Here is a 72,089-nt window from a genome sequence, read left to right as displayed (position 1 = left end):
TATTATAAAGCGTTACCAAAAATTGTTCAATATCTGTAATGTCATCCATTTAACGTTGTGTTTTCTTAAAGCAGCCATATTCAGTATCTGTATTTGTAGTATGACAATATGAAAAGGTTCACTCGTACTGATAACCATGCAAAGTATGATCACCCAAATCTCCAATCTCCAACTCTGAGTTTCAGCTCAGTGGTGAGCTGTTTGACTGCTTTGGTTCACCTCTAATAGTGTTTTCAGCAGCAGGAGGCAGCTGTCTTTAAGATTTAAAACGCCAACTTTTTCTACCTGCTCAGCACCAACAGGAGATGGACACAGTTAGCAACTACCTGGGGGACATAATGGAGCATTAAGCAGGACATACATTTGCCAGAAAATGAAAGCTAATGTTTCTCAGTCACTGCTAGCTGTGGGAGTTAGCAACATAATACAAAAAAGTTGGTAATATTTGAGAAAAAAAATCCCACTCCAGCTTTAAAAAGTGATGATATGTCAATGTTTTCACTGCCCCGAGTTATTGCAGCTCTAAAGAATTTAACACCAGGTTGAAAACCAAAAACTTTTTACTTGCACTATTTTTTTTACTGATTTTCTGGTAAAGTCTTTAGGTCTTTTTCTCCTCTGACCACAGGTAGCATCATGGATCTGTAACCACAGCCCCAGGATCTTGTAAGACGGACATCTCAGGGGCCTGTACAGCTTTTCTTTGGAACTTTTGGACAGTTTTAGCGCATCGAGCCTCACCAGAGATGGACCGTCTCCAAACTAGGGCCAAAGCACGCCTCTGGCCCGCCTCCAAATGGGTTGTAGGGACATCTCGCCCACCGCAGACAACCCAAGACGACCCGACTCAAACAAGCGAGTGTTCAAAGACTCAACTCATGTCTGTGCAAGAGACCAAAGAGTCTCCTCATGTTCAGATCTCAGAGCAGCTCAGTCGCAGCCTCTTGCTGAATCTCTGTGGTTTGAAGTTTAGTTTCTCTCCCGTGTCCCTGTTTGTACTTTCACATCTCTGCTTTATTCGAGTGTTTGATGTTCACTTTCAGCAAGTTGCTGTTGACGAAAAGCATTTCCTCAATTGCTTTGTAATGAAAGTTTGAAGTATAAATAGATAAATAAAATATAATGTAATAACCTGGTTAATATTAGTTATATTTTATTTATTTTCCAATCTTTTAATATGCCAGACAATCCAGATAATCCACATCCAACCCAATTGTTATTAGTTTGACCTATGTTTAATCAACAAGTTCTCCAACCTAAACGACAGAAGAGGTTGTGTGTCAGTACCACAAATTATGACACGTGTATTAAAGGCTGCCGTTTCTGTGGATTTATGTTATAAAACCACTGACCTAGGTTTAGGGCAAAAAACTTCCTAGTAAGACGTTATAAAAGACAGATTTAACAGTAAATAAATAGACTTTAATACTTGAAGTGAAGTAGTTACAAGGGTCACAAGACGACCGCAAGTTACGCAAACAAGTTAAAAAATCATTTACTGAACGCAGGAAACCACCTTTTTAACTTTGCTTGCCTGTCAATCACTACTAAATCAGCAAGATGGCGGCGGAAGCATTACAGCGGATGGTGAAATACGTAAATATAGCTTGTTTTTTCGCTGCCTGAACACACGACCCAACTGGTTGTCGTAGGCTATGATCTGCGCATTTTCTGTTACGCATGAGCTGTCCGTGGTACTGAAACAACACTTGCCGTTAATGTGAGAATTCTGTCTGATGCAGGTCTATGTTATGCTGTACGTTAACACTTTATCTACTGTTTGGGTTTACCTGTAACTAATAAGCCATATGAACCGACTGTGCTTAATTGTTTTGAGTAGCAAATTTTTTCGCACAGAAGCCAAAGTTCAACCAGACTTCATTGTATATGGTCGATTTTTTATAAATGAAAGCGTGTGTTGTTCTGTCATAATTCATACATCTGCTGGTTGTTTTCATTCTTCGATTTGTTTTTCCGGCAAATTTGTAAAAATCTGCGCATTTTCTGTTACGCATGAGCTGTCCGTAATACTGAAACAACAATCGCCGTTAATGTGAGAATTCTGTCTGATGCAGGTCTACGTTATGCTGTGCGTTAACACCTTACCTACTGTTTGGGTTCATCTGTAGTCGGTGCTTTGTGCAATAAAATGATAATATTGCAATAGAGCCGATACGCATGTTTTGTCTTTACTGTTGTATTGTGTACAGCCTTTATAGAGCTCTGTTGGGAGAGCTTGTGTTATAGGCAGTGTTTTGCTGTCATTTCCTTTGTAATGTATAATGTTGCAAAGTAAAATCGTCATTGTTTTTCCAGTTTGTCTTTATTTGTCATTTTTATAGTTCTACATTTTTACGAGTCCTTTTTCTGGAAAAAGATGGCCCATCCACTTTTGTACTGGCCCACCCAAAATATTATTTCTGCCTTCGCCACTGACACGACCTATACTGATGTTTTGGATGAGAGGACAGTAGAGGTTTGAATCAGCAAAGGTTCAGTTCAGACCAACTTTAAAGACAAAAGGGGGGATAACAGTTTATTTTCTTCTGGAGTGAGCTATTGCATTGATATGAAACTGTCTGGTAATTGTATAACCCAGACTTTCGACTGACTTGTACATTTCCAAATGTCCAATTTATCTGTTGGCTGGAGGAAGATGTGAGACTGCTGTGAACCAATTTATTTGTGTTGGTAATCAGTTACAGGCTGATGCGTTTAATTAATATCACAGTCCCTTCTCGGAAATTAATTTTACATCATTACCAACCTCTTCTTCTTCGTCCTTCTCTTCATCAGCTGTCCTTTTAAAAAATTCAGTTTTTCTGCTTCTTTTAACTAAACATCTGCATGCCACAAATATTTAAATCCACTCACAAATCTCATGCAGGTTTATTTTAAATTTGACTGTACCTGTCAATGTGCATTATAAGTAAACAATGCAGGTCTATACTTTCACAGGATATAGTGGTACACATGCTATACTAAAGAAAAGTATGTTTATCCTGAAAATGTTACAATTACGGATTTGAGTTAAATATGATTTTAACACCAGCAGCAAGCTCAATACGATGCTCTTAACCTAAGAATGAGCATTTATGGAGGAATGACAACAAATATCCTGCAATTTTATTCATATCCAGGATTTGTTATTTTTTTCTACATGCCCATTGATTTCTGGAATTGACAAAGTTTTATTATTTCTGCTCTTCTCTTAGGTAAAAAAAAAAAAAAAAAAAAAAAAAAGATATTAAAAGTGGTCGGGAGCATTCTTACAAAGAAAAAAAACTTGTATTCATAGTCCATATTGTTTGTCTTCTAAATTTGAACATAAAAATAATAGTAATAATAATAAATCACATTTTTATTTAATAGATTATAAAATGTTTTGGCTTGTTACCAGTATGTTGATATCGCTCATTCTGAAGTTCTTCTTTTTATAGACTTTTTTTTGGAGGCATGTCTCAGATTTTTCTCATAAACGTGGTGATGTGCCAATGAAGCCTCATGAAACATGTTCTTTACTATCTCAGCCCACTAGATGGCGCATTTTGTTCAACAAAGGACTAAAAGCTTGAGCCTTTTTTCTTTAAACAAGAGCGCCATCTAGTGGGCTCAGAGAGGAGCTGCCGGCTTGTCCACCTCTCAGCTGCCATCACACACTACAGCCCCACTGACGTACTGTCACCATAGCAACTAACAACAGTCTGTGCTTATATGTACAAAGTATATATGTATGCGTTAAATGACCCCAGTGACCAGTGCAGTGTTTGTTCTCATCTTGTTGTATTTTAAGGCTCGGCTTCCATGTAATTACACTTGAACTGAACCTGTTTGCATTTACATTTTCTTGTGTTTTTCAGTTCCGAAACATAAAACCCGAGTGCTGATTTTGAAAATCCTGCCCGAATTAACTAATCAACTTTCATAAACTGAAAACTGCAATGGGGCCAAAGTTTTTAGCCGACCACACAGTTGCCATGATATCAAGATATAGCCACGCCCCATAGCATACCCTGCTTTATTATCTATTCTTCTGTAAATGGGGCCATGAATTGTAAAATATACACCATGCTATACTGAACAAGACTTGAAGGTAGCAATTAAGAAATCATTTGGAAAATTTTGACTGAGTTAGTAAATCAAGTGAGATGTACAGCCAGTTTCTCATTGACTTTTGTATAATCTGACTTCTTTTTGCAGCCAGTGTTGTTGCCTCCTGCTGGCCATTAGAAAGAATGCAATGTTGATGCAAGTTTAAGGCACTTAAGCATTACCTTCACTTTTCAGGAAGAGAGCAGACATTGCTGGCTGATTGGGACAGGGAGGCTGAGTGAGCTGGTTTTATTATGCTTCGAGAGTGATTAAGTAAAGTTGAACGTACAGTAAATTTGCAAATCAGTTTAATGTTTTGGTTTTATGGCATGCACATGATAATTTGATAAGAGATGTCCTTGAAGGATTGGGATTGGGATTGGGCAGATCCAGGCATCAGTCAAATATGTTTCAGCTAAAATGTTTTATTTTGTACACCTCACCTTGAATTCAGGCTAAGCACTCTCCTCAAGATTTCCACCAGCTGCAGACAGCTGTTTTCCTTAACCCTTTTAGAGCTACCAAAGAACAAGTCCGCCAGAGCAGATATTTACATTTTTTAAATGCTGTAGTGCCATTTTTTTGGAGCATTTTAATGTGCTATACATCAATACAACTCTTACATCCCAGATCTTAATAATATACATGGACTTGTGTCCATACTAATTAAATAAATTGGTCAAAAGTGAAAAAAAAAACACACACAAATTGGAAAAATAAATGTTTAATTCATATTTTTCCAAATACAGAAATGTCATAGATGTATCCCTCAAAAGTGGAAATGGAAAAAAGTTGCACAAAATCATTTCAAACAAAAGGAAATTTCTCTTAATTCTGTTCATAACTCATAACCAAAACGAAAATAAAATGCACATTGTGCACAAGTTGCAAAAACACAGCATATACATCAAAATAAACTATTTACAATAATTCAAACAAATCTTTAAGTGTGTAGGGAGTGTGTGGGCTGTGTGTGTTTTATTTTTATCCTATAATAAACTCTCTGTACTCTGCTTGTGTAGCACCCAACAAAGGGCAGACAAAGTCAGCAGCTAGTTTGTGAAGATAACATACTGGATACATTTGGCAGTTAAAGATTTCCTTTTTTCTCAGGAGTTGGTGGGGACCAAAACAGAGTTTAAGACAATATTGAACCTTTGACAATCATCAAATAGAGAGAAACCCAATTTACCTGATCTAAGCTAAGGCTAATGTTGCTCTGTCTGTTGAATCGAGGTGGTGCCAAGTTATTGGTATCTAGGTGTATACCTGGATAATAAGTTGGACTGGTCCCTAAACACTGACGCTCTCTACAAAAAGGAGCAGAGCCGCTTTTTCTCTGGACATCTGTAGTAAGATGCTGCAGATGTTTTATCAGTCTGTGGTGGTACTGTGTTGTTTTATGCTGCAAAAGAGCTGGTTCTGTGGTTGGAGCCAGGTTGGACACACTGGAGGAGGGGGTGGAGACAGGCACTGTCAAGATGTTCAAGGCCATCCTGAAATACCCAGATCATCCGCTACACAAAACCTTTATGGACCAAAAAAACAGCAGTGAACGGCTTCTCTCTCTCCGTTGCAGGACGGAGAGATTCAAAAGATCCTTCGCTCCTACAGCCATCAGACTGTCTCATTCTTCAAGAGATTCTACCAGACTAACTGAATTTACCCTCGGGGATAAATAAAGTAATTTTGATTTGATTTTGATTGATTTGAATTTGTAAACAGGTAACATTTATCTTTAGCAAATCAACTTTAAAAAGTTATAATATGTCAAAATTGTTTTTAACCTGTTGTTTTTCACACTGCCCACAAACGTTAAAACTCATTTCAAAATTCATTTATTTCATTTATTGCAGCTTTAAAGTCTGCACCTTCAACAATCACTGTTTCTCAACTTATGTCGTGATGGTCCTCCATCTAGCAGAGACACACTCAGGCCCACACAGGATGCAGCATCCAGAAGGCAGCCTATCACTTAGTTCCCTCCGGCAGGATTTTCAAAATCAGCACTGTCTAAGCTGGGGTTTAAGCTATGTTTGGGAACTGAAAAACACAAGAAAATGTAAATGCAAACAGGTTCAGTTCAAGTGTAATTACATGGAAGCTGAGGTGAGTGCAGCTTCGTGTCAGTGCTGCCGCAGTGGTTTACCAGCTGCCTGAGTTTTTCTCCAGATTTCTCTCATTTAGACAGAGAAAGCACCCACACAGTGATACAAAATTCCTTTTGTGGCTGTGCAGATTAAGTCATTTGTTACTTTTAGAAAGCACTGTGTAAGTTATGATGTTTGCTTTAGGCTGCATGCACACGAGATCTGGAGCTGCACAGATTAGGGTTGGGATTGTCCCTTACATGACCCATGTGTGTGATGTTGTGTTGCCTCCAATGTAACACACTTTATGTTTCACAGTTATTGCTTTCATGATCTCAGCATTTCAACAGCACGCAAGGCAGCTTTATTCACAGGAGCTAGACATGAAAAGACGGAGGGACTGTGTCTTGTGCTGGAGCTTGTTGCAGGAAACATTTTTTCAGTCTTTAGCTGTTAATCAAACTCCTGAGCAGTTTGGGGAAAGTGCTTGCGTTGTTTTTGTTTTTTTATAACTTTCTTGTAGCGTAGTTGATTTGCGGCCACTGTCCCACATGGCGGACTTTCACACATGTATCCTGTGTGAAAACAAAAGTAAACGATTTTTAACGTAAGTTGCGTGAATCACATTTTTGAACGTAACTTACGTTTTGTACGTAACTTGCAGTAGTCACATGACCCTTCACTACTTCACTTCCGGCATTTACGTACATTTATTTACTGTTTAAGCTGTCCTTTTTAACGCCTCACCAGGAAGTTTTTTGCCCTAAACCTAGGCCTGTTTTTTTTTAGCATGACATCACAGAAACTGCAGCCGTTTTTACAACCACGACATGTGTGCGCTTTTTAGAATGTGCCAGTGTACCGTGAGCTGCGATTAGTATCCACTTATCGTAATTGGTAGTACTGACTAGAGATAGACCAATATATCGGCCGGCTGATGTATATCGGCCGATATTTGCATTTTTTACTTGTATCGGCATCGGCTGATAGGTGCGTGCGTTCGCCGATCAATTAGCCCGTTTCACTGAGCCAACACCAGGCAAGGCTCGGTGCAACATCTGCCATTCTCTGGTGAGCTGCTGCTGATACCGGAAAAAAGACAAACACATCAAACTTGTGGATCATCTGAGGCTCCACCACCTCGAGGCCTTGAACAACATACACATTGTTTGCTATCCAACTGTTAATAAAAAAATCGGCAGCACATATCGGGGATCGGTTAAGACTGATGTCAAAATAATCGGTATCGTCATTAAAAACCCGTATCGGTCGACCACTAGTACTGACGCACAACCTCTTCTGTTGTTTAGGTTGGAGAACTTGTTGGTTATGTAAGGTAGCATTTCACCATAAGCTGAATCCATTTAAACTATTTCTGGCATTCCCTGCAGTGCAAATACACCTCTACTTATGTGGCAACGTAAGTAGTGGAGATGACTGACACCAGCCAAGGAATTTCTCATCAGTAAAAGTTCATAGTTGTATTGAGACAAGGCACAGAAGTTTATTATCAAAGGAAGAACAAATATATATACTGTAAAAACAGACTTTAAAAAGAAAAAAAGAGGATAGCTGCTGAGAAAAACATAACAACAATTTAATTTTCAGTTAAACAGTTAAATCGCAATATATCCCATTACTCACCATGTCGCAAAATGCTTTAAATCGCAATGATATCGTATCGTGACTCAAGTATCTGCATAAAATCGTCTCTACAAAACAGGGAGATTGTCAAAATAAAAGCATATATCAAAGATGGTGATATGCATCAAGGTTTGGGAATTGCAACGATGCAGTTGGCTCATTCACAGATTAATTAATATTTCAATCTATATCGACTACACCCTTATTTCCAAAGGGTGCCACCATTTACTCTCCTCAGATGCATTAACCCTAGCTGGATTAATCTGCCTGTAAACTCTGGGTAAAAATTAACTTCAGGCACTGGTGACAACACCCAAACTCAGAGAATTCCTGTGCTGTGTAAGTTAGGAACACATAAACAGAAATATAAACTGAATCTAAAATTAAAACCCTTAAAAAAGTGATGCAGTGTTGCAAGGTCAATACTGACGGCATCTGTAAAATGTTCACAGACAATGTTTTTAATTTTGTTCCTGTAATATTTTTTTTTGGCAGCAAAAGAGCTTGATTAATGTTGGAATGGTTTTGTCTCTGTAACTACTGGTTAAGGTGAGACAGAAATTTTGGTAGCACTGTGGACTGGAAAATAGTTTGGCAGTAAAAATAATCCAGGCAGCAATTATGTTTCTTCCAAATGTATTATGCAAAGCCATTTGGTAGTACATGAATGTAATTTCTACTGGAAACAGTTGTTGATAGACGTGAACTTGGTTCACTGTGGCTTTAGGGGCTTACGTTTCTGGAACTTAGATGATATATACAAGATTCTAAAAAATAGCATTTTACTGTCAATAAAAGGATATTTGAATGTTCAATGACAAGGTTTTCTGACTTATTTTCAACTCCATTTCAACTGGAGTTCCAAAAATCCAGTTAAGGCATGATCAAGGATTTTAGGATACATTTATTTTACATTTTAAACATGCCAAATAAAATAGCTCCTATATTTACAATGCACCATTGGCAGTACAGAGAAGTATTAGAGGATTAATTTAATGCTTAGTAAATCTGTCGTAAATCTCTTTTTACTTTGTTTACTATGTGGACTTGTGGTCATTTCTTTATTGATATTTTTGGAGTGTAGTTCATACTGAATCTAAATTAAGTATATCATGTTTATGTGGTGAGATTTGTCTGAGTTATGAGTCAGAGAAGGAGGAGTGCAAAAGGATTTTAAAGTACCTTAACTGTCTTTATGAGCACTGTGTCTCAGCCACTGCTGATCCGCTGTCTGTGAGTGGGCCAAAATCAGCAGGCCAACCTCAAATAACTAACTTCCTGTTGCTTTTGGAACACCACCACCTGTCCATTTAACAGCTTGCATGAAGATTTTACACAGCTTCCCTCTCCCACTTGTTTGATATCCTCAGCACAGCAGGTTTGCAGAGCTTTAATTTATGAATCGAGCAAACAGCAACCTGAAAGGGAAAGTCTGCAACAGAACCTGCATTCTTTTTGATGGCCAGCAGGGGTCATCACCACTGGTTGCAAAAATAAGTTAGAATGAACAAATTCTAATTAGAGTAAAATGGAAGATAAAGCAGGGTGCTTCAAGGCTAATACATACTCCGCAAGAACAGACAAGAGATAACACTTTACAATAACCAACTAAATGATGTTTATAGATGGTTTATTAACCAATTATTAACCGTTTACAAAGTCCTATACATATTTAATCGTTAAATGTTTTAAACCAATTTCTTAAAGGTATATGTATCATTTCAAAATCATTAACATACTTAATATGGTGTTAAAAATGTTATAAAGAGTGCAACTAAAACTATTAATAAACTATTAATTACAATTAAATTGTTTGTTAATGATAGAGTAACTTACTAAATTAACTTACATTAATATACCATCTATTTGTCATTTATAAATTATGTAATTAGTTAAACATTAATAAATTATGTATTTACCATTCTAAATGGACTATATACGGTTTATAAATGATGATTAAACATTAATAAACTCTGTTTGCCATTTATAAATGATGGTTATTGTAAAGTGTTACCCAGATAAAATGTTCTCTCTTCCAGGGCTGCAAGAACTGAATTATGTCATTTTGTTCTTGCAGCCCTGTGGTGTCCAATAACTATTGTTTGATTGGTCAGAAATTTAAATTTCTATGAAGACTTCCCAGGAGTTCTGCAGTTCTGCTGTGTCCTGGCCAGAAATAACTTTTTTCTTGTTCTTACCATCCCGATAACAAGAACAAATCTCTCTGTTTCTCTGTGGAGTACGTAAAGGGTTTTAGGGTGTGGCTACCTTGTGATTGACAGGTCCCTACTACACTGCATTGTGCGTTTTTGTCGTCGAACTTTGACCCTTCCATCATATGTTTTCAGTTAATAAGAGGTAATTGTACAAAATTTTCATTGCCTAAAATGTCTTGTTCCTGTTAACAGGGGACATTCACACCTGAGCTGTTAGTTTGCTTTAAGTTAGTGTATCATAATGAATATGATAATGTATCATAATTAATGTATCATAATTGTATCTGTGTATCTGTGGTTTTAATGTCCTATAACAGGGATTGGCAACTGGAGGCCCAGGGGCCGCATACGGCCCGCACCCTCACTTGAAGTGGCCCTCAATACAACTACATGCATTTAAGCATGGAATCTTAAAAGTGCAGTGTGAAAATGCACAAAATTACTTCTTGCAATTAAAGTTGGTCTGCTGTTCTTGCACTGAAAAATAAATAAATAAATCACAGTTTTTCATTTGCTTCAAACCTTTTGTATTCCTAATTAGACTGTTGAGCATAAAATATGTTAAGTTACTGCACTGTAAACATATTAAAATATCTGGTTAAGTGCATGGTCCTATATGTGGCCCTGAGGTAGTGTCCATGAAAACTGTGGCCCCCTCCAGCATTTAAGTTGCCCATCCCTGGCCTATAAGAAGGTTTTAACCTGTGGAGCTCACATTGAATGGGGCTTCAGTTTTTCAGGAGCTCCACTGCTAAAAGATTTGTCTGTTCATGTACTGAACACATCCAGTGACTAACAAACCTTTTTAAAGCAAACATTCGTTCAAATTGCATTGGGCCTATTTGTGCAACTATATTTACTTTTAGCTGAATCCTGAGCCAAACTTATAATTGACAGCACCAACTTGGCAGCAGCACATTTAGGTTTGTACTAAACACGAATCAGAAGCAAAGTTCAAGAGGCAACATGCCAGCGGATTTCTAGAAATGGGTTACACCATGGTTGTTTTTCTCTTTTACCCTCCCTGCTCTCTCGCGCTCTCTCTCTCTTTCTCTCTCTCTCCTTCTATCTTTGTCTCCTCCTAATGAACGACATAGGAATTGCACATGGATCTGTGCTTGTCATTACTGCGGATGGAAAGACAGGCGGGGAAAAAATAGAGTGAAAATAAAAGGAGCTTGAGCCTTGAGCTTGCTAAAGTGCTACATATTTATGTAATATCAAGTATACTACTTAACTGTAACAACAGCACACTCTTGGCAATGAGATCTCTCTCACACTGCTTATTTTTCTCTTACTCTCTCCCTTTCCAGAGTGAATCCTGCTTGTTAAAACACTTGTAATTAATTCTCACAAAGAGTTGAGAGGAGCCAAGAATAGAAAGTGTTATTTTCACAGCTGTAATTGGAAATTATTACATTTACTCCTAATGCATAACCATAAGGGATGTACAGTCACCTGAACTCATCTGCTCAAGATTGCATTAATCCAAATTAACAACAGCAGTGGTGGAAAAGGTCAGATCCTTTACTTCAGTAAAAGTACTAACACCACACTGTGAAATTACTCCACTACAGTAAAAGTCCTGCATTCGAAACTTATTGAAGTAAAAGTACAAAAGTATCAGCATCAAAATGTACTTAAAGTATCAAAAGTAAAAGTACTCGTTACGCAGAATGGACCCACTCAGATTGTTTTATATATTCTAAATATATTGTTACATGATTTTTAATGATGTATTTATGGAAGCAGCATTTTAATTTTGTAAAGACATGGCTCATTTAACTACATAATATACTGTTATAAGGTTTCATTTAAGCAAACGTCTGATCACTTTAAATTTATCGGGTTTTCATGTTAAATCTTGACCCAAAAAGTAACTAAAGCTGGCAGCGAAATGTAGTGGAGTAGAAGTATAAAGTTACATAAAATGGAAATACTCAAGTAAAGTACAAGTACCTCAAAATTGTACTTAAGTACAATACTTCAGTAAATGTACTTAGCTACATTTCACCACTGATATACAGGATAATAGCATTTAACTATACGATAGGATAAGTATTTCAAGCACGACATCATTAAATTGCTACTTTATTAGTTTTTTGTTCTTTTTGTCATTGTTGTTGTTGTTGTTGTTGTTGTTGTTGTTGTTGTTTTGTTTCCCAGGAAAATATTTTCCTTCAACCTGAACCTGCCCAGTTGGCCAAGTCTGGCTAAATGTGGCTTAGTTCCAGCACACTCAGCTGTGCTCTGGCATGAGAGGACAAACTGTGAGCCAGCCTTGGCTCTAAATATGTCTGGTAGATTTAGATTTGGGGATGTTTTTAATTGATTTTGATTGAAAATGAGTGTGTGTTAGTGCTACCTGGGCCATCTTTGCCAAGTTTCAACCTCCAGAATCTGACAGGTGGACTTAATGAGTGGACTGATTCTTGTATGTCATTTAAGGGAAACTCCACCGAGTTTACACAGCAACATCAGTTAAAATATTTTAAAGTATGAAAGCCAGAAGAAAAAAAAAGGTTACACTTTAGTTTAGGGAATACATATTCAACATTAATTAGTTGCTTATTATCATGAAAATAATGGTTCTTAATTAGTCATTATGAATGACTTATTAATGCCTTATTCTGCATGGCCTTATTATACAACCAATAAGCCATTAAGTAAGAGTTTTCGCTCAAAAACCACAGAATTATTGCTAATTTGTAGTAAGTAAGGGAGTTGTTGTATATAAGTTACGATCTTAGAGTAATGATTGACATTACAATCCACCAATCCTCATCCAATCATCCAAAAGGAGCCACCAGTCACGTCAAAGGTCTGGAGAAGGTGGCTATTTGCCGTTTCCATGGTTTCGTTCACCGCTATGTAGAGACTTATTAAGTCCATACAAAGTAAAGCATATTAAGATTGTAACTCATATACAACAACTCCCTTACTTACTCCTAATAAGCAATAATTCTGAGGTTATTGAGGGAAACCTCTTAGTTAATGGCTTACTGGTTGTATAATAAGGTCATGCAGAATAAGGCATTAATAAATACTTGACGAATGACGAATAAAGAGCCAATATGTTACTTATTTGCATGCTAATAAGTAACTTATTAATATTGAATATGTGTTCCCAAATCTAAAGTGTTACGAAAAAAATACTTAAACGTATTTATCTTCAACAAAATGTAGTGTAGTGTAGCAGTGTAGGCCTAAGTATCTAGGATGTAACAAACATATTATAAGGATTTGTTTTAACAACAGGTCCCTTACAGTGGACAGCAGGTTATTCTTTTCCACAATAAACAATAAACCTTTTGTGCATGCTTTAAACTGGTTTTCTGTAGTCTGCATGCATATGCATGTGTGTTTGCTCATTTGTGCACAAGATTAATAACCTCTTGTACAATAATTTTCTGCATTATCTTTTCTGCCCAGTGCTGTGTTTAACACACATTTCAAAAAACATAATTTAATACAGTTGAACTAAGAACATTGGCTGCAAGTTCTGTCAATTTAGGCTACAAAACCACTGACAGGTTTAGGGCAAAAAAATTCCTGGTAGGGCGTCATAAAAGACAGCATAAACAGTCTGGAACAGGGATGGGCAATTGGAGGCCCGCGGGCCGCATACGGCCCGCACCCTCACTTGAAGTGGCCCTCAGTACAACTACATGCATTTGAGTATGAAATCTTAAAAGTGCAGTGTAAAAATGCTAAAAATTACTTCTTGCAATTAATGTTGGTCTGCTGTTCTTGCACTGAAAAAAAATAAATCACAGTAAGTGGTTATTTTTTATTTGCATCAAACCTTTTGTATTCCTATTTATACTGTTATACAAGCATTTGAGCATGAAATATGTTAAGTTACTGCACTGTAAACATATTTAAAATTGTAGTTTAATCGTATCTGGTTGAGTGCATTGTCCTACATGTGGCCCTGTGGTAGTGTCCATGAAAAATTGTGTCCCCCTCCAGCATTTAAGTTGCCCATCCCTGGTGTGGAAGTTATATAAACCGAAGATGGAAATATATATAAATCAATAAATAAATAAATTCACATTGTGTTATGTAATCAATGTAAAAAGCTCACACTGACATTGTTTCCGTGCCGAATTCGGTGTAAAGAAGTTGTAATTTCACATAATTGTTTGGGAAGTTCACATAATGACTGGACCCAAACGCAGACTGAGGGTAGAAAAAACAAAAATACAATATTTTCCTTAAAATGTAATGAAGTAGAAGTATAAAGTAACATTAATACTCAAGTATAGTACCTCAAAATTTTACTAAAGTACAGTACAGTACTTGAGTAAATGTACTTAGTTACATTTCACCACTGCTAGCCAAGATATATTTGTAAAATATGTCACCAAGGTGTGAAAATATAATTGGTTCTAAACAGAGTTGGTAAACAAAAACACACACTCATTCACTCTCCTCAGGTCTGTGTGCCCACCTGCCTTCTGGCTAACAACAACAGGCACCAGAATCTATGAAACACATATGAAGAGCTATAAATATATGCAACAGAGAAAACAACAGCAAAGCTCTGACAAAGAGCTGCATGAGTGTTTCCACCTACTACCCTCATCCACCGCCCTGCCACTACCACTCTCTCTCTCTCTCTCTCTCTCTCTCTCTCTCTCTATTCCTGTCTTCTTCTCCATTGTGCTTGTGTGACATCAACTTCTTTGACTCCTCGCTGTCTGCTTTCTCCCTCCCACCTCCACACTTTCTCACTCGCCTTCATCTCTTCATTCTTGCTTGGTATGATGGCAGCCAGGCTTCCTATGGTTTGTGCTGCTAAATACAGCTTTCATTCAGTCACACACACACACACACACACACACACACACACAAACACACACACACACACATTCATCCGTGCACACTTTCCCACTCCAAGTCTCTCTGTTACAAGTTGCTTCCATCCAGATATAGTTTGTGAATTATGACGTGATTAGAAAGTTTGAGTTCAACTTCTTTACCACTCTAAAGTTTGTGAAATACACAGCAATGGAAAAAATTGTATTCAACAAAACAGATTACAAAATATTGCTAATATAAAAGAATTACTCAAGGTGGCAAGAACAAGAACAAAGAACCTGGCCAGGACATTTCAGACTTCACAAGAAACTCATGTCCAGAAGTCCTCATAGGGCCCTCCGACAAGTTCTCCAACATAAACGGCAGAAGAGGTCGCGTTTCAGTACAACAAGTTACGGCACAGAGGTGCACATCGTGGCTCGCGTTTCATGGCACATATCAATGTATTGGGGCTCGTGGTACAACGGCGCAGACACGCACGGTCCGGGGTTGTGAAAAAAGGCTGCAGTTTCTGTGTTTATGTTGTAAAACCACTGACCTAGGTTTAAGGCAAAAAACTTCTGGTAAGATGTTATAGAAGACAGTTTATAAATGTGCGTAAATGCCGTAAATAAAGTAGTTACAAGGGTCACGTGACTACCGCGACTTTCAAAAATGTGACTCACGTAAAAGAAAGTAACTTAAGTTAAAAATGGTTTACTTTTGTTTTTACATGGGACACTAACACCACTCTCCTGGGTGAAAGTCCTCAGCTTGTTCGACCCATCCACCACCACAACGTCCAACTGAATGCGGCAATCCGCCCTTTTAAACTTTGCTTGGCTGTCAATCCCTACTATGTCAGCAAGATGGTGGTGAACGCATTACAGCGGACGGTGAAAATCGCAAATATAGCTTGTTTTTCGCTGCCTGGGCCCTCCCACTACAGCACACATCAAATTCAAATTTCACACAAATAGTTGTCGGACACCACACAAGTAAAAAGTTCCGCCCAGATGATGTGAGGACAGACTGTTCTTGCAGTCCTGGGAGAGAGAACAAATGTATCTGTTCTTGCGCATTAGCTTTAATGTTTGAAAAAGTAAAATTGTTTTGTTAGTTTGGACCTGACTAGGGTCGAGACTGGTCTACCCTCAAACATCATTAGTACAGGCAGCAAACTACGACTCTCATTTACATTCCTCCAGAGGGTTAATTTTCTGAGCACACTAGATGGCGCTCTATGTTCAACAAAGGACTAAAAGCACAATGAATTAATGTTGCTTGAGCCTTTTTCTTTAAACTAAGAGAACCATCTACTGGGCTCAGAAAATAAAGAAAATGCTTCATGAGGCTTCATTGGCACATCACTACTAAATTAACCGAAACTACAGACTTTTTTTTAACAACCGCTCCGCAAACGATCATACCCGATAAATATTTCTCTTTAGAATAATAATGAAAAGACCAGTACCAGCTGTAATCAACCAGCCATCATGCAGTTAATTTGTTGTTAGCTTCTGAATATGTGAATAACATCACTAGTTTAAACTGCAAACATAAATGAGGATCATATGAACAGCTGATCTCCTAATCGTCTCCTCGACATCGTCCCTTTTCTTTCTCACTTGCCATTTGTGTTTTCATCTATTCCCCATAACAGTTGGATCACTCAGTCATTATCATTTTTCCCTAGGTGTGAGGTCTCACAAGAGCACAGATAAAAACGACGTTGTCCTCCGCTGGCAGATGTAGTGAAAATTGGAGGACAATGGCTGATGTTGAGCCTAAAAGCCTGCTGTTGAGTATGAATCATTTTCTAGGGCTTTCGGTAGTGATATATGCTTCCCTGAATGGCACTTACTTGGAAGACCAATATTTGTCTTTGACGGGATGCATGTGTGTGTTTGTGTGTTCTGAGAATGAGATTGTCTCTTAGTGTGGGTGTACAGTTGTCTGGAAAGACACACACAGAGAAACAGACACAAAAAGAGGGAAGGACAGGCAAAGACATTGTCACAAAGTGCAAGGTGATGGGGAAAATATTTGAAAAGCACTGATACCAAAACCACATCGATGTCGTGCACTGGTTTTGAAGTTTTTGCACTGAATTGACCTGTCCAATTTACGCAATGACGCACACTCACAGCCATTCCATTTATGTGTTATACGAATGATTGGAAGGAGTCCTGCCTTGTCTCCATAGGACCAGACCCACAAAGTCCTGTCCTATCAAAGAAGCATTTGGGTAACAGAATTAGGGATGGGCGTTTGGAAGAATCCTGCCAACTCGATTATCTATAACGTTAACAATCAATTAATCGACTAATTGCTGCATGCATTCTGTACATACTACATGCATACTACAGATGATACTGTAAGTATAAAATCAAGGAGTGTTTTATACTTTAGCCCCCTAAGAGGCATGAGGATAGTTTCCACAGTAATCTTGCATATTTGTGTGTTTTGTGTTTAAATAAGTTTTGGATCAAATTAAACTCAGTAATTCATGCTAGAAAGGTTTGATACAGTAAGCTAGTTTTGCTCAAATTAACACTCTTGTATTTCTGTGTATTTTATAATTGTTATTGTACCTTTCAGTTTACAAACTGTAGCTTTATCCAACTTAATTCTAGGCTCATTGGCTTATTGACGTACGGCCGCAGAATTGTACGTTCGGCGTGTTTCAGTTCAGTGAGTACTAATAAGCAGTCATAGTTCAAATTAAGATTATTAGAAAATAAAAAAAATACACAGATTGATTAAAAAAAAATGTGGTTGACCAAATTCTTAACCACCATTAATCGATCATTGATTAATTATTCTCATCTCGAAACAGAAGGGATATAAATCAGCCTTCAACCTCACCACAAACGGCTGGTCTTTATCCAACTTAAGGGCCAGATAATTCTGTGACTTGTGCTGTGTGGTTGACTTGGCCTTGTTCTCTGTGACTTTTACGTGAGTATTCCAGTTCTCAGTGTATTCAGTGTTTTTGTAGTAAGTATTTAACAGTTCTTTTCATTCTTTTGCCAGCCCAGCTTCTTGTTTTATCAGCTGCCCTCGCTACCTGATGTATATCTTTCGGGACTGTGTTCACCGTAAACCTTTTGTACATATTCCTCAACATTTTGAAGGCTATGGTGGTATATTAGATGTGTGATGTTACCTCCAGAATGTGTTACCATGCAATAAGCCTTGGGTGTTCAGAGTGGTTGAAAAAGTAGTAATTGTTACATTTTTGCGGTAAGACCATCATTTGCGGCAGTGTGAATGTTCATAATTGTCATGGGTTGCAACCTATGTCTGGTCTGTTTAACATAGCAACCCAAACCATTGTGTTGGACATGTGTTCTCAAAGCTAAAACACTTTAAAGGTTTTTGGGGCCTGTGTGCAGTAGAAATACCTCCACATGACACTTCTCAGGGCTTAAAATACAATACTGACAATCATGGTTTTCTGTATTTTTATTCACAGTTAGTAAGGTCCTAAAAAGGTGCTTTAGTTGAACCTCAGTCAAAAATAAGTTCTTTATACTAAATATTATCTTCCAAAAAGTAAAGGAAATAATGTAACTGTTTTCATTTTGGTGTGAAAATGTGTTTTTCAGGTGAACAACTAATATTAACCAGCATTTAGAAAAGAACTTGACAAATTTCTATCCACCCTGTCTCCATGCTCGCCTCCCTTTAAACAGCAACCACCAATCAAAGGAAGATGCTCGATCTTTTTTACCTTGTCTTACCTCAGTCTTAATCATAGATACATCCTTTCATCCCCTCACTCCTGCGGGCTGAGGCTACCCTCGGAGAGCTTGCTCAACATCTGTCGCCGAGCTGTTGTCGTGGTGTACAGTTCTCTGGTTGCCTGCGTGGGCCTCATTATGCTGTGTCCTGTATAAACAGGCAGCTGCTGCTGTCCCACCTGGCCATCACCACTCTGTTGCTATTACAGAGACTGTTAGGTCATTAAAGATTAGTGGAGCACACTGGAGTTCACACACTAAATAACAGAGTGGCAGAGACATGCAAATATGAAGTTGGATTTCTGCCATTAACCTAAAGAACTCCTGCCTGTTAAATAGAGTATATACCATAGAATGTATATAAATAATGGATGTTGTGACTGTGACTGGTTGTGGACTGCTCGTTTGATGAATCGAGTTCAGCGTTACACTCGTCTTTCTTTACGTATGTCGACAAATTGTTTTCGGAAACTGAGAGCAGACCATATTTGGACTGCGGAGGAGCCAGAAGCATCTGACGACACTGCACTACACACCGCTTAACACCAGCAACCGGAGTCGCTGCTAATTCATATTAGAATTAACTGGAGCATTAGCTGGGATGGTAATTTTGCCTAGCAAAAAACAAAAAAAAATGTACGTTACTTACCTAAAAAAATTAACAGCGTCTCCTTGGAGAGTCTATTAGTCCAACCAAACGCTGAACAAGACATTTTTAATGACCAAATAAAATACCAAATAAACTCATTAAGTAATTAAGTGAAAACTCAGTGTGAAAGGGTCAAAGTTATGAGACCAAACCAGAAAATTTCCATTTAAAAAAAACAAAATTTATTGACACAGTACTTTTCCTTTCACCTGATGATGGCTCATCTTGTTAGCCATCTCTCAATCAAAGGTAGTCACACCCCTAATCATAGACATAGACAATACTTTATACAAAAAATGTATGCTCATAATACATTTTTTTTTACTTTTTGTGATTTACATTGACAATGACATATGACTACAAGTCAGTCATTAGAACACTTGGCAAGCCTGGTGGCATTAAACACCAGCTACTTTCCTGACTTCAAGATGTTCTCTGCCAACCAACCTGCAATTTTATTCAGATATCATGAACTTTAATTCATTTTGTTTCAAATAAAGTCTACATCACTGAAGACTTTTTGCCCTGTTGGGAGATGTTGTAAGTGCAGAAGGAGTGAGACCAGCAAGTTCCACTGACCAATGATGATGAGCGACTTATGAGCCAAGTCTGACCTCCAGGAGGTTTTTTCTAGGATCTGTGTGCTGTATTGGGCCCAGCTTTTACAATGAAGCTGCTGGTCTTTCTTCAAGTTCTGTCAATACTGGGATTACTAGCAACCAGCACTTTTCAGAGGAAATTGGCTGACAGGTCAGGGACCTCCCAGCCAAACTGTGGTTTGCCAGATGTGCTAGGAGGTACAGTTGGTTTGTCACATGTATACTAGGGAAGAAACCTGCCAACTCGAGCATCTATAACGTTAATGATCAATTAATTGATTAATTGTTTTCATACATACTCCAAAAAGTAGATAACTTTCTTCAAGTTATGCTAGCTGATTTTGAGCCAATGTTAAGTCATTGCAGACTTGTTCTGTAAAAAAAACATGAAACACAATCTTGCTCAACCAAATGCTGGTAGTTCCTGAACACAACCATAAACATGTAAGTAAATAAGGAAAGATATAATAAGCAAACATTGTGTACATTGCTTCCTGCCTTCAGCAGTTCCTCGCCCTCTTTTTTCTCCTCCTCTCTCAATGCCTCCCTCCTCTTCCATATTGCTTCTTCTTCTCCCACTCTCTCAGGGAGTCAGGCCCATAAATCAAGAGATCAAAGGCATGGACCTAATCTGAGCTTTCTGCCTCCAATTGACAAAGGGCTGTTTGTATTGCTGCAAGAAGCCCAATTGTACTGCAGTGCAAGACATCCATATCGGCTGTTAGCTCCCTCTACACTGCCCTGCAGGTATGGCCTTAAAAGCATGAATACACACCTCTGTAAAACTACTACTATGTTTGATTTATTGTTTTTTCTGTCAAGTTTTTATCATGCACCTCAAGCAATGGGAAACAAAAGAAACATCACAATTTAATGGTCACTGCCCTCTGCTCAATGCTCCCTTTCCCCCTTTAACCCAGCACTGAGAATCTTATCTGCTGTTTTATGGTCCATACTTGGGAACTGAAACAGATGAGAACATATGGCTGCAAAATATGGAATGCGCCCAAGAGGATGTGGCTTACGGCCTGAACTAGAGCAGGTGTAACATGCCAGGAGTGGCCAAACACAATGAATATATAACATGCAGTGGCTGAATGTTAAGTACATTTACTCAAGTACTGTACTTAAGTACAATTTTGAGGTACTTGTATTTTACTTGAGTATTTCTATTTTATGTAACTTTATAATTCTACTTCACTACATTTAGCTGACAGCTTTAGTTACTTTTCAGGTCGAGATTTAACATAAAAAACATCATAATTTTAAAGTGATCAGACATTTTCTTAAAATTTAACTTCATAACAGTATATTAAGTAGTTAAAATGAGCCAAACCTTGAGAAAATTGAAATGCATCAATAACACCCAATAATTTATTTGGAATATGTAGAATATAACACTGTACGTTGTCCCATTCTGCATAACGAGTACTTTTACTTTTGATACTTTCAGTACATGTTGATGTTGATACTTTTGTACTTTTACTTCAGTAAGTCATGAATGCAGGACTTTTACTTGTAGTGGAGTAATTTCACCATGTGGTATTAGTACTTGTACTTTAGTAAGAGATCTGAATACTTTTTCCAACACTGATAACATGTATATATCTATAAATACACAACTGTTTTCCTCCTAACCAGATTGGCAGTTTTAGTGTTGTGATGTGTAATGTCCAATCATTTCTTCTACAAGGGCCATTTCATTAGCACATCTCCAGCCAAACATTAAATGAGTATATTATAATCACAGTATAACATTAGAGGTTGCAGGTAGTGTCAAAGGGATTGCCCATCAAGACAAACCCAAAGAGAATCATAGCATGACGCTGCCATTCTCCTGCAGTTGGGCATGTTTTGGCTCATTGAATTGGTTCAGTCTCACTGCTCCCATCAACCCGGTTTCCAGCTTAATATGTCATAATATGTCACATATAATATTAACCTTGTTGTGGAAGTCTATCCCAAGCAAGCAGCAACCTCCAGACCTGAAAAGTGAAGCCAAGGTGCCTTAAACCTGCATTCTGTCTAATGGCCAGCAGGGGGCGACTCCACTGGTTGCATGAGATCAATAGGAAAATGAGCTTAGTTCTCACTTGATTTATTACCTCAGTCAACAATTTCCCAATGAGTTTATGGTATCGATCGTTAGTTTATAGTCTTCTTCTATATAGAATATTATTTTTGTAAGTATGGTCCTATTTAGGCTAAAACAGACAATAAAGCAGGGTATAACTCAGGGCAGGGCTTCCTTATGTTTGACAGGTTGCAGTGCACTACAATTGCCCCTTGCCCCATTCTTCTTTACTTGTGCCATTGGATCATATTAAAAGTAGCAGGAATGTTGTCAAGTGCACATAAATGTATAGTGTACTGTAGGTTTTAGTTTAAATGCTGCAGCTTCTGTTCCTCTAATCTCCCACCTCCTAATCACCAAACATCAGAGTGAATTAGGATTCTAGCATTTATTATGAATATGGAGATATGACTAACCTACACTTTTCTTTTGTGGTCCATGTAAACATAATTTCCCCCAAAACTGTGTGTGCAGCATCTTGACTGGCATCTAAGTGACTAATTTGGTTCTACAAAATAGGTATCAGCTCCTTGAAATTGGACTGATGGCTAGGTGATTAGCTTGGAGTTAGAAATATGGGTGCTGCTTTTATATTGTATTATTACTGTAGAATTTATCATGCATACAAAGAAGTTGTACAGCTTGCCTCTACTGTGTTGCAGTAGTAGTATTATATCAGTTGCTAGAAATGCGACTGATACAGCTATTTTTACCTCTGTTCAGCTGATCATTTTGAATTGGAGATTGAGAGATTATGCATGTTTTTGATAAAGAAGTTTTGTCCAGTTTGCCTTTTAATTCAAATGGGATCAGCTCCTTGAAATTTCGACACAATTTCACCTCTCTTCAGGTAAAGATGTGAAGAATTTAAGTCTCTCACAGTCTGTTATTTACCAGCTACTGGAGAGGAAGAAGGTGTAGCTAGAACTGAGGGAGAAAATCACAGGGCCTCATTCTAGACTCCTTCCATCCCTTGGTCAGTCTTTTCTCCATGGTCAGGGGTGTTTCTTATGCCACTCCACACCTTCCTGATGTTGTAATAATAATATTAATACATTCAATTTGTATAGCACTTTTCTAGATACTCAAAGATGCTTTACATCAACAACAATAAAAAAAGAGCAGTATACACATGAACTAGTCCAAAAGAAGGGAGAAGAAGAACAGCATTTTTCATTGGTTTTAGGCGAATTTGAAGAGGTGAGTTTTGAGAGAGAGGATGATGGATGGAAGATGGAGAGTGAGGGGGAGTCTCGGATGGTTTTTGGGAGTGAGTTCCAGAGGGTGGGAACAGTAATGGAGAAGGCCCTGTCACCCCATGTGCGGTGTTTAGTCCTGGTGGGGAGGAGAAGGTTGGTGTCAGCGAACCAGAGAGCATGGAATAGAGTGTAGCGGTGGAGGAGCTCCAACAGGTAGAAGGAAGCCAGGTTATGGAGGGCTTTTTAAGTAATGGTGAGGACTTTGAAGGGGATTCACTGGGGGATAGGGCACTAGTGGAGGTTATGGAGGACAGGATTGATGTGGTGACAGGTGCGGGAGTGGTTGAGAAGACCGGCAGCAAAGTATTGGATATATTGTAGTTTCTTGAGTGTTTTGGATGGTAAACTGTAGAGTAGCCTGTTTCAGTATTGGATGTCTGGCTGTGATGTGGGTGAGGGTCTCAGCAGCTGAAAGAGAGTCGGATGGACAGAGGCGGGCAACATTTCTGAGGTGGAAAAAAGGCTGTTTCAGTGATGTTTTGATGTGTCGGTCACAAAGGAGAGGATTTGGTCAAAGGTAACACCGAGGTTACGGACTTGAGGAGAAGGGAGCAAAGTGGAGCCATCAATAGAGAAGTAGATGTTGTGGATGGATTTCGTGAGAGATTTAGGACTGATGATGACTTTGGACTCTGCACAACAACTTGAGAAAAATCTGATTCCATGTGATTTGTGCTGTTTACACTGTTGGGAAAAAAATCTGATCTGAGTCACATATGAGCAAGAAAACTCAGTCTGGATATAGAAACAGACAATCATCCATGCTCTAAATCACACCTAAGAAAGCAAAAAATACAATTTGAATCCCATTTCCTGCATTTCTACAAAGGGGGAGTAATAGAACAATGCTGAAAATGCCAGGGAAAGTGAGAGCCTTGTTGGACAAGTCAGCAGGGCATCGCACACATAAAGTAAATGAGCCAAACAAATATCAATGAATGAATAAATAACCACAATTGGCAAAGTGTGTGACCGAGCACCGGTTCCTGCTGTGGCAGAAACCTTTAAACCTTGTGTGTAAAGTGGAAAGTAAGAGCCTAATAGCGAGTCGCCACTTGCTGTGGACTGCCACTGTGCCCTTGAGCAGAGCATTTCAAACTCCAGAGCCTCAGAAAGGTATCATGTGTGAAGCCAGAGTGCAGTATTCAGACGGGGTAGGGCTTTTGTTGTGGGTTTATTATAATAATAGCTCAGAGGCTTTTTGATGAAAGAACATTATTATTGCTGGCTTACATTTCCATAATGCTCCATGTGTTTGCTACTCTGAAGGAATCCAATACTGGCTGGGTCTGCCCCATAGGAAATATATTTTATCCAAATATTGAATGCTGTTCCTTTATGCCCTTACCATGCAGCACCAATTGAAAGCTAAGGAGAAAGTATGTATGTTCATACTCATCCTCTAAACTTCTCAATATATATACTCCTCAATATATTCCCTAGCCAACATGTCTGCATTATTTTATCTCAGCCTCTTTAGTCCTGAGTAGTTTAGGAGAGAGACCGCATTTAGTTTACTTTTAGCAGTGCCAACCCAGGGCCTCCCTGGGGCTTTGAGCAAACTTCTGCTGGGCCCCAGTATGACCTTAGGAAAACACTTCCAACACAATCACGAACAAACGCCATCAAATACTGCCACCCCTGCCTGGACTGGAGCTGAGGCAAGTGTTGCATCATTATCAAACAGCCTTTCCACTGGGAAACCTTAACAAATTGTTAGTAGCAATAGGAATTCATATGCATTGAAACTACCAGACTCCTCAGATTTTATTTCATGGTTCTACTGTAAAGGTTATTGTAATACTACTGCACACAGGACTGTATCAGCTTGGCTGATTGGCATTGTGCCCATTCCCTATCCACCACTGATTTTCTTTCTTAACCACGTTTCAGGTTGTGCAAATTTGTGGTTGGACGGAGGAAGAATGATTGAAACAAGAAATGGGCACAGTGAATATGAATTTGCTTGTCTGTATGAAATGGGGCTACACGGTGGTGCTCGACAGCAAGAGGGTCTTCTGTGTGGAGTTTGCATGTTCTCCCCATGTCAGCGTGGGTTCTCTCCGGGTCCTCAGGCCTCCTCCCAAAGTCCAAAAACATGCACCTAGGTAAAATTGCCTGTAGGTGCGAATGAGAGCGTCATTGTCTGTCTCTATGTGTCTGCCCTGTGATAGTCTGGTGACTTGTCCAGGGTGTACCCCACCTCTCACCAAATAGGATCGGCTCCAGGATAATGAATTAATAAATTAATGTATGAAATAGTCCTGGGCGTTTGGTACTGTGGTCACTACTTGTTTGGCATTTTAGAGGTACCCATAACTGTGTTATATTTAAAAAGGATAATGTGAATTAACGTAGCACCACTAGACCACCTACTAAATTATTATATTATACTTTTAGACCGTGTTGTCCACTTCAGCACAGCACTACAACGACTAAAAACATTGCAAAAGCCCAGGACTGCACATTTAGCTTCCACCTCACCTCCAGACTCCCCTCTAAAGTTCACCTGGGCCCAGTGCATTGTGTTCCATCTGCTGAGATAAATCTCTTTACAGTGTAAAAATCCTGAATATTCTTTTACCATTCTAGAAAAATATACACTCATGTCTGTAAGTAATAAAAAATGAATGAGTGGTTATTTGAGTTACTGTTGAACCAGTCTGGCCATTCTTCTCTGACCTCTGGCATCAACAAGGCATCAAGGCTCACTGGATATTTTCTCTTTTTGGATCATTCTCTGTAAACCCTAGAGATGGTTTGGTAGATCAGCAGTTTGTAAAATACTCACACTAACAACCACAGTACGTTCAAAGTCGCTTAAATCACCTTTCTTCCTCATTCTGATGCTCAATTTTAATTTCAGCAGCTCGTCTTCACCATGTCAACATGTCTAAATGCATTGAGTAGCTGCCATGTGATTGGCTGATTAGATACTTGTGGTAATGATCAGTTGCATAGGTGTACATAATAAAGTGGTTGTTGAGTGTACAAACACACACACCAACTGCACTAGTCCTGACAGTTTGTGGGCCATGGTGGATTTGGGTGTTTGATTAAAGTATATTTTTGCGTGTACAGATTGGCTCTAATAATGGACCAAGTGGATGCGACTAACTTGAGCAGCCCAGAGTCTCACGGTCAGTGCGTCAGAGTTGGCAGCCCTGCCGCTGCTCATTTGAAGCTTATGGGAAGTGAATAACTGTGCATGTTCATCAACCAAATAACACTGCAGCTCAAAGTAAAACATGAACAAAAACAACAGGAAAACAGTAATCTCTTGGATCCTTAGTGGAAGATTAAGTTCTGGCTTGGCTAGCCTGGCTGCCTAACACCATTAACCTGGGGCTTCATTGAAGATAGCCCTCAAATCCCCTTTCAGTCCACACAGCTAGGAAGAAATGATAATGGAGAAAACCTTAGGCTATGCTCTAACATCCTTTTCAGGACAGCTGAGTGAGCAAAGGAGGTTGAAACACTACAAATAGTAGCACTACTTACACTAATGTGGGGGATCATGAGTCTTTCCCTGCAGCTGTGAGACTCCATTGTCCAGGGCCATTGTTAGTTATGGGATTTGTCTCATAAATTGTTGCATCAGAATGTACAATATTGCAGTCAGCAGGTGTTAATCGAGCTACATTTTAAGAAATGCCAGTTCTTATCTGTTTTCACCAGAATAAAATAATGACATGGCAGTATTAGAATGATTATCTTAGCTATACAGAAGTATTAAAATATACTGTATGATCTCACTAACATCTCATTTACATTTACAGCTTTAGATCCGTTGTTCATATGGAGAAACTCTTTGGAGAGAAAGATATTGGCCCTGGAAGAAGAGCACTGTCCATGTTTGAAGTGTGCTTGTTAGTGATGAAAATGTTTTGTTGCAGCTGCCTTGTTCTTGGTTGTTTCCTTTCTCTGTCTGGTTTCTTCTGTCGGTTTGATGTCTGCAGGTTGTTGTGCATGCCACCATGCTTTCATTGCTGTTGCTGCTTTTTGCAAGGCTGCATTTCCCTCTTCCTCCTTGTGTTCCTTGTCTCATCTCCTGCTCCTTCTGTCAAAACTGGCACAGTGCAGCAGCACTAACTTTATCTTTGGAAAATATTTTTTTCAAGAGCCTTCTGTTTTCTGCAAAACATCTTGCTTGGCTCTTTGTGTTTTGGTTAAAGTTTACTTCATCATATAATAGTGCAGTGCCTGTAGGACGTATGTATTCGTATATCTTTCCGTCTGTATTATGCTTAGCTGCCAGTAAATAAAGTTTTGTTTTTACTGTTTTCAATGGATCAAACTGATGTGGAAGAAAGGGCTTAAATCTCCGCTTAGCATGCTAATCATGAGATAGCACATTACGCAGTATGCTGCACTAAAAGTACATCAACATGAACCAAATTAGCTGATATACTGTAAGTATCTCATATCAAATGATTATGGGCATTACACTAAGCAACATGAATGTGTCAACATAAGAAGTGAATAAAGCTAAATCTCCGCTTAGCATGCTAATCGGGAATAACAGAATTTGCGCATTACATGCAGACCACTACAACGTCTGCAACTCCATAAAACACTTACTTTTCATAAGGTACGCACACCATCCAGCACATACGCATTGATATTCGCTGGAAACTATTTCAATATTATTGGAAAATCAAACCTTGTAGAGTACTTTAAAACTCCGAAAGATAGGTAGGGTAAGTAGACTTACAGATGAGATGAGTCAGTGTAGGCCTATCACACAATGGGGCGGAGCTCCCCTAAAAGGCGTCCGATCGGAAACAGTGCAATGATAATGATATTTTGAAAAATGAATTATAAAATCTTCAAAATCAAGGATGCACACCTTCGTGCCATGCGCAAGCCACATACGAAATCTTAGGTCAGTCTGACTAACGGTCAGCGAGAGCAATGAGAGAGGCTAAACGACTGTCCTCTGAGAACACCTCCACCTATCCTACAGTAATGACTCTTTTCATCCATGAGTGAGAAGTAAACAAGCTTTTCAAGGGACAGAATCCCTGCAAAGCTGCCAAACCAAAAATTCCATTGCAAGGATTTTCCTGTTTAGCTAATGAAAGTCTTCAGCCATGCTAGGCACCGTGTGAGGACATGAATGTATTTAAGAGAACTGCCACTCTGTCTTTTCACTAGTTGCAACTTGAATGATGAAACTTTAATCCATGGAGGTTAACTATTCCTAAAACCTTGAAAAGCTTGCATGAAGTGATTCCAATTTGAAGTAATGCAGGAATGACATGTGAGAGAAACACTAATGCACGTGTGCAGTGCCAACACAACACAAAAGCAAAGCCAGAAGCCAGAAGTGCAGCGGTGATGTTGAGTCATGTATAGCGAGTCTCTGCTGTAATCAAAGAGCCAGCATGTTCATATAGAGATAAATCAACCTCACTTCATTGACCTGTGCTTAAAACCTATATAAACTACTGTATATAATAGTCAAAATAATTGAACACGGCTAAATGTGTAGGTAGTGCCCCAAAAAATGTGTCAAAATCCTCCTCGCAATATTCTTCTGTTGGTACTCAGTTTTTGTTTTGAGTGGGCCATTTTTTGGGGCACTACCCATATGTTGAGCTGTGTTGCTCATTCAACGAATGCACGATCCTTACTAGTTGTACCCTGTTGTCAAAGCGACTAATCAGGCTATCCTGATAAAACAGAGTTTATATTAAATTACTACACCTTATACTATGTATGTACATGTGCATTTCAATCCATTAGAATATTATGGAAAAGTCAATTTCCAGTAGTTCAGGTCAAACAGCCCCAACCAAGTATTGAGTCATATAGATGGACAAACTTTTCAGAGGCCAACATTTCCATATTAAACATACTTTAAAATTGGTCTTTTGTAATATTCTTTTTTTTTTTTTTTGAGACTTTTAGGTCTTCATGAAATGTAAGCCATAATCATCATGAGTAGAATAAATTAAATAAATTAAGACATAAAATGTTTCATTATGTGTGTAATGGATCTATATAATGTGTTATTTCCACTTTTATTAAGTGAATTACTGACATAAATAAACTTTTCTGTGACATTCTTATTTATTGAGATGCACCTGTATACATACATTTCACAATATAATATACCATATTATACTGTATTATGTTAATATGATACATTGACACTTACAATACAAAGTACCATTACTTGATTACACATATTGGCCTGCTGTATACTGATTATATTGACCTGCTATTAATCACACCATTGTCACTTTACCATGTCATTCTGTCTCCAAATACTCTTTAATAGTTTCTATGTTAATCTACTTCAACAAATATTTAAGCACATGTGCCTCTATTTCTGTTACTTTATATTCTTCCTTGCACATATTTCTGTCCATTTAATCTTATCTTATCCTATTTTTTTTGCATAAACTGTGATAACACACTATCTTGAAGTCCATGGGTATTAATAAAACTGTTCCGTAACACTCCAGGGCTTAAAGACGCCGCTGCCTCTATTACTCAATACAGCGGAAGAGTAAATGTATGTGATAACACATAAAAGGTCCTGTTAGCAAGATGAGAAGCAGCACTGTTTTGGTCTCGTACACCCAAAATTTTTCCTAATTTCTGAAGGATCACAGAGTAGATAATGGCCGACACACTGATGTTACAAGACATCAGACATCTTTCTTCTACAGCATTGTAAACAGAGCTTTGAGAAATACTTGGTTTTAGAAATACTTGAGTCCGTGGACTCAGTATGTGGGTTGACTACAGTTGTTGCGTCGGCTGATTTGACCACAGAGATGTGAGTGGATTGACTGCATTAAGGGCCTCACTTGTGATCTCCTGACTGGAGCTATCACAGCACACTCTAGAATTTCTTCATAATATGGAAGTTGCCGTGGTTTATTCTAAAGTCGTTTGGAAAAAAGACTGACCTGTCAGGCCAGGCGCACCCCATGAGTACCTGGGTGGAAACCGTCCTTTTATTTCTGGCCCCGTCTGCTGTAACCCTCCAACATCACAGCTCAGGTTAAACTGTGTATGTGGTGTAGCTCAGCTGAATGTGTCTTCTCGTCTTTCTACTCTCCTTGCAATAGATCAAGGAAAGTAGGAGGAGGTTTTCCAGTCACATTCAATTCATGCAACTGACGGACTATTTATTATGCAGAAATATTTGAATTCAATAGGCCAAAACAACACATTTTACAGCATGACAAAAATGCATGAGATTAGGCATGTCCGTAAAGACGAAACCCATTTTCATTCAACTGGCAGATCTGTATTTTAGAAAAGCCACAAGTTTTATTTGACTGTCATCGTTGCTAAATAGCAACAACTGAAGTGTTTCATGTTGCTAAATAGCAACATGAAACACTTTCAAAGTAGAAAAGTCATCACGTAGAGTGCAGATTTCCCTCAATCTCCATTCAGAAAACAAGTTTTTTAAAAGTACTTTTTCTGTCGTCTTGCAGACAGACCTGAAAGAGCGTAAATACATAATAAATACAGATTTTTTACACATCAGCATCATGACTCTGGTGATGTTCGCTGCATTAATCTGATAGGAACATCCCAGCCTGCACTGATATCATGTTACCATTAACCACAGCCCTACAATCTATATCTGAATCTGTCAGCAGCTTCTCAATAAGTTAAAATTGATAAGTTTCACAGAAATGAAGTTCAGAGAAGTGTAGATATTAACAAATATTCCAGTAAAGCTCCTCCTCTTTACACTGAGGACAGCACTTGATGATCAGAGCAGAGAGCAGACGGACGGGCAGAGAGACGTTCTGTCTGGACATGGATCACCTGTTGGTGCTGCTGCTGTTGCTGTGGAGCTCCGGTAGGAAAGATGATGTTAATTATTTAATTGTGTTTGTATTGAACCTTTAACTCTCTGGGTAATGGGTTGGACTGCAGTAAGACTAAATGTGTAACACAGAATTGATTGACAATTTACACTATATGCTTTAAATAACAGTCAAACCAGGCGGGGACATTTTTGACCCCAGAGGATAAAAGGTGTACAGCAATCAGGAGGACATTACAAGGGTTAAATCAGAGATCAAACTGCTCAATGGAGGATGCATGCTGCCAAAATAAATAAAAAAATAGGATATCTGGCTGCCGGCCTGAAATAACAGATCTCTGCTCCATGGCAGCAGCCTACATTTATGCCTACATTTATTTGTAATATAATTTTATTGTACACTTAATTTTATTAATGGAGTCATTTACTTCTTCATCTATTTAACTTTGTCAGCTTCCGTCCTCCACACACCAACATGACCCACACACACACATCACATCATCTCCACAGATACATCACAAAGAACCTCCATACATCACATCACAGAAAAACAAGAGAAAATGGACTTTGTTTTGGACTTTTATCTTGGTTGTCAATTTTGTGTATTTTTTGCGTCATTGTAATAGCTTTACATCAGTTTGTGGGCTTTTTGTGTGTCTCTTTGTGGTCATTTTGCGTTGCCTCGTGGTGTTTATGTTTCTCTTTGTGTTTGTTTTGCATTTACTTATGTTTTTTCTTAATTTGCTTAAACATTCCTGTGTGGTAATTGTGAACCCTTTCATGTGCTCTGCCCTCGTGTCTTCCCCTGATCAATATTCCTCAGGCCAGCCAGCTCCCTGAGTCTCTACTGCCTGCTTTTTATTTTTATTTTTTTCGTGTATAATACATTTTAAATGCAGAAATATTTGAATTCAATAGGCCAAAACAACATATTTTACTGCATGACAAAAATGCATGAGATTAGGTGAGCATGTCTGTAAAGAGGAAAACCATTTTTATTCAACAGGCAGATCTGTATTTTAGAAAAGTCACAAGTATTATTTATCTGTCATCATTGCTAAATAGCAACTCTACACCATGAAACACTTTCAAAGTAGAAAAGTCATCACGGTAGATTGCAGATTTCCCTCAGTCTCCATTCAGAAACAAGTATTTTATGTCAGCAACTTCTCAACAAGTTAAAATTGATAAGTTTAACAAAAGAAATGCAGTTCAGAGAAGTGTAGATATTAAAAATACTCCAGTAAAGCTCCTCCTCTTTACACTGAGGACAGCACTTGATGATCAGAGCAGAGAGCAGACGGACGGGCAGAGAGACGTTTTGTCTGGACATGGATCACCTGTTGGTGCTGCTGCTGTTGCTGTGGAGCTCCGGTAGGAAAGATGATGTTAGTTATTTGTGTTTGTTTTGAACCTTTAACTCTCTGGGTAATGGGTTGGACTGTAGTAAGACTAAATGTGTAACACAGAATTGATTGACAATTTTACCATGTTTTAAATGAAAGGATAAATAGGGATGTGAATATATGCGTCCTTCAGGTCAATTGAAGTAAACCAGTCGCTGGAGCTCAGGGTTCTGCTGGAGTGTTGCTGGGTTTTCTTTCCATGAGATTATTACTTCCAGGAGCTAAACTATAAGCACTTACCATTAGACTTCTCACTCATTTTGATGGCACAAATGTTTTATTAATGAATGAATGAATTAATTAATTAATTTTGTTAATGTCTACATGTATTTCTAATCTAATTTTAGGCATTCATTTTATTAATGGGGACATTTACTTATTTATCTATTTAACTTTGGCAGCTTCCGTCCTCCACACGCCAACATGACCCACACACATCATCTCCACACATTACACCACACTACACATAATATACATACACCGAAATCAAAGGTCAAAAGAAGGAAAAAGCAAATAGAAAAATATGACTTTGTTATGGACTTTTATTTTGTTTGTCAATTTTGTGTATTTTGTGCATCTTTGTAGTAGGGCTGGGTATTGTTAAGAACTTTTGGATTCGATTAAATTTCGATTCTTTAGGTCACAATTTGATTCTATAACGATTCGATATTGATTTAAATGCTTAAATATCGATTCAATAACAAGTAGAATTACACAAATAATTAATCAGAGTACCTGTTGATTATTTTAAAATAATTATTTATTTTCATGCCCATATGAACAGCCATGTTATAATTCATAGCAACAACACACGCCATTTGTATAAGCTAGCAAAGCAGGGTTCCCAATTTAGCGACTTTGTTGCTAAATTTAGCGAGTATTTTTCAAGAAAAGGACTGGAGACAAATCCAGCGCCTTCTTCTTACTCTTCTTAACGAGCCGCAGGCCGGCTCGTTAAGAAGAACCGCCGTTAGTGGCAGTTAGCTACAGTTAGCTCTGTAGCAGTACAGTGTGTATGTGCTGCTGCTGCAGGAGGTGTTCACTTAGCGATCTCTGTTACAACAAGCACCAGACACTCTGTGCAGAGTTAGCGATGTTGTTAATTCACAATCACTATGTTTATGATCTCCGGAGACTCTGATAATTAGCCATGCTGCTTTCAGCTGATGACATTGTGCACAGTTAGACTACAAAAGTTCACAGCGCCCCCACTGGCCAGGAGATTGAATCGATTCAGAGGATTTAATGAATCGATATTGAATTGGGAAAAAATATATTGCAATGCATTGATGAATCGATATTTCTACCCACCCCTACTTTGTAGTAGTTTTACATCACTTTTGGGAGGGTTTGTGTCTCTTTGTGGTCATTATGCTTTGCCTTATGGTGTTTGTTTCTCTTTGTGTTTGTTTTGCATTGTCTTATTTATTTTTTTTATTTACTTATACATTCCTGTGTGGTGATTTTGTACCTTTTTATTCATTTGGTCAACCAGAGCCTTAACAGTTGTGTGTATTTTAGTGGTAATTGCCTGTATCCTTGTGATACTTTGGTGACCTTTGTGTGCATTTTTGCACCTCCTTGTGGATTTGTTCGGTTGTGTGTCTTTGTAGTCATATTGTCACAATCTGTTTGCTTTGTGTTTTCTTTTGACATTTTGCTGTGGTTATTTGTTTGTGATGTTTTTTGTTGTGGAAATGGCTGATGCTTGACTCAGAGACAATAACAACCAGGAGACTCCAATGGCTTACAGTGAAATACTTGATGAATTAACTTGATCAAGGAAAATGAAGACAGCTGTCTCTGATGTCAGAGTCATTTCTGAGGATGTTTCCCCTGGCATTGTATTTAATGCAAAAGCATTTCTCAGAAACAGAGAGGTGTTTAGACTAAACATTGATCACCTAACACAGTCAGCCTTGGCTGGCCCTGTTTAGACCAAGCAGGGAACAAACATTGAATTCTTCAGTTTAACTAGAGTAAAGGTCAATGTATAATATGCAATATAATTTAACTAGAAAATTTCCTCTGGGGAAATTCTGAAAGGGCCACGGGGGCTACTGCCGGTATGTGTACACTATGATGAGATGATGAGATTCTTCAGAGATTTCAAACTATGCCCTTTAACCTCAAAATGTGTGTGTGTGTGTGTGTGTGTGTGTGTGTGTGTGTGTGTGTGTGTGTGTAGTGAAAATCGCAACGTTTTTTTTAAGAAAAATGAAAAAAATAGCTTTGTTAGAGCGAACTATTCTGTGAAACTGTTACATTTCCCTTTTTCCGAAATCTTCCTGCGTTTTTAATATGGGAGCCATTGAGGCTGTTGGTGCATGTTGGTGGCACATCTGTGCGTCCTACGCCCAAACTATAACTCTGACAGCTTTACCAGAGGATTGTGAGTGAGAAGACAAATTTTACTACGTTTCTATGTATAGATTATCTCTGTAGAGTGGAATTTGCGGCCTGGAGCGCAGTTTTCACATTTATTTTTTGACAATTTACTCTCTCCCTCTACACTCTGGCGATGATGTCACACACTGTGACACGAACATTCCATGCAATACACACCCATTATAATCTCAGAATTTCTCCAAAAATGATCATGGTCATTGAACAGGGATTGATAAAAAACTATATGACCTATCGAAATGTGGATTAATCCACCGATACACAAGACTTGTTTCTACTGTTTAAAGTTCAAATGGAGTCTCTAGGTGAAATTATGCCGGAGAAGTAGACGTTTAACAATCTCCAATTATTGTTCTTTTTCGCTGATTTTTTGTCGGTCGTCCCTTTCATTTCAATGCAAAATTTTGGGCAGTTTTTTGCGACTTACGTTGCAAAAAAATCGTATTCTGTAGAGAAAAGTAATAGCACACCGATCCTGATCAAACTGCACGTTTTGATATATTATTTGTCCTGCAACACTTCAAGTTGTAGGACTAGTAGCGGGACGAAAATGCGTCCAAAAGAGGAAGAAGAAGAAATCCACAGTATAACAGTGGTTCTCGGGGCTTCGCCCCTACAGCTATTGCTGTATGGGACCAGTGCTCAGTGCGATTGCCCCGAGGCCCTAATTAATCCCACAATTCTACCACAGTTTTGTGTTTGCGTTCATTTTGTATGTCCTTGAGGTTTTTTGTGTATCTTTGAAGTCACCCAAGCAACAATCCCAAGCAGCGGGGATAAGGAAATGGCTCCGCTTTGTTTTTGCTTATTCAGCGTGTGGGGTTTGTGTCTTTTTGTGGTTAGTGTGTCCATTTTTGTCAAAAACGATCAGATTTCAAAATGCCTAAAAATGCTAGAAATAGCCCAATTATAGTCTGTTGATACATATTGGAGCATAATATGGCCAGAAACTACAAGAAAAACACCATATTATGGGATTTCCAAAAATGACCCTCACAAAAAAGAGTCATACTATAATATGTCAATTTGTGTCAAAATTGTCAAATTTCAAAGTTCCTTAAAATGCTAGAAATGGCCCAATTATAGTCTGTTAAGACATATTAGAGCATTATATGTCCAAATATGACAGAAAAACATCATATTATGGGATGTCCAAAAATGGTAAAATGGTCAAATTTAAAATGCTTAAAACTGTTAGAAATGGGCCCATTATAGTCTGTTGATACATATTAGAGACTAATATGGCCATAAATTACAGAAAAAAACACCATGTAATGCAATGCAATGTCAAAAAGCAGGAATAAGTAGATTTTTGTCAAAACAGATCAAATTTTAAAATGCTTAAAATGTGTCAATTATGGTTTGTTGATACATATTACAGCATAATATGGCCATAAATTACAGAAAGACACGATGTTTTGCGATGTCCAAAAATGACCCCCTCAAAAAAAGGTCAAATAATGTAGAGCAGCCATTCTCAACCTTGGGGTCCCTACCCTAATTGGGGTCGTGAGATGATTTCTGTTGGTTGCCAGGTCATTTTGGAAAAATATATAAATAATATTAAGTTAATATTAAATTACATAATTTCAGAGTTTTAGTTGTTGTCTGCTTCATTATTTGTCCAAAATGTGTCGTATGAGTTCGTATGATCAGAACTGTGCGCATGAGATGCTGTTCAGTGAGCACAGCGGAAAAAATAAACAAATAAAAAGAAAAAATACTCGAGTGTTATTGCTTTACCGCAGCTGCAGTTTGCTAGCAGCCACCTATAACTGATGCTGGAAAAATGGAGCGATGGCTGCAAAGAAAAGGGTGGGGTTGGCGGACAACATGCATGTTAAATTCGGGGTTGTGACTCAAAAATGTTGAGAACCACTGATATAGAGTAATGAACGTTAACACACATTACTCTACAGTGATTGAACAATGGTGTCACACAAATCACTCAGCTATTTTTGTTTTAGTTTACCGAGAACCTTCCTTTCAGCTCCCCCAAGCGACATGGTCACTACACACATTAACATCTTCACATCTGTTGTTACGTACATCAATATACATCTTTTGAAATATCTTCTCCGTACACTGCACATATTCTTTATATTATATTACTTTTTGCACATTCTGTACAATTTTTTTCAGACCTGTATTACTCGCAGTTATAATGCCATGTGATCAAATAAAATCATACCCTCAAATATATACTTAAGTGACTGGCTGGACTGGAAGGAGTCATTTGATTGCCTGCATAAAACTCAATTTAAAAAAAATCCCATAAAACATGTATGTGAAGGTTACACATGAAAACTAGTTTGTAAATGCTGGTTCATGTAAATGTAATAACATCAAAGTGATTTGGATGAAAATTGAAAATATTTTAAAAACATATTTGTGGATTTCTATTAAACATGTGTGTATTTCTCCAGGACTCCAGGCTGAAGGAAAGGACATCCCAACAGGTAAATGGAGAAAGAAAAGAGAAGTGATTACAGAAGAATCAGCAGTCAAATTTTAGTTTAAACTTTTCTTAATTAAACTTGGTTGTTTTATTGCTGACTCTCTTGTTTCTGTCCAGAGTCTGTCAGGTTGGTGGGAGGAGACAGTCGCTGTGCAGGAACACTTGAGGTGAAACAGGGAGAATGGAGACCGGTGGAATTATCTTTCTGGACCCTGAAGACAGCAGCTTTTGTCTGCAAAGAGCTAGACTGTGGCCCCCCTGTTGTGGTAGGAGGAAGACAGACCTCATTAAGATCTGTGTGGTTTATCAGCTATCGCTGTGTTGAGTCTGGATCTGCTCTGAGGGAGTGTGTACACACTGAGTTTTCCTCCACCATCTTGAATCTCAACTGCTCAGGTAAGCTCATTACTCACATATAGTGAATTAATGTAGATGTAAATGTAATATAATGTGGGACACTTTTTGCAATTTTGACTTTGTTATATTTTTCTAAATTGAAAAATATTTTATGTCATTTCAGTCACATGACACCCATGGTAGACCAATAGTAAAGGTTTTGATGACTATATTTACTTTAAGCAGGAAATATACCAGCCAAACCTTAAGTGTCCCACACAGTAAATCAGGATCTGAACGAACAAGATTTAGAAACGTCGTCTGCTTCAGAAACCATCCACCAACCAACCTGAAAGGACTGGCTTGACAGCTTTCTTAGCCACTGGTTTCCGTAATCGGATTCTTTGATTGCCACCATAATGTGCAGTTCACACTACATGACTTCTGCCCTGGTTTAACACTCTGCACTTGCACTTGCCACAGTCTTACAGAAATATTTCACATACCTAACAAACTCTACAGGTTGTTGTGCTATTGTTGGAAAAAAAATTGAAAGTGTTCAAAAATGGAAAATAATTATTTGAAAATATTAAATGTAAATATGATGTTAAATTGCTGTAGTCTGGTGTTATAAAGATGAGTTATGTTGTTTATTGTGAACTTGTGTTTGAATTGTGCGAAGTCGAGTTTGAATCACTGAATTGTTTTTTGATTACATCTTTTTTTAGTGCCTGGTGTCTTTTATCTCTCTCTCTTTATCTTCTCTCATCTCTCCAGACTCTGTCAGGCTGGTGGATGGGACCAGTCTGTGCTCAGGCAGACTGGAGGTGAAGTCTGACCAGTCCAACCAGAGCTGGTCCTCAGTGTGTGAAGTTGACTTTGACCAGCAGGATGCAGAGGTGGTCTGCAGGGAGCTTGGCTGTGAGGCTCCTTCAGTCCTCCAGGGGGTGCTCTTTGGAGACGTGGAGGCTCCAAAGTGGACCAAAGAGTTCCAGTGTGGAGGAGATGAGTCCTCTCTCCTGGACTGTAGAAGCTCAGGCTCAGATAGAAACACCTGCTCACCTGGCAGAGCTGTTGAACTCACCTGCTCAGGTAAAAGAGGAGCTGCATCTTTGATTAGCTTCATTTGTGTTCTGATGAAACTCACTTTATTCTTCTACTGATGACTCTCTTGTTTCTGTTCAGAGCCTGTCAGGTTGGTTGGAGGAGAGAGTCGCTGTTCAGGAACACTGGAGGTAAAACAGGGAGAGTGGAAACCAGCGTTTTACGATAACCCTGGCCCTGACTTGATGATAACAGATATTGTCTGCAAAGAGATAGGCTGTGGCTCTGTGGTATCTTTAGGAAGGAGAGAGGACTCCTCAGACATATCAACTTGGATGATCAGGTCTTCCTGTCTTGAGTCTGGATCTGCTCTGAGGGAGTGTGTAACATCATCTTCCCCTTCGTACAGTTTGGGTGTCACCTGCTCTGGTAAGCAATCTATGACATCATCTATGATAGTAATGTACCAGGTTGACAGAAACATGCCCCAGCAAGAATATTATCAGACTGTCTAATGAGCAGCTGCCACAGCACAAAAGGTGTTGAATTAATGTAAATATGATGTTATATTGCTGCAGTCTGTGAGAAAGATGTGTTCTGTTTGAATCACTGAATTTTTATTTGATGACATCTTTTTATTTAGTGTCTGGTGTCTTTTATCTCTCTCTCTTTATCTTCTCTCATCTCCCCAGACTCTGTCAGGCTGGTGAATGGGACCAGTCTGTGCTCAGGCAGACTGGAGGTGAAGTCTGACCAGTCTAACCAGAGCTGGTCCTCAGTGTGTGAACATGACTTTGACCAGCAGGATGCAGAGGTGGTCTGCAGGGAGCTTGGCTGTGGGGCTCCTTCAGTCCTCCAGGGGACGCTCTATAGAGAAGTGGAGGCTCCAAAGTGGACCAAAGAGTTCCAGTGTGAAGGAGATGAGTCCTCTCTCCTGGACTGTAGAAGCTCAGGCTCAGATAGAAACACCTGCTCACCTGGCAGAGCTGTTGAACTCACCTGCTCAGGTAAAAGAGGAGCTGCAGCTTTGAGTTGCTTCAATTGTGTCCTAATTAAACTCACTTTATTCTTTAACTGATGACTCTCTTGTTTCTGTTCAGAGCCTGTCAGGTTGGTGGGAGGAGACAGTCGCTGTGCAGGAACACTGGAGGTGAAACAGGGAGAGTGGAGACCAGTGGGTGACAATAACCCTGACTGGACCCTGAAGATAGCAGCTGCTGTCTGCAAAGTGTTAGACTGTGGCTCTGCACTTTCTGTAGGACAGAGAGAGGAGTCTTCACTCAGATCGGTTTGGAGGATCGATTCTGGCTGTTTTCTGCCTGAATCTGCTCTGAGGGAGTGTGTAACACCAAGTTCAGCTCCATTAATCTTGAATCTCACCTGCTCAGGTGAGATCCAGGATGATCTATGACATAGTCACTGACAGTAATGTACCAAGGTCGACACACATACACACACACATTCATTAGTTAGAATAGCAGCAGACTGTCTGTTTAGCAGCTGCCTAATACATCTGGTGCTGAATGCACCAAGATATATACAGAGAAACACTGTTCAAAATGTGTGACTTATGCTCGTGGTAATACTTCCAATATGATGACGCATTTACGAAGACATCACGCCACTTTCTATTGACACGGAGGAGGAGACAACTGTGTAGGAAAGAACAACTCCTTCTCCCTGCAGCATTAAACAGCCTCTCCATGAAGATTCAAACAGAATCCACAACTAAAGCACCAAAACTGCATTTCAATGCAATCAAGGAGGATGACAGATTTTAGCAAATTATTTTATTACCTGGGCAGTGCTGTCATGCCCCCTCACACACATCACTTCACCAACAAAGTATTTCCTGAACTTAATGCGCAGACACGAGAGGGATATTTCAACATGTGGAAATTTTTACTAGACAGAAGCAATATTCCTTTCTTTTTTTGGTTTGCAATAATAAGAAAGGCTATTCTTTTAAAAGTATTTTACAATTTTACAATTAAAAAGTCTTTACATTCTTTATGTTCTTCGCTATAATTTTATTACTGCAAACTGGTCTAACTATATTGCAAAATAAATACATATATGAAAAAGCACATGAAAATCAGGAATGTTTTTCTTTTTTTTTTTAACGATTTAGCTTTAGGGATCATTTTAAAAAGATATTTTTTTTCTTGGTTACAAATCTCAAACAAAAAGCTAGGATAGAAAAATTGTGCAGATTCCCGTTCAAATCACTGAATTGCTGTTTGATGAAATCTCTTTATTTGATGGCTGGTGTCTTTTATCCCTCTTTCTTTATCTTCTCTCATCTCTCCAGACTCTGTCAGGCTGGTGGATGGGAAAAGTCTGTGCTCAGGCAGACTGGAGGTGAAGTTTGACCAGTCTAACCAGAGCTGGTCCTCAGTGTGTGAAGATGACTTTGACCAGCAGGATGCAGAGGTGGTCTGCAGGCAGCTTGGTTGTGGGGCTCCTTCAGTCCTCCAGGGGGCACTCTTTGGAGAAGAGAAGGCTCCAAAGTGGACCAAAGAGTTCCAGTGTGGAGAAGATGAGTCTGCTCTCCTGGACTGTAGAAGCTCAGGCTCAGATAGAAACACCTGCTCAGCTGGCAGAGCTGTTGAACTCACCTGCTCAGGTGGAAGAGGAGCTGCAGCTTTGATTTAGTTCATTTGTATTCTGATGAAACTCACTTTATTCTTCTACTGATGACTTTCTTGTTCCTTTCCAGAGCCTGTCAGGTTGGTGGGAGGAGACAGTCGCTGTGCAGGAACACTGGAGGTGGAACAGGGAGCGTGGAGACCAGTGGGAGAAGACTGCATGACCCATTACTCAATGCTGGAGATAGCAGCTGATGTCTGCAGAGCGATGGGCTGTGGCTCTGTGGTTTCTGTAGGACAGAAGAAAGATTCCTCGTTCAGATCAATTTGGAGTATTAGCCATGCCTGCACTCCTTTTGGATCTTTTCTGAGGGAGTGTGTAAAACCACATTTTGGTCCCGTCACCTGGAACCTCACCTGCTCAGGTACACCCATTAGTATCATCGTCTCTGATATCTATGACAGTTGAGTTTCCAGTACGTTCCTTACACTGTCACAATGACTCTCTGTGGTTTCCATTGGACTGAACTATAAAGTTATCCGGAACAATGATATCCTGACGTGTAGAAGGTGGACTTGTTTCTGCAAACTTTGAATTCTCCATAGATTGCTGATCTTCACCTGACAGGACACACCTGGAGGAACATGACCATCTGTCTGTCTGTGATAGTCAGTCATGTGACATCACATCTTTTTCTTTCTGTCTTTCCAGACATGCTGCTTCAGCCCAACATCTCTGCATCCTCCTCAATGGATGGGGTCTCTGAGGCCCAGCATCAGGGACTTAGGGTGTCCATGGGCTCTGACTTCACTGTCAGCTGTTCCATCCAGCCACAGTACCCAGGAGGCTCCTTCCAGCTCTCCTTCGCCTCCTCCTACTCAGCACACAACTACACCCAGCCAGTTGTCAATAACTCCGCCCATTTCCTGTTTCCTGCTGCAAAGCCCGTCCACCAAGGAAGCTACAGCTGTGTTTATCAAGTCCATTTTGTTTCTCATAGCATGTCCTCTGAGAGCCGTCAGCTCTCTGTCTCTGTCTTAGGTAAGTTGACTGATTACAATAACCAAACTTCTACGAAGTGTATAAATTACAAACAGCAACAATGAACTGTAGGACAGAGCATGTTTGGTGACCAGGATAACTCTGGTTGTCTGAGAGCTGCGTGAGAAGGACCTTCTGATGTGACCAATCACAAAAACCTTGCTGCCATCACATCTGTCATAGCAGCCCTGAGTCCCTAACTCGCCACATTCATGTTCCTTCACCGGACAGAAGCAAGAAGGGCAGCGGGCTCAGACACGTCACTCAGAGAACCAGAGTTATCCTGAATAACCAAATGTTCTCACCCACTATCTCACTGTGTGATGTGATGATTGTCCATGTGTTTGATCAGATCCAAGACCTTTTATCATCAGAGTGATCGTCCTGCCGCTGACTCTGCTGTTGGCCAACACCGCCCTTTACTTCTACTTCAAGGTACTGACACACTTCTTTTTAAAACCAGTGAGTGAAAGGAAGCATACAGTTGTTTTTGAACTGAAAAGAACAGAAGGTTACATCTGTGTGCTGTCATGTCTCTCCAGACCAGGAGGGGGCAGAAGCTGGGCAGACAGGAGAACACAAAGCTGGATTATTATAACCTGAGTGTTCGTGTTGCTGAAGGAGGGCCAACTGAAGAGGAAGGAGCTCAGGGAGCAGAGTAGCTCCTCCAAACAGCTCACCTTTTTAAGTAAAATGAATCAATCTTATCCACTTATACGATGTGGAGTAGACAGCCAGTTGGGTAAAATAACTGGTTAGAGGGGTCCAGAGACTTTTTTTCCCATAAAAGCCCAAATTTGGTGGCTTCTCACACATTCTAATGCCACTATTCAATATACACTGGTCTTTATCAATGCACATTTTCATGAGTTTGCCTATGACAGTAGTGTTTCCAGTACGTACCCTACTCTGTCACAGTGACAGTTGGTGGTTTCCATTGGACTGAACTGTAAAGTTATCCAGAACAATGATATCCTGACGTGTAGAAGGCAGCAAGCAGCCAGAATGAGGTCGCGGGGGCCGGTGGCTCGTTAAGAACGAATCGAAGCGGCACAGTCTTCCTGTAGCAGTCTCTCCCAGCTGCAGGCACAGAGCCGGCTAACAGTTAGCTCTGTAACAGTATAGTGTGTATGTGCTGCTGCTGCTGCAGGAGGTGTTCACTTAGCGATCTCTGTTTGTTTACAACAAGCATCGGACACTCTTTTCACAGTTAGCAATGCTGGTTAATTCAAGATTGCTATGTTTATGATAATTAGCCATGCTGCTTTGTTTTGATCAGCTGCTGATGTTGTTCAGTTAGCGATGACGGCCACAGTTGCGTCTCCTGTGTTCAATCTGTCATGTATGTGATCATGGTCGAAACTGTCCCTAAGCGATTAGCATACTTCACCTCTGGAGTTTCATTAATCCCTCCGGGGGATTTTATTTTTTTATTTATCTTATTTTAACTTTTATGAATTTTAGTTTTAGTTTCAAGTAAACATTTCAAAATGCATGTGCAACTCGGTTAAATAAAAGTCTGTTGGGCTAATCATATATTTTGTCATTGTAGTTTTCTTAAAATCTCGTCTCGTCTCGTTCTCTTGAACCCAATATCGTGTTTCATCTCATCTCGTGAGCTGAGAGTATTGTCACACACCTACAAATAAATCAAATTGACATACTGGTCTCAATTCTGTATGACCAACACTCAGTGTGGGATTTAACTTTGGTGATATTTGGTGTTTGTTAGTGGTACAAAAAATTGCAATGATGTAGAATGTGCTTTTAGCCAATTTATGCTGATTTCTCCAGATTTTACTGATTTTTGTAGTGAAGAAATACACTTAATTTTAGAAGTGTTTGAAGTGTTTTTGAAGTTTATCCTTTATTTTGTAATAAGGAATTTACTTATTTCAGAGAAAAATATTGCTTAATTTTGTACTTCAGCATTTTACTTAATTTTCTAATGATGGTATTTGATTTTATATATATATATATATATATATATACAAAAAAACAATGATTTTGCTTGATTCTTATCATATCAATTTTCTTAAGGGATTTTCTAATTGCATAAAAACTTTTTGCAATTTCTGTAGTTAAGAATTTTTATTGTTTTGTTGTTTTTTTTACTGAAAGGGAAAATTCGCAACCTTCGATGTGGATGTCTAATCAGGGCTGACGATGGTCGATCTGAATTAATGACATATCAGTGTTTTCAACGTGGCAACCTGAGCTAGTTAGTTGACTAGCCGGCAGCTAAATTAGAGTTAAATTCGTCCAAACAATCTAGTCGCAGTGTAAGAAAGCATGCTGCCATCACCAGATGAGTGGTGCAATTGTTAAGTGACAGAAGTCACCCTGCTGGTCTTGGTTGACAGCTACCAAAGCTGTAGTAGCCGTGCATGTAACAGTTCTTTAATCTCAACTATTGCTGTCATGTCAAATTATGTATTTTAGATCCGGAAGAGCAACAGGTTTTGCAGCTGCACAACTGCAACACAGAGATCAGCAAGAGCTGCAGGCATTTTTTCTACAAGTAGAATAATGCCAGAGACTAAGAGAGATAGAAAGTGCGGACACGTGCCAATCAACAGAAGAAGAGAAGTGAAACTATAATATGAATCTGAACTTTAATTTGGCATTCATACCTGAATTCGACAGATTGAGATAAGGCTGCAAATTTTCCCTTTAAGTACATTAAAAGTATTACAATTATATAGCTTTTCTGTATTAAGGACGTTGCTTCTTTCATATGAATTTTACGTCATTTTGCATTAAGAATCTGTTTACTTTTAAATTAAAGATTTTTGCTTTAAAAATGTAGGATTTGACTTGTTTCTGTGATCTAGAATTGTGATACATTTTTTACTTTGGGATATTTTGCTGTTTCATAATGAAGGAATTCTTAAATATGATTGAATTTGTTTGTTTGTTAAAACTAAAAACCCTCATGACTTAGCAAGAAATCTGAATAATAATTTGAGAACACCTGTAGAGGGAGCCTTCAGAGATCATAGATATTGTAAAATGTTTAACAATTAGATGTTTATTATGCGTCTACTCAAAACCAATTAAAGGCAATAACATTTTTTTTTTCATGACAATGAAAATGAAAACACACTTACTTGTACTGCACAGAGAAATGCATTAAATATAATCTGATTGGAGCTGTAATAAACAGAGATATGAAATGATGATGATCACTGAAATAAATCTATCACTATTGTCTACTTTGTTCAAAGGAAATAAAACCGCTTTAATAAACTATGAATCTGTGAATAAGATGATTTTAAGTGATTCAGAAGAATTTGTTTGGAGACGTTTTTCTCTTGGTTGGGAAAAAGTTTACATTTAGTACAAGACCTGTTTATGACCTGTGACCTGATCGTTGACTTTAGGTTTCCTCTAAATAGCCAGAAATTAGTAAGAACAAAACAAAACAGAAGATGACCTTCTTTAGTGATGTATGTTAAAGAAACGTTGTCTAATCAAGAAGAGAGATATTTTCCATAACCTTGACGTCAACGTGTAAAATCTTCATCCTTTCAAGTCTTACTATATGGAAACACCTTCTCAGTGTGTGTGTGTGTGTGTGTGTGTGTTCTCCAGACTATGGCAGAATGATGACTAGAATATTTTTATGCAGTTTTTTCACACAGAAAAAGCCCTTTTTCTTTTCTATTCTCTCTTTTGGCTTCAGTTAAGTTGTCATGAGCAAATGACGGAACTGGTGCTTCCTCTCTTTTGTGCATGACACACACACACACACACACACACACACACACACACACACACACACACACACATAAGGAAAAACAAATCATAATCCAGACTTTCATGCTGCACTGTTCACACACTGTCAGCAGGCATCAGGTGAACGTGACAGGTCAATCACTGTCAACATCTCTCCCCCGTAAGATTCTCCCTCAGTCATGTCCTGGAGCATTGACAGTTCCTCCTGGACATTTCCATTTCTTTTTCTTTTTCTTTTCCATTTCTAGATTTGCTGTCTTTTAGTGACCTAGGTGTAGCCTTCTTTAAGCTTAGGTTACATACTAGCAATCCAAAAGAAATCAATAAACACTACGGGGCGTGTTTATCAAGCAAGGTATGACTAAATCACCTGGTGGAGAGCTGTGAACTTTATCACTTTCTGGATTTGGGAATTGCATGCAAGTTGTGCACATGTATGTCAGTGACTTTGTTCCATAACTGTGTGTAAGTGAAAAAGGGAGAATAGTATAGTGTACGTGTGTTTGTGCAAACATGAATACCATTAGACTATCACGAAAAAGACCATTTCCAGTAGCTCAAGTCAAATAGCCCCAACCAAGTATTGAGTCATATAGATGGACATACTTTTAAGAAGCCAACATTTCCAGACTAAACATACTTTTTAAAATTGGTCTTTTGTAAAATTTTAATTTTTTTGAGACACCAAATTTTAGGTCTTCATTAAATGTAAGCCATAATCATTATAATTAGAAGAAATTAATTAAATTAATAAATGAAATGTTTCATTCTTTGTGTAATGGATCTACATAATGTGTTATATCCACTTTTTAAAGTGAATTACTGACATAAATAAACTTTTCTATGATATTCTAATTTATTGAGATGCACCTGTATACACATATTTCAAGATATCATAATATAACATATTATACTGTATTAATGTTAATATGTTCCGTTGACAATTATAATAAAAGTACCATTACTTGATTATACATATTGGCCTGTTGTACACTGTTCATAGTGACCTGCTATTAATCACCTCTTATGTATTTCTGTTATTTTATATGCTTGCTTGCATGTATTTCTGTTTTTGATCTTATCTTATCTCCTATTTATTTTGCATAAACTGTGTTAACACACTATCATAAAGCCCTGGGCTATGAATAAAACTGTTGCGTAACACTCCAGGGCTTAAAGACGATGCCGCCTCTATTACTCAATACAGCGGAAGAGTAAATATGTGACAACACATAAAAGGTCCCGTTAGTAAGGTAAGAACCAGCACTGTTTTGATCACGTACACCCAAACTATTTCCTTATTTCTGATGGATCACAGAGTACATAATGGCACTGATGTTACAATATATTAGACGTATGTCTTTTACATCACTGTAAACAGAGCTTTGAGAAATCCTTGGTTTTAGAAATACTTGAGTCCGTGGACTCAGTATGTGGGTTTTGACCACAGAAATGTGAGTGTCGGCTTGATTGACTTCATTAAGGGCCTCAGTTCACTTGTGCTCCTGACTGGAGCTATCACAGCACACTGTAGAATTTAAATAATATGGAAGTTGGCGTGGTTTATTCTGACGTCGGTTGGAAAAAATGACTGACCTGTCAGGCCAGGTGCACCCCACAAGCACCCGGGCAGAAACCGTCCTTTTATTTCTGGCCCCGTCTGCTTCAAACCTCCAACATCACAGGTCAGTGTCTTCTCTTCTTTCTACTCTCCTTATCTCCAGATCAAGGAGAGTAGAAGGAGGCTCCGGTCACATTCAATTTATGCAACTGACGGCCAATTGAATTCAAATATTTCTGCATATTAAATAGTCTAAGACAACACATTTTACTGCATGACAAAAAATGCATGAGATTAAGTGGGCATGTCTGTAAAGAGGAAAACATTTTCCAGTGATGGGAATTTTGGCTCTTTTTGGTGAGCCAGATCATTTGGCTCAGCTCAGCAAGTGGAGCTGGCTCATTCAGATCCCAAATGTCTCTTCATTTTACCACTTATACTTTTTTTTAATTCAGCCAAATTTAGCGCTGTTTTGACTTGTGATTTGTATTTGAACACATATATCACTTAAATGTCAATAAATTGCTGTGGCCAATTGCATTTACAGTTGTAAAAACACTTGTAACTCTCTAATTTGCTTGAAGAACCACTCTGCTACACAAAGCGGATAGAAAATGTAAACCTAAGCATGAAAATTAAAAAAGGACATTTTACATATTTTTTAATGAAACACACAGAAACCGTGTGTGTGTAATCAGGAGAAGGAGCAGGAGCAACAGGTGAAGTAGTGGCAGTAGCAGTCATGCCAGCCTGCCTTTTGATCTGTTGGATGTACAGTTCTCAAATGCCTGTGTAAGTTATTTGTGGACTCTGCTCAAGAGGAGAGCTTCACTTTACAAATCCTACACTGTGCTTTCATGTTGTCACGTGTCAAAATTCATCCAAATGCTGATCTGGCAGATCTGTATTTGCAAGTGTTATTTAACTATCAACGTTGTTAAATAGCATTTCTACACCATGAAACACTTCCAAAACAGAAAAGTCATCACGGTAGATTTCCCTCAATCACCATTCAGAAAACAAATGTTTTGAAAATAGTTTTCCTGTTGTCATGCAGACAGACCTGAAATAGCATAAATTCAGACGTTTAACACATCCTGTTACCACTAACCACAGCCCTACAATCTATATCTGAATCTGTTAGCAGCTTCTCAGAAAAAATAGAGTTGATAAGTTTCACAGAAATGTAGTTCAGATAAGTATAGATATTAACACATATTACAGGAAAGCTTCTCCTCTTTACACTGAGGACAGCACTTGATGATCAGAGCAGAGAGCAGACGGACGGGCAGAGAGACGTTCTGTCTGGACATGGATCAACTGTTGGTGCTGCTGCTGTTGCTGTGGAGCTCCGGTAGGAAACATGATGTTAATTATTTAAATGTGTTTGTATTGAACCTTTAACTCTCTGGGTAATGGGTTGGACTGCAGTAAGAATAAAGGTGTAACACAGAATTGATTTAAAATGTTTACTAAAAATGAGTTACAGTAAATAAAACGTGATATTTTCATGTTATTTCATGACAAAGAACGGAACGACAGGCAAGAATAGGCTATTGCTCGTTAACATGACTCAATTAAATCTACTTTAAGCTTGGTTTGTGACATGGTGAGATTCTACAGTTATTGAGCACAGTGCATGATATATTTTTATAAGTATGCGTACTCTGAGAAGGATTTTGAAATGCAACGCTCCTATGCGCTGTTGGCTGTGGCTCGAATGTGCAGGGACCGTCTACAAAGTGCATGTTACCATGGAAAGGTGTAGGGTAAACAAAAATCCATCCACACAATAATCCATCCTAGCTGGTAATATGACAACTGTTGTTTTTAGAAAATGTGCTTTTACGTAATTTATGTGAATATTCAGATATAAAATATTGAATAACTACATTATTGAAGCTTTGAGTAGCACTAAAATCCACTGACACATTAATGAGCTCCTCTTGGTTATACTACAACAATTGTTTTGGGAAAACATGCTTTTATGTTATTTATGTGAATTTTGTAGACATAAAATATGTAATAATGAATTCCCTCACACAGAACATGACCTCCTTTTGGTTATATTATAACACTTATTTTGGTAAAATCTCCATTTATTTATTTTGGGGATTTTTTTATCCTAAAAATTAAAAACATGTGCATGACAAAAGAAACTGCTTTTGGCTTACATTGTCTCTACATTTTAACTTTGTATGCAGTTGCATCAAAATGCATGTAATCTAAAAGAAACAATAGCGATACAAAACTTCCTCGTCTCTAAATCTCATATTATTGTGTTGTCATAAAATGACTAGTCATGTGCATCACAACAAATGCTGGTGACTTGAAGTGCCACATCACATATCTTACCTTCAATACTATTGTATGAAACCACAATCTTAGTTTTGAAATGGAAAAGAAGACTAATATTACCAGCTGGAATGGATTATTGTGTGGATGGATTTTTCTTTTACCCTACACCTTTCCATGGTAACATGCACTTTGGAGACGGCCCCTGCATATTCGAGCCACAGTTGACAGCACATAGGAGCGTTGCATTTCAAAATCCTTCTCAGAGTACGCATACTTACAAAAAATATATCATCCACAGTGATCAATAACTGTAGAATCTCACCATGTCTCCAACCGAACTAAAAGTAGAATTTAATTGAGTCGTGTAAACGAGCCATAGTCTGTTCTTGCCTCTCAATACATTTTGTTTGGTTAACATGAAATAACGTGAAACTATCATGTGAAGCGTGATAATTATATTCTAATAACAATAAACTTTTAACATTTACATGATACTTAGCCTTTTTTTTAAAGTTTGGCAGCAATACGCTGCCGTACTCCCGCACCCCGAATGTTGCATTCATGGTCTGAAAAACTGTTGGAATTTAGGAAATCGTGCAAAATTAGTTGCTCTGTGCATCTCTGGCTGGACCACAGGCTGGGCCACTCGGGGTTGGTTCTGGGCCGCAATTGAATAAGCCTGCTGTAGAGTAATGAACGTTAACACACATTACTCTACAGTGATGGAACAATGGTGACACACAAATCTCTCAGTTGTTTTTGTTATAGTTTACCGAGAACTAGTGATGTGCCATTGAAGCCTCATTCTATAATTTCTGAGCCCACTAGATGACGCTCTTAGTTTAAAGAAAAAAGGCTCAAGCTATAGTAATTGATTGTGCTTTCAGTCCTTTCTTGAACATAGAGCTCTATGTAGTGGGCTCAGAAAATAAAGAAAATGCGTCATTAGGCTTCATTGGCACATCACTACTGCTACATTTCAGAACATCAGAGCCTTACTTTCAAATCCAGAGTTCTGGAGGGAGACCCCCACTGACTTTTGAAATATCTTCTCCATACACTGCACATATTCTTTACATTTTATGACTTTTTGCACATTCTGTACAGCTCTTTTATTTGAAAATAGAAATATACATATACATTAAAAGTATATTTTTTAGACCTGCAAAATGCACATATGTAATGCAATGTGATTAAATAAATCATACCATCAAATCTATGCTTATTGACTGGCTGGACTGGAAGGAGTCATCTGATTGCCTGCATGACATTCAGTTTTTAAAAAATCCATTTGTGCATCGAGCTGTGGTAGGGAATTCTTAAAATTCTATAAACAATTTAGGTGAAGGTTACACATGAAAAGTAGTTTGTAAATGCTGGTTTATATCAATATGATAACATTAAAGTGTTTTGGATGAAATTTGCAAATACTTTAAACCATATTTGTGGATTTCTATTAATATTTGTGTATTTCTCCAGGACTCCAGGCTAAAGGAAATGACAGGCCAACAGGTAAATGGAGATAGAAAAGAGAAGTCATTACAGAAGAATCAGCAGTCAAGTTTTAGTTTAAACTTTTCATAATTAATCTTGGTTGTTTTATTGATGACTGTCTTGTTTCTGTCCAGAGTCTGTCAGGTTGGTGGGAGGAGACGGTCGCTGTGCAGGAACACTGGAGGTGAAACAGGGAGAATGGAGACCAGTGCAAGATTCTGGCTTGACCCTAAAGACAGCAGCTTTTTTCTGCAAAGAGCTAGACTGTGGCTCCCCTGTTTTGTTAGGAGGAAGAGAGACCTCATTCAGATCTGTGTGGATGATCGACTCTCGATGTGTTGAGTCTGGATCTGCTCTGACAGAGTGTGTATACACTCTGTCAGAGTTTTCCTCCTCCATCTTGAATCTCACCTGCTCAGGTAAGCTCATTCGTCAAGTCAAGTCAAGTCAAGTCAAGTCAAGTCAAAGTTTATTTATAGAGCACATTTAAAAACAACCTCAGTTGACCAAAGTGCTGTACAGTTATTAAAATAGAATAAATCATACACAAATAGGTATAAATAAAAACAATGAAAACAATAAAATACTAAAAACAATAAAATAAAATAGTAATAAAAACTCAATCCAAAACAGTGTTAGAGATAAAAAGACAAATAAAAGGGTAAAAAAGTAAAAAAAGAAAGCCAAGGATTCTTGCCTAGCTGGGACTGAACGCCAAGGAGAATAAATAGGTTTTTAATAATGTTTTAAAGTGCTCGACAGACTGTGCAGCTCTGACCTGGAGAGGTAGGCTGTTCCACAGCTTTGGGGCCGCCACAGAGAAGGCTCTGTCCCCACGAGTACAGAGTCTGGACCGCGGTACGACCAGGAGCAGCTGGTTAGACGACCTAAGTGCTCTGGAAGTACTGTGGGGTTTTAAAAGCTCTGATAAATAAGATGGTGCCAGACCATTTAAGCACTTAAAAACAATTAATAAAACCTTAAACTGGATCCTAAAATTCACAGGTAGCCAGTGCAAAGATGCAAGGATGGGGGTAATGTGGTCACGCCGTTTCTTTCCAGTCAGCAGGAAATTGCTGTTTTGCAAATGCATTTTGAACAACCTGTAAGCAGCGCACTGCTGACTGGTCAAGACCAACAAACAAAGAATTACAATAGTCTAGGCGTGATGTGATGAATGTGTGGATGACTCGCTCAAAATCAGTTGTGGGGAGATAAGTCTTAACTTTTGACAGTAGCCGTAGTTGGAAGAAGCTGGTTTTAGCAGTGGAGCTTATCTGTTTGGTAAACTTGAAGTCAGAATCCAGAATAACCCCAAGGTTCCTTGCAGAGGGTTGACACAGAGATTTAAGGCTACCAATGGCGCTGTCATAGCCATCTAAAATATTTTGTTGACCAAATAAAATGATCTCAGTTTTGTTTTTATTTATTGACAGAAAGTTTGCTGCCATCCATGACTGGGTGTCTTTTAGGCAGTCTAATAAGACCTGCACAGAGGATGGGTTATTCATTTTTAGCGGTAGATATATTTGTACATCATCCGCGTAGCAATGGAAGGAGACATTATACTTTTTAAATATAGACCCTAATGGCAACATATAAATAGAAAAGAGGAGGGGGCCCAAAATGGAACCCTGAGACAGAATCTGAGGAAAACTGGCCTAGCTGCACAGAGAAGCTCCTATCTGACAGGTATGACTCGAACCAGTTCAGAGCGGTGCCTTTAATGCCGACACAGGTGTTTAGGCGAGACAAGAGAATGTTGTGATCAACTGTGTCGAAGGCAGCTGTCAGATCCAGAAGGACCAGGACAGCAGGGTAACCAGAGTCTACTGTTAAAAGAAGGTCATTTAAAATCCTTAAAAGCGCCGTTTCTGTGCTATGGCGTGACTTAAAACCAGACTGGAACTTCTCAGAGATGTCATTAAAATATATAAAAGACTGCAGCTGTTCATTGACCACCTTCTCCAAAACCTTAGAGAGAAATGGGAGTTTGGAGATGGGCCTAAAATTTGATAAAACTGAGGGATCTAGATTATGTTTTTTGAGGAGGGGCTGGACCACAGCATGTTTAAAGGCAGCTGGGACACATCCAGACATCAGAGATAAATTAATGAGATCCGACACACAGGGCCCAATAACATTAAAAACATCCTCCAAGAGACGGGGAGGGATGCTGTCAAGAGGACAATAAGAAGGCCTGAGACGGTGGACAACATCAGTTAGCTCTGAGACAGACACTTGCTGAAATGTGTCAAAAACTGCAGGACTAGTGGGAGAGACAGCAGGATCTACTGCAGATGGCAATAGGAAGGACTTAATATCCAAGATCTTGTTGATAAAAAACCTTAAAAATGTTTGACACAGTTCAAATGAAGAAACAACACCATTGCGGTCACAGGGGTTTAAAAGAGTATTCAAAGTATTAAAAAGAAACTGAGGTTTATGACTATTGACTGATATGAGGTTTGATAAAAACTGACTCTTGGCAGTTTTAACAGCTTTTTGATATTGGTGTAGACTGTTTTTTAAAATGTCCAAAGAAACGTGAAGACGATCTTTCTTCCACTTCCTCTCTGCGCGTCTACATGCACGTCTTAAAGTGCGAGTGCTGTCATTAAGCCATGGCTCAGCTGCTGGCTTGGAGCGCTTGCATCTAAAAGGGGCCACCAGGTCTAAAATGTCAGTACAAATGCTATTAAAAGTGTCTAAAAACTCATCAGGAGTTACAGACCCATTGTGAATTTCAGTATGTAGCACTGCATGATTGAATGCCGCAGAAAAGTCAGAAGCAGTTGACGGGTTAATTGTGCGCACACGGCGGTCCGTGGCGCACCGCTTGACTTGCGAGCGAGGCAGTGTCACATTAAATAAGACAGCGAAGTGATCAGAAATTTGCGTGTCACAAATCTCACTGACATTTAACTGCAGCCCAAATGATAATATAAGGTCCAGAGTGTGGCCCTTCTCATGTGTTGCATCACACACTGACTGAGTTAGGCTAAAAGAGTCAATAATATTGAAAAAGTCTTTCACCATGGGTCGAGATTCACAGCAGACATGGATATTAAAATCTCCAACAATTAAAAACCGATCATAGTTCACTGCCACTCCAACCACAAAGTCTGTGAAGTCCTTTATGAAATCCTTATTGAACTGAGTCGGGCGAGATCACGGCGCACAGGACAGGTGAAGAAAAGTTCACAATATAAACGACTGCAGCTCAAAGCTGGAGAAAGTAATCGGCTGTGACATTTGACATTGAAAACTGGATTTAAAAACAGATGCTACTCCTCCACCTCGGCCACTGGTTCGAGGGGAGTTAAAAGAGAGACAGTCAGGGGGGAGCAACTCGGAGAACTGGATAGACTCACCGACTTGAATCCACGTCTCTGTCAGGAACATAAAATCCAATTCACGTGAAGTGAAGAAGTTATTCAAGATGAACGTCTTGTTTGCTAGCGATCTAGCATTCAAGAGAGCCAGTTTGAGAGTAATCTCCTCGTGGGCTTGGGTGGAAATGCGGCGCAGAGGCCGCAGGTTCCTACAATCCACACCGCCGTTGCGGACCCGGTGACACCTGGACGGGGGTACCTGGAGACAACCAGCGGCTTGGTCGGAAGGTGCAGCAGGCTGGATCCAGCGAAGACATCGCGGCCAAAACCCTCCGGCAGGATGGCGAGGATCGGTCCGACAGGAGAGTCTTCTGAGGATCTTCAGTTTCACTAGGACACCGGCCCTTTTTCCGCGTCTTCTGGAACGTTTCTTCCATGAACTGACAGCCGGTACGCGCAGCAGGTAAGCTGCCAAGGGAGGAGGGAGACCTGATCTTTGGTCACCCAAATTAAAGTTTAGTTGTGTCTGAGAGGTTCTAATGTCAAAAAGAGCTTGCCGTTCATATACCAGCAAGGCAGATGAATCCTGGCAAAAAACAGCATAATAATACAGCAACAAATATCAATAGCAGAGCTGGCAGAGCTGGCAGACGGCAGGCCGCACAAGCTGGCGCCATCTTGCCTTATCTTGCAGGCCGTCACATATATATGACCTCAGTGAAGCAAAGTTGACACATGAACCAGATAGAATGGCAGCAGACTGTCTGTCTCCAGCGATCATGATGGAGTCTGATGATCAGCTGCCTCAGTAAATCAGGATCTGAATGCACAAGATTTAGAAACGTTAGAAAACAATTGTTTTGTTGTTTGAAAATATTAAATGCAAACATGATGTAAAATTGCTGTCGTCTGGTGTTATAAAGATGAGTTATGTTGTTTATGATGAACTTGTGTTTGAATTGTGTGAAGTCCAGTTTGAATCACTGAATGGCTGTTTGATGTGATCTTTTTATTTAGTGTCTGGTGTCTTTTATCTCTTTCTCTTCTCTCATCTCTCCAGACTCTGTCAGGCTGGTGAATGGGACCAGTCTGTGCTCAGGCAGACTGGAGGTGAAGTCTGACCAGTCTAACCAGAGCTGGTCCTCAGTGTGTGAAGATGACTTTGACCAGCAGGATGCCGAGGTGGTCTGCAGGGAGCTTGGCTGCGGGGCTCCTTCAGTCCTCCAGGGGGCGCTCTATGGAGAAGAGGAGGCTTCAAAGTGGACCAAAGAGTTCCAGTGTGAAGGAGATGAGTCCTCTCTCCTGGACTGTAGAAGCTCAGGCTCAAATAGAAACATCTGCTCACCTGGCAGAGCTGTTGAACTCACCTGCTCAGGTAAAAGAGGAGCTGCAGCTTTGATTTGCTTCATTTGTGTTCAGATGAAACTCACTTTATTCTTTTACTGATAACTCTCTTGTTTCTGTTCAGAGCCTGTCAGGTTGGTGGGAGGACAGAGTCGCTGTTCAGGAACACTGGAGGTGAAACAGGGAGAGTGGAAACCAGCGTTTTACAATGACCTTGACTTGATGATAACAGATATTGTCTGCAAAGAGATGGGCTGTGGCTCTGTGGTATCTGTAGGAAGGAGAGAGGACTCCTCAGACAGATCAACTTGGAAAATCAGGTCTACCTGTGTTGAGTCTGGATCTGCTCTGAGGGAGTGTGTAACATCATCTTCCTCTTCGTCCAGTTTGGGTGTCACCTGCTCTGGTAAGCAAATCTATGACATCATCTATGATAGTAATGTACCAGGTTTAGGTTTAGGTTTAGGTTTAGGTTTATTTTATTTGCAGTTAGAATTACATAAAATGACAAAGATATAATGTAACATATAATGTAAAGTGCAGGGAGAGGCAGAAAACCAAGATGGGGTTATTTAAAGCCTCCACCTAAAATTTCATAGTTATTAGAAAGTAATAAACTGATAATAGAAAAAACACATGTATAACATCAACAAGTTATAATGACAATAACAAAAACAATTAAAAACAAAAATGATGTTAGGGAAATGGAGTCCTTTGCCAGATGGGAAAAGGTATTCCATAATTTGGTCCCCCTAAATTGAATAATAAATTGACCTCGGCATGTCAGAAATCTTGGAAGATGAAGATCTAAAGATTGACACGTTGAATAAGAGTGAATCTGAGAATTAAATTTAAAATAAGTCTTAAAGTGCTTTGGAAAGTTTTCATGATCTGAATATACCTTAAAAATAAAAACACATATTTGAGAAATATTGATGTCATGAACAGTAAGTATCTGGAGTTTCTGAAAGAGGGGTACAGATGAGGCACGTGACACAGGTTCCATCCTAACAAAACGTTTCTGAAGAACCAAAATTCTATGGAGTGTAGTAGGAAAGGTGCTTGCCAAAACTATATTACAATATGAAAGATATGGATAAATGAAACTATAATAAAGTGTATGAAGACAGTTTGTAGTTACCAAATTACTAATCCTCTTAATTATACCAATAGATTTGCTTTTTTTTTTGCTAACCCAGTGTATTTGTGCTTTCCAACTCAAGCTCTCATCAACAAGGATTCCCAGGAATCTTGCTGTTGACACTTGTGGCATCTCAACAGACTGAATTATGACTTTACAAGAACCTCTAGAGTATGATTTTTTGCCACAAAATATTATATAGTTAGATTTTTTTATATTCAGAGATAATTTATTTAATTTGAACCATGTAGTATATGAAGTTAAACAAACATTAACATTTTTAATCAGAGAACTAAAATTTGAGTGAGAATGAACTAGAGTTGTATCATCTGCAAACCATCTGCAAACATTATTGGATAAAGAAGATTTGAGACATTTGATAAATCATTAATATAAATAAGAAATAATAATGGTCCAACAATGGATCCTGTTTGATCCCAGAGATTGCCCTTGTGAAGGGACTTCTGGACCAGCTTCCTACCAAGAGGTCAGATGGTCAAGAGGCCCCCACTGTTGTTACCCTGCTGGAAAGTCCCTGATTTCCAGTCTCATACCATCTAGCTGTGTGTGTGGCCAGTAGAGATCTCAACTCACTTGACAATCCCCGTGGGACCCCACAACGTAGTGTAGCTTTGTTGGAGTAGCATCCATTAATACAAACAAACTGTCTTCTGTTTGAGACATAGTTTTTTAACCATTCAAATGTAACATCATGAAAACCATATCTAAGAAGTTTTTTCAATAAAATATGATGGTTGACTGTATCAAAAGCTTTTGAAAAGTCAATGAATATACTACAGATAAATTCATTATTTTCTAATGCAGAGGTAACTTTGTCAATCAAATGAAGCAAAGCCATATAAGTGGAATGATTTTTCCGGAATCCATACTGATGTTTGTAAAGAATTGAATTAGAATCTATATGAGAAAGGATCCTTCTGTATATGATATTTTCTAATATTTTTGAAAAACATGGTAAAATAGAAATGGGTCTATAATTATTGAAACAACATGGATTGTCCGCTTTAAAGAGAGGAATAACTTTGGCAACTTTTAAATCCTCTGGTACAACGCCTGTTGACATTGACAGAGAAAAAAATGTAAGCCAGTGGCTGCAAAACTGACGGCTTGACCTGTTTAACAAGGGATTCAGAAATGTCATCATGGCCAGCTGATGATGTTTTTAGTTCATCAATAATGTCACTTACTTCTTGAACATCAGGAGGCTTAAAGGAAGAAATAGAAAGATAGTTTCCTGTAATGAAATCCAGTGGATTACCACTGCTAGCAGGAACTTTACTAGCTAATTCATATCCAATGTTAACAAAAAAATCATTACATTTTTGAGCTATATCAAATTAATCATTAAAAGTATTGTCATCTAAAAAGATTGAAGGTAACTCTGGATAGGTCTTTTTTTCTCTATGCAGCAACTGATTTATAACTTTCCATGTGGTTTTTTGTATAATTTGAACACCTCTTAAATTTTTCACAAAAATATTTCTTTTTTGCAGATCTAATGGAGTGAGTATATTTATTTCTGTAAGATTTATAAACACCATGAGTAAGGGGTGTAGGATTTGAGACATATTTTCTGTACAGTTTATTCTTTTTCTCCAGCAGTTTCAGCAAATCAACTGTAAACCAGGGCTTACTAAAGTCCTTGCTGCAATTCGTAGTAGAGCTGCCTACTGGAAAACATTCATTGAAACTAAAGCTAATAACTTTCATAAAATATTGATATGCAAAATAAGCATTTTTTTCTTTATATACATCATTCCATGAAAGACTGGCAAGCATATCTTTAAATTTAGAAATATGTGACTTGCTCATATTTCTTTTGTGCAACTTTTTCTTATTTTGTTTAGTTTTATTAGACTTGATTAAAGAGTATTGGAATATAGGAAAATTATCTGACAAATCTAAATACAAAGCCCCAGATTTCATTCCTTCACTTAAGTTGTTTGTTAGGATGTTGTCAATCAAAGTTGCTGAATTTTCCTTTACTCTTGTAGATTTATGGATAAGAGGGAAAAGTGACTAGAATAAAGAATATTGAGAAAATCTGTGGTTAATGTATCATAATTATTTTTAAAGAGGTTTATATTAAAATCTCCAAAAATATAACAAAGTTTTTCCTCCTTGTTTATCAAATCAAGAGAACTGGACAGAATTGCATTAAAATCTTTGACAATAGAGTCAGGTGGGTGATAAACAACACCAACTAAAACATTTTTTCCACCAAAGACACCAGAGAGCTCTACAAAAACAGATTCCACCTCAGCCCTAGGTGACTTCAGGGAAAGATCATCCCTAACTTTAAATTCATAGTCACCAAGAAAAAACAGAGATACCCCACCTCCAGACCTATTCTCTCTTCGGTAGTGAACTGAATTGTAATTTGGTAATTTAAATATTTCTCTAGAATCTTCTGTAAGCCATGTTTCAGATAAAGCAATAACAGAGAAATTATGTTTGAGTAAGGATAAATAACGAATAAATCTGTCATAGTTGCAAGGAAGACTTCTTATATTCAAGTGAAGAGTGGAAAATATATTAGAAGGCATAGAAAGAAATAAGTCATTAAACTGAGTTTCACCATAAAATCTGCATAGGTTAATGGCATCTAATGACGAAAAAATTTTTAGATCTGGGTCAACATCAAAATTGTAAGAGTCAATTGCAGAGGAATCGAAAGGCTTAAAAATATGGTCATCAGGATCAGATGTGTTGCAGTCGTCCATACAGTGTAAATGTAATGTACTGTGAATATGTATAAAATAAAATAAAATCAGTACTGTATAAATGAGACATGATGGGCACCACTAGGTGTTTGCCCGCCTTTGTTATGGAGGGTTTTGAGTAGGTGGATGGACAATAAGTTTGTCAAATCTCAAATATGCAATGTCACCTCTCTCTCTCGAGCTGCCTTCATTGCAGGGAGTACATCTTTCCTTCTCTGTCGGACGGTTTCAGGAAAATCCTCATTGATGAAGATGCCTGAGCCCTTCAGGTTTTTAGCTTTATCCAGAACAGCAAGTTTGTCCTTCAGCCGCAGGAATCTGACCACAATGGGTCTGGGCTTTTCTGATGGTGTTCCCAGCTTCCCAGTTCTATGAGCCAAGTCCAGCTCTATTTTCAAGTGATCCAGTCTTAATTTTTCACCAAATATTTTTCTCACTTTTTCTTCAGATTCAGACACCTTTTCTTTCACAGACTCTTTGATGCCATCCACAACAATATTATGCCGTCTTGTCTGTCCCTCAAGATATTCAGTCTTGTCTGAGACTGAAATCAAACTTTTACAAATTGTGTCCAAATCTGTTCTGGTTTCATTACAGTTCTTGGACAAAGTGTCACAAGAGATTTTAAAATCATCAAATTCCTTTTGGGTCATTTCCAGACTCACCTTGAAATCAAAAACTTGCTTTGACAGATCATCTATCCTCTTATTAGAAGAATGAACTATGATCTGTACACAAGATTTGAAGCTTTTTTCTTGTTGTTCAAGCAAAGTTCTGTAAAAGTCCTTTTGCTGATCCAGTAATTCACACATTTGAGCCATGGTAACATATTCCTCAGTGTTTTGATTGGAAGCTTTAGGTGGCATTGTTTGGTGATCAGGGCCTACTAGGCCTGAAGATTGTGCAGTAGAGTCCCAGTCACAGAAACACATCATAAAATACAAAACATGGCTACCAGTTTTACTGTAGATATTTGATTCGACTCTTCTTACTTCAAAACAGTAGCAGATATTGTAGGTCTTAGGTAGGATTCCTGAGATTTTTGTTGGATTATGTTGGATAGAAAACCAGCAGGTGTGTGTGTCCTATCTCTCCACACTATTGTCAGCTGTTGACAGACACATGCCCCAACAAGAATAGCATCAGACTGTCTGATATGCAGCTGCATATTATTAGCTGATGTTATATTGCTGCAGTCTGTGAGAAAGATGTGTTTTGTTTTATCTGTGTATTTGTCTTTTATCTGTCACGTTCTCTGTCTTCTCTCATCTCTCCAGACTCTGTCAGGCTGGTGGATGGGACCAGTCTGTGCTCAGGCAGACTGGAGGTGAAGTCAGACCAGTCTAACCAGAGCTGGTCCTCAGTGTGTGAAGATGACTTTGACCAGCAGGATGCAGAGGTGGTCTGCAAGGAGCTTGGCTGTGGGGCTCCTTCAGTCCTCCAGGGGGCGCTCTATGGAGACGTGGAGGCTCCAAAGTGGACCAAAGAGTTCCAGTGTGGAGGAGATGAGTCCTCTCTCCTGGACTGTAGAAGCTCAGGCTCAGATAGAAACACCTGCTCACCTGGCAGATCTGTTACACTCACCTGCTCAGGTAGAAGAGGAGCTGCAGCTTTGATTTGATGAAACTCACTTTATTCTTTAACTGATGACTCTCTTGTTTCTGTTCAGAGCCTGTCAGGTTGGTGGGAGGAGGCAGTCACTGTGCAGGAATACTGGAGGTGAAACAGGGAGAGTGGAGACCAGTGGGTAACACTGACCCTGACTGGACCCTGACGATAGCGGCTGCTGTCTGCAAAGAGTTAGACTGTGGCTCTGCACTTTCTATAGGACAGAGAGAGGAGTCTTCATTCAGATCTGTGTGGTGGTTCGATTCTGAATGTTTTCCATCTGAAGCTGCTCTGAGAGAGTGTGTATCACCACATTCAGCTCCTTTAATCTTGAATCTCACCTGCTCAGGTGAGATCCAGGATGATCTATAACATGGTCACTGACAGTAATGTACCGAGGTCGACACACATACATACAAACATTCATTAGTTAGAATAGCAGCAGACTGTCTGTTTAGCAGCTGCCTAATAAATCTGGTGCTGAATGCAACAAGATATATACAGAGAAAACACTGTTCAACATGTGTGACTTATGCTCATGATAAGACTTCCAATATGATGACGCATTTACGAAGCCGCCACTTTCTATTGACACAGAGGAGGAGACAACTGTGTAGGAAATAACAACTCCTTCTCCCTGCAGCATTAAAAAGCCTCTCCATGCAGATTCACACAGAACCACAACTAAAGCATCAGAGGTGCATTTCAATGCAATCAAGGAGGATGACAGATTTTAGCATATCGTTAGCCTCATAGCATATTTGCCTAAGTCATATTTGAGCGTTTCGGAAAACAAGAAAAAAACAATACATACATCACACTGGTCTTTTTTTGGAACGAACACAGAGTACTTCTGCTCACTGAACGCTATTCCGAAAATATGAACAGGTTCACTGCAAAAACTCAAAATCTAACCAAGAATACTGATCTTATATCTTGTCAAAATGTCTTATTTCTAGTCAAAACAAATCTCTTTACACTTGCAATAAAAAGTGTTTTGCTAGCGTTTACATCACTTAATCATGCCTTGTCGCAGAAATGTGATTAAAAATAAAAACACACTTCTCCTAATCCCTTTGATTGACTGAAAGTACATTTATTGTCTAGAAAGTTGAAGAAACATGAACTACCTTACCAGATGAATCAAAGAGAAGACTTATTACCTCTTTGTCATGCGGTTGGCCATGTTTGTATGTAGTGGCAAAAGCCACACAATGTCAAAGAGATGACTAAGGCAGAAAGTGATTTTGGACTCTAACAAGTGTTCTGATAGGCTGAGAACATATGCAATAAGGCAGAAAGATGCAGCAGTAGTAGGAGAGTAAAGTTAGGCAAATATCACAATTTTTCCAAAAAATGACTTAGGCAATTACGCTATGAGGCTAACGATGATTTAATTACCTGGGCAGCGCTGTCATTTCCCCTTACACCATCACTTCAACAACAAAGTATTTCCTGAATTTTATGCGCAGGCACAAGAGGGATATTTCAACATTTGGAAATTTTTACGGAACAGAAGCAATATTGCGTTTTTTTTTGTTTGCACTAAAAAGAAAGACTATTATTTAGAAAAAATATTTGACGGTCGTAACTATTTTCAAAATAAACACCTAAACGGAAAAGCACATGAAAATCAGGAATGTTGTCTCTCTGTATTAGAAAATACTGGAGCAAATGCTATCTGTTTTAGCTTCAGAGATCATTTTCAAAAGAGATTTTTTCGTTGTTACAATTTTTTTTTTTAAATAGCTAGGAAAGAAAACTAGTCATTTGGACCTTGCTGCAGTCTTGTTTTATAAAGATGAGTTATGTTGTTTATGATGAACTTGTTTTTGAAATGGGCAGATTCTAATTTGAATAACTGAATTGTAGTGATGTGCCAATGAAGCCTCATGAAGCATTTTCTTTATTTTCTGAGCCCACTAGATGGTGCTCTTGGTTTAAAGTAAAAGGCTCAAGCAATAGTAATTATTTGCGCTTTCAGTCGTTTGTTGAACATAGAGCGCCATCCAGTGGGCTCAGAAAATAAAGAAAATGCTTCATGAGGCTTCATTGGCACATCATTACTGAATTGCTGTTTGATGGGATCTTTTTATTTAGTTTCTGGTGTCTTTTATTACTCTCTCTTTATCTTCTCTCATCTCTCCAGACTCTGCCAGGCTGGTGAATGGGACCAGTCTGTGCTCAGGCAGACTGGAGGTGAAGTCTGACCAGTCCAACCAGAGCTGGTCCTCAGTGTGTGAAGATTACTTTGACCAGCAGGATGCAGAGGTGGTCTGCAGGGAGCTTGGCTGTGGGGCTCCTTTAGCCCTCCAGGGGGTGCTCTTTGGAGACGTGGAGGCTCCAAAGTGGACCAAAGAGTTCCAGTGTGGAGGAGATGAGTCCTCTCTCCTGGACTGTAGAAGCTCAGGCTCAGATAGAAACACCTGCTCACCTGGCAGAGCTGTTGAACTGACCTGCTCAGGTAGGAGAGGAGCTGCATCTTTGATTTGCTTCATTTGATGTCTGATGAAACTCAGTTTATTCTTCTACTGATGACTTTCTTGTTCCTTTCCAGAGCCTGTCAGGTTGGTGGGAGGAGACAGTCGCTGTGCAGGAACACTGGAGGTGGAACAGGGAGAGTGGAGACCAGTGGGTGAAGACAACATGAACCATGACTCGACCCTGAAGATAGCAGCTGATGTCTGCAGAGCGATGGGCTGTGGCTCTGTGGTTTCTGTAGGACAGAAGAAAGATTCCTCGTTCAGATCAATTTGGAAAATCAGCGAAGACTGCACTGATTTTGGATCTTTTCTGAGGGAGTGTGTAACACCAGATTTTGGTTCCGTCACCTGGAACCTCACCTGCTCAGGTAAACCCATTAGTATCACGTATCAGTACGTTCCTTACACTGAAAAAAGTGATTTTGACCCTTAGTAAATGTTACATATATTATTTAAGCATATTTTAATAGAAATTATGTGTTAATTAACTCCACTTATAAAATACATATGATTTCAACATATATTGTCAGAATTATGACAATCTTATTTGATTTCATCCAAATTTCAAAGAATGTTGTCTGTTTAGACTGTTCATTTCATCCTTATGATTATGGTTGACAGAATCTGAACAGTGTGTTTCTGCTTTCTTGTGTTGTATTGTTTGTATCATATTAAAGTTCGTGGTCTGTCATCTTGTGGTTCTCTGTCATGTATGATAGCTAAAAAATATTTAATTAGAATCAACTTAATGCAAAAAGGTACAATTTCAACATTTTAATTGATTTGAAAGAGTACAATATATTTAAAAAACATACACAGTTTATTGAAGTTAATTTAAAGTGGGTTTAATTGGATTTACTAAGAAAATTTGAGTAAAATGAACTCAAAAGAATTACGTAATATAATTTTTTTTAAATGCACTTAAAATGTATAAGTCCAGTGAACATAATAAAAATATCTAGATTCAGATCAAATTATTTTGTGCAACCACTTGTCAAAATAAAATTATGTTCATTCAACAAAACATTTTTTTGAGTGTACTCTGTCACAGTGACTGTCGGTGGTTTCCATTGGACTGAACTATAAAGTTATCCAGAACAATGATATCCTGACGTGTAGAAGGTGGACTTGATTCTGGAAACTTTGAATTCTCCATAGATTGCTGATCTTCACCTGGCAGGAAACACCTTGAGGAACCTGTCTGTCTGTCTGCCTGTGATAGTCAGACCTGTGACATCACATCTTTTTCTTTCTGTCTTTCCAGACATGCTGCTTCAGCCCAACATCTCTGCATCCTCCTCAATGGATGGGGTCTCCGAGGCCCAGCAGCAGGGACTTAGGGTGTCCATGGGTTCTGACTTCACTGTCAGCTGTTCCATCCAGCCACAGTACCCAGGAGGCTCCTTCCAGCTCTCCTTCACCTCCTCCTACTCAGCACACAACTACACCCAGCCAGCTGTCAATCACTCCGCCCACTTCCTGTTTCCTGCTGCAAAGCCTGTCCACCAAGGAAGCTACAGCTGTGTTTATCACGTCCATTTTGTTTCTCATAACATGTCCTCTGAGAGCCGTCAGCTCTCTGTCTCTGTCTTAGGTAAGCTGACTGATTACAATAACCAAACTTCTACAAAGTGTATAAATTACAAACAGCAACAATGAACTGTAGGACAGAGCATGTTTGGTGACCAGGATAACTCTGGTTCTCTGAGAGCTGCGTGAGAAGTACCTTCTGATGTGACCAATCACAAAAACCTTACTGCCATCACATCTGTCATAGCAGCCCTAAACCCCTAATGCGCCACATTCATGTTCCTTCACCGGACAGAAGCAAGAAGGGTGGCGGGCTCAGATACGTCACTCAGAGAACCAGAGTTATCCTGAATAACAAAATGTTCTCACCCACTATCTCATTGTGTGATGTGATGATTGTCCATGTGTTTGATCAGATCCAAGACCTTTTATCATCAGAGTGACCGTCCTGCCACTGACTCTGCTGTTGGCCAACACCGCCCTTTACTTCTACTTCAAGGTACTGACACACTTCTCCTTTTAAGACCAATGAATGAGAAGAAGCATGAAGTTGTTCTTGAACTGAAAAGAGCAGGAGGTCACATCTGTGTGCTGTCATGTCTCTCCAGACCAGCAGGGGGCAGAAACCTGGAAGGCAGGAGAACACAGAGCTTGATTATTATAACCTGAGTGTTCGGGTTGCTGAAGGAGGGCCAACTGAAGAGGAAGGAGCTCAGGGAGCAGAGTAGCTCCTCAAAATGGCTCACCTTTTTAAGTAAAGTGAATCAATCTTATCCACTTATACGGTGAGGAGTAGCCAGCCAGTTGGGAAAAACAACTGGTTGGGGGGTCCAGACAGAGTCTAGGTAATTAATGGGAAACCCTGATCTGTATTAGTTTTTTTTGTATTATCCACTTATTTTTGTCAGTCTTGGGATGAAAAGAGCAAACCCACAACATGTTCCCAAGACCATGGGTTCCTACTGAAGACCTAAAACACCCAACAAACAGATGAAAGTAGCCGACACAATTCACAACCAAACACACACTGAATAATTTATATTAAATTTAACAAATAAAACAAACTGAGATATACAGTAGTGTTCAATATAATAGCAGTGTAACTAACCAGATTAATCCAGGTTTTTAGTATATTTTTATTGCTACATGGTAAACAAGGTACCAGTAGGTGCAGTAGATTCTCAGAAAACCAACAAGACCCAGTATTCATGATATGCACACTCTTAAGGCTGTGCAATTGGGCAATTAGTTCGAAGGGGTGTGTTAAAAAATTGCAGTGTCTGCCATTGACTTTACAAACACAAAACTATTTTGTACAAACTTTTTTGTTTCTAGGATTTAGCAATCCTGTGATCACTAAACTAATATCTAGTTGTATGACCACAGGTTTTTTTTTTATAACTGCTTTACATCTGTGTGGAGTAAACCAACTTGTGGCACCTTTCAGCTGTTCTTCCACTGCAAAATTCTCTAACAACATTCCACAATTAATTTACATTTATTGGTTTTGCTTCAGAAACAGCATTTTTATGTCACCCCACAAGTTCTCAATTGGATTTAGGTCTGGGGATTTGGCTGGCCACTCCATAACATCAATGTTGTTGGTTTGAAACCAAGATTTTGCTGGTATACTAGTGTGTTTGGGGTCATTGTCTTGTTGAAACACCCATTTCAAGGGCACGTGAATGTCCAATTGCACAGCCTTAAGAGCGTGCATATCACAAATGCTTGGTCTTGTTGGTTTTCTGAGAATCTACTGCACCAACTGGTACTTTTTTTGCCATGTAGCAATAAAAAATATACTAAAGACCTGGATTAATCTGGTTAGTCACATTGGACTGCTATTATATTGAACACTACTGTAGGTCTCAATTCTGTATGAACAACACTCAATGTGGAATTCAACTTTGGTGACATTCGGCGTTTGTTTGTGGTACAAATATTGCAATGATGTACAATGCTTTCACACCAATTTATGCTGATTTCTTCAGATTTTACCTATATTTGGACTTAATAATTGTACTTAATTTTAGAAGTGTTTGAATTGTTTTGAAGTGTATATTTTATTTTGTAATGGGGAATTTACTTGATTTGATTATTAAAAATACAAAAGATTACAAAATACTATGATTTTGCTTGTTTGATTCTTATGATAAAGAATTGTCATATATGACAATTCTTTATCATAAGAATCAAGCAAAATCATTATTTTATTTATATATATATATATATATATTATTTAGGATTTTTTTTTTTTTTTTAACAGAATTTTTTAATTAAGGGATTTTCTAGTTGTAATTTCTGTAGTTAAGGATTTTTTTTTTTTTCATTCTCAACCTTCAATGTGGATGTCTAATATGTACTGACGATGGTCGATCTGAAGTAATGAGTTCTCAGTGTTTTCAACTTGGCAACCTGAGCTAGTTAGCTGACTAGCCGACCACTCAATTACAGTTAAATTCTTCCACACACTCTTGTTGCAGCTTAGGAAAGCATACTGCAATGATAAGTGGTTACATTGTTCAGCTCATTGACACTGACAGAAGTCATGCTGCTGGTCTTGGTTGACAGTTACCGAAGCTGTAGTAGCTGTGCATGTAACAGTTCTTCTGTAATCTCAACTACGTTGCTGTCATGTCAAATTATGTAGCTTGGATCCGGATGAGCAACAGGTTTTGCAGCTGCACAACTGCAACACAGAGATCAGCAGTAGCTGCAGGCATTTTTTCTACAGTAGAATAATGCCAGAGACTAAGAGAGATAAAAAAGTGTGGACACGTGCCAATTGACAGAAGAAGAGAAGTGAAACAGAAATATGAATCTGAACTTTAATTTGGCATTCATACCTGACTCTAACACATTGAGATAAGGCTGCAAATTGTCGCTTTAAGTACATTTTTGCTAAAATATTTAACTTTTCAGTATTAAGGACTTTGCTTATTTTATATGAATTTTTCGTTTTGCATTAAGAATCTGTTTACTTTTATATTAAAGATTTTGCTTTAAAAATGTAGGATTTGACTTGTTTCTGTAATATAGATTTGTGATACATTTTTTCCTTCAGGGTTTTTGCTATTTTATAATGAGGAATTCTTAAATCTCATTGAATTTGTTTTAAAGCTAAAAACCATCATTACTTGGTGCATACATACATACAATTGAGATTGCCCAATTAAAGACTAACTTTTTTATATGACAGAATGAAAATGAAAACACACTTACTTGTACTGCACAGAGAAATGCATCAATGTAATCTGATTGGAGCTTCAATAAACAGAGATATAAAATGATGAAGATCACTGTAATTAATGTATCACTATTGTCTACTTTGTTCAAATGAAATAAAACCGCTTTAATAAACTATGAATCTGTAAAAAAAAAGATGATTTTCAGTGATTCAGAAGAATATGTTTCGAGGCATTTTTCTGTTGGTTGGAAAAAAGTGACCTGTGACCCAATCGTCGACTTTAAGTTCCTCTAAATAGCCAAAATTTTGTAAGAACATAAACAAAACAAAACAGAAGATGACCTTTTTTAGAAAAAAAAAATGTTTTCTAATCAAGAAGAGAGATATTTTCCATAACCTTGACATGAATATGTTAAATCTTCATCAGAGATCTTTTCCAAGTCATTCATGGAAACACCATCTCAGTGTGTGTGTGTGTGTGTGTGTGTGTGTGTCATATTCCAGACTTTCATGGTGCACTGTTTACACACTGTCAGAGACAAAGACCACAGGACTTAATTACAGACCCGTCAAAACACTCCCAGACCCTTTTGCTGGCCTGGTGCTAGAGAGCCATGTCATTACGTCACTGTATAAGTCTGTATACATCTTTACTTTCTCAGCAAGTATAATAACAACAATGGCAGACTACATCATCTCTACAAAAGTTGCTCCTGGCTTTGCGAGCTACATTGGCATCTAAACACGACTGGTACGACACATTTGTTCTGCCAGTCTTAAATGCTATGGACGGCAATTACATTATTATTAACACTGAACGTAGTTCGAGGAACAGTAAACATGACCCCCCACTTCATCCTCTAGTACCAGGACTCCCCCAGAATTCACCAGAATCCTGTTTGGAGACTTCAGCTCTGCCATTATCCTTGCTTTTTGCAGGAAAAGCTCACCCAGCTGAGTGTGCCTGCAGGTGCATCACAGTCTTTCTTTCTGACAGGAGGCAGCATGATGGTGGGGAAATCTCAAATTCCCTTACCATTTTCCCCAGATCCCCTCAAGGCTGCGTTCACTCCCCTCTGCTGTTCTTCCTGCACACCAACAGATCAATTCGTCAAGATTCGGTTTGTGTACCAACAGAGCAGAACACAACTGTTTAACAGCGAAAAGTGTCTGTAAAATGAACATTCCTTAAGAACTGATCGCACCATATCCACCAATGAATCAGACTTTTCCTCTTTACAGCTGATAGGTATTGTGAAAAACTGTAGAACAGTAGTACAGTCTCTCCAAAATAAGAGTGTCTGAATTGTTTTTTATCTCAAGCTCATATCTTTGTTCAAAACTTTGTTTCTCAACTGCATTTTAAAATTTCTGTCTTTGCACTTTTACTCCTCTGTTCTCTTTGCCTTGTTATCTCACGCCTCCTTTCTCTGTTCTCACCTATATCTGCTCCTCTCTTTCTTTTTCTATTTACTTTTTCATCGCTGCTGTACACTGACAAAAAGTGTGCATTAGGGGAGAAAACTAACTGAAGACTTTATGAGACCATCTGGGGATCAGGATATCTGTTAATGTTGGGGAAGGTTAAATGTTATTTTCCTCACTTATACCTCTATACTTAAACTATAATAGTGATTTAATCTGTAGCAGATTGATGACATTTCCATTTGCTGCTCCCATTGTCTGGTAGTTTGTCTTTCCTGGGTAGAGGAAAGACCTCACATTAATAACGGCGCATAATGTTAACATTTTTGGGTGACAATGTTTGATGATTCATTTCAGTCCTGGTTAATTTGGTAATGTGGTCACCGGGCGAACATCAGGTAGAGTTAAATTATTTCGCAAATACTCATTAAGCAGCTATTTGGTCAGAAATACCACAGAAGAACGGACTTGTCTTGTTTTGTACATGCATTCAAATTGTAGATTTGTTAGCTGCATAGTTCTGGTGATGGCAATGTTAACCTGTGGATTGTCTGTTGGTCAGCCAGTCAACGACTTCAGATCAGATTGAAATACCTCAGCAACTATCAACAAACTCGCACAAGTGTGGCATGAGAAAGGACCCATGGTGCAAGCTTTGTGGGGAGAGGGGCACCATGGCACACATCCTGTCCAGGTGTAAAACAGCACTCACCCAAGAAAGGTACAGGTGGCGCCACAACAAGGTGCTCCTGAAACTTGTGAACACCCTAGAGCATGAAAGAAAAAAGAAACGCTAACCACTTCGGAAAACAACATCAATCCAGTTTGTAAGGGAGGGGAAAAAGCCACCAACCACAGCAACAACAAGATCCAGAAAAGGCCCAATCATGGGAAATGAAGGTCGACCTGGGAGGAAGGCTGAAGTTCCCCCAGATTGTCCAGACCAACCTGAGGCCGGATATGGTACTGTGGTCGTAGGAGGCAAAAAAGATCATCCTCATAGAACCTACAGTCCCAGGAGTGTGAACAGGCCTTTGAAAGAAAGACCGCCAAATACCAAGACCTTCTGCATGACTGCAGGGGGAAAGGATGGCAGGCATGGCTGTTTCTAGTCGATGTAGGCTCTATGAATCCATGGTACTGTGGTCGGAAGAGGCAAAAAAGATCATCCTCATAGAACCTACAGTCCCATAGGAAGAGGGGTGTGAACAGGCCTGTAGAACCTGATAATGTAATAAATCCCCGATAATGTAATAACCCCGATAATGTGATAAAAATCTGCACTTGAGTCCATTGAAAATGTAATAAAACCTGATAATGTAATAACGTCCCAATAATGTAATAAAGTGCATTTCCCAACAATGTAATACACTTGTTTACCAATAATGTAATAAAGTATAACACCAAGCACCATTTAGATTTCAAGAAGCTGTTGAATGCATTCGTGTGTCATGGATACCTCGTTTGTGAAAAACGGATGAACGGGTCAAAAGTTAATAAACATTCAACTTTGACCTGTTGGTGGCGCTAGAGCTCTTGAGCTAGAGTTGCCTACACAGTATCACCACTTGAACCCAAGTAATGGGTGGTCTGCTGTAAAATTTTTACAATATTGGGGAATTATTACATTATCGGGACTTGGGAAATGAAGGCTAACATGATAATGTAATGATCTATGTCCCATTAATGTTATACTTTATTACATTATTGGTAAAAAAAAAAAAAAAGTCCATCCATCCAATTCTTCCGCTTATCCGGGGCCGGGTCGCGGGGGCAGCAGGCTAAGCAGGGCATTCCAGACGTCCCTCTCCCCAGCCACAACGTCCAGCTCCTCCTGGGGGACCCCAAGGCGTTCCCAGGCCAGCAGAGAGATATAATCCCTCCACCGTGTTCTGGGTCTTCCCCGGGGCCTCCTACCAGTTGGACGTGCCCGGAACACCTCTAACGG

General features: G+C 38.8%; 1 protein-coding gene across 1 annotated transcript; it reads left to right on the top strand.

The window, feature by feature from the left end:
- The first annotated feature begins 32,304 nt into the window (after positions 1 to 32,304).
- On the top strand, positions 32,305 to 66,416 carry LOC131977833 (scavenger receptor cysteine-rich type 1 protein M130-like). Its single transcript, XM_059341275.1, has 22 exons — positions 32,305 to 32,347; positions 37,212 to 37,244; positions 37,361 to 37,639; positions 38,357 to 38,671; positions 38,765 to 39,052; positions 39,316 to 39,630; positions 39,724 to 40,011; positions 40,935 to 41,249; positions 41,343 to 41,636; positions 41,924 to 42,253; positions 42,606 to 42,688; positions 42,796 to 42,911; positions 51,468 to 51,763; positions 55,740 to 56,054; positions 56,148 to 56,429; positions 61,186 to 61,500; positions 61,578 to 61,865; positions 63,666 to 63,980; positions 64,074 to 64,367; positions 65,264 to 65,593; positions 65,946 to 66,028; positions 66,138 to 66,416. Exons 1-22 carry the CDS (start codon positions 32,305 to 32,307, stop codon positions 66,255 to 66,257), a joined length of 5,337 nt encoding a protein of 1,778 aa, XP_059197258.1. The 3' UTR covers positions 66,258 to 66,416.
- The last annotated feature ends 5,673 nt before the right edge of the window (positions 66,417 to 72,089 follow it).

Source organism: Centropristis striata, chromosome 9 (genome assembly GCF_030273125.1).
Source record: "Centropristis striata isolate RG_2023a ecotype Rhode Island chromosome 9, C.striata_1.0, whole genome shotgun sequence".
NCBI lineage: Eukaryota > Metazoa > Chordata > Actinopteri > Perciformes > Serranidae > Centropristis > Centropristis striata.
The sequence above is the reverse complement of the archived record's forward strand: the minus strand, read 5'-3'. Positions and strand labels throughout refer to the sequence as shown.

Bases quoted from the DNA above. Each gene is read 5' to 3' on its own strand.
- LOC131977833 (XM_059341275.1), top strand. From the start codon at position 32,305: ATGGATCACCTGTTGGTGCTGCTGCTGTTGCTGTGGAGCTCCG. The intron at 39,053-39,315 runs GTAAGCAATCTA...TCATCTCCCCAG, and splicing joins TTTGGGTGTCACCTGCTCTG to ACTCTGTCAGGCTGGTGAAT. The intron at 65,594-65,945 runs GTAAGCTGACTG...GTGTTTGATCAG, and splicing joins GCTCTCTGTCTCTGTCTTAG to ATCCAAGACCTTTTATCATC.